This window comes from Adiantum capillus-veneris, chromosome 24, assembly GCF_014529385.1.
Source record: "Adiantum capillus-veneris isolate H3 chromosome 24, ASM1452938v2, whole genome shotgun sequence".
NCBI classification, from domain to species: Eukaryota; Viridiplantae; Streptophyta; class Polypodiopsida; order Polypodiales; family Pteridaceae; genus Adiantum; species Adiantum capillus-veneris.
In genome coordinates, this window is record NC_140954.1 from 12,828,614 (window position 1) to 12,900,702 (window position 72,089).

Here is a 72,089-nt window from a genome sequence, read left to right on the forward strand (position 1 = left end):
ACGAATAATGCAACTTAGCTCCAATGGATCATTCTTAACTGCTTGCTGCAATGGATACAATAGCTATGATGCCAAAGGTATGAATCAAGACAGATATTTAACCTTCTGTATAAAAGCACCCAACTATCTTGTATCCTTTCGAGATAGCAGCAATAACAGAGCTTCTACTTTCTTTGGATCTTCTTCAATCCCATTTTTTGAAATCACATGTCTAAGAAGCTTCACCCTTGGCTGCGAGAAGTGACACTTCTTAGGGTTCAACTGACCCCCGCATTCATCATACCTTGCAAAAGTCATTTCAAGCTGATGAATGTTCTCTTTCCTTGAATTGTATACACAAAAATCATCTATGAATCCTTTGAAAAACTTCCCAAAAAACAAGGTAAGGACCCAATCCGATTTTCTTTCAAAAGCTCTAAGCCCATTTGTTAACCCAAAAGGAAGGCAGTAAAAGCAGAAACAACCCCATGGAGTGATAAAAGCAGTCTTTTTCCGGTCTTCAAGAGCAAGGACAAGCTGAAAATGTCCTAAATAACCATTACTGACATTGTATCTTTCAAAGCCAGCCAGTGCATCTAAAAGTTGATCAATGAAAGGTAATTAAGGAATAAGAATCTTTCTTGGTGACTGTATTTAATGGATTATAATCAACACAAACTCTTTAATGCCCATCTTTCTTAGGAGTGACCACTACATGGCTCACCCAATTAGCATTATTAACTCCCACAATGAATCTTGCATCGAAAATTTTATCCACTTCTTCCTCTACAGCATTCATTTTCTCCTTACCCATCATTCTTAATTTTTGTCTTATTGGCTTTTCCCCTTCAACTAGTTTGATCTTCACAATATCTCCAACAAAACCCCTTATTTCTTGATATGAAGTGATGAAAAGATTTGGAAACTTGTCCAAGATTGTTAAGTACTCCCTTCTTTCTCCTTGTGTCAAATCAACACTCATCATATTTTGAATCATCTCCTTCTTCACTGGCAATTCCTTTTTAGGTTGCATCAACTCCTCAAGTTTCTCTAAACGGATTGAAGCATTTATATCCCCTGCCACTTGCAATTCTTCACCAATTTCTATATTCTTCTCATCCAGTAGCAAGAATGACACTTCATCCTCATCACTGGAACTAGAAGTAGTGACACTTTTTGAATCTTCAGAATAGTCTTCACTGGTAACTTTGGATTCATCAGTTTCACTCGCATCTTCTAGTACCAAAGGTTGCTCGGTAGTCATATCAGACACCCTCTCTTCACCCTTCTTGCCATACACATAGATTGTGGCCTTGCCCCAATATAGCACAACACTAACAAATCTCAACCAAGTTCTTTCCCAAAATGAGAGGAAAAGCTCCCAGGTTAGCTGGCATAACATGAAATTTTACTATAACCTTCACGTTAAAGACTTCAACTTCCAAATTCTTAATCAGACCCAAACACTTCACTTTGGCATGGTTTGCTAGTCAAATCCTAAACCCAGAGCTTTCGCATGTAATGAGACCCCGTCTCTCAATACATGACTGTGTGATCACACAAACTTGAGCAACTCCATCAATGTAGGCCTCTCCTATGCTCACACCTTTGCACCAAGCGTTCACCATAGGACAAATGTGGGGTAACTCTCCCACAACCAAAACTTTGACTTGTCCATGCTTCGACTCTTTCTCTGGATTTGCTAATGACTTCCATTGCCTCTTAAGTTTGGGCACCAAATTTATCAACTATCCAAAAGTACAATCTACTTTCCTCCCAATCAGGTCTTCCTTTAAACTCTAAGCTGTTTGGCCTTCTCTCAAAGATATATTGGCTACTTCAAACCATCTACGAGGTCTTCTCTTTCTCTTGACTTTTGCATATTCACCCTTTTTCTCTTTTTCTTTCTTCTTATTGGGACCTGGAGAGGCATAGCCTTCCCTCTCTCTTTTGCCTACGGGCATCATATCTGCTTCTTTCTTTTCAACCCGCAGACTATCCACATGACCACTACAGGTTGAGGCCTAATTTTCCTATTCAATACCTTGATCTCCTTGTATATCCAATGCATAATCATTAGCCCTTTTAGGAACCTACTGAGGAAGCAAAAACATATCACCTCCCATCCTTGCTGGCTTTGGACAATAAGTGATGATATGACCAAGTTTCCCACAAATATAATAGGTAGGGATGAACCTCGTTTGTGACTCAAAGACGCCTTGTCCATGATCCGCATAAGCATTAGATTGATCTTCACAGAGCTGGGCCATTCCTTTACCAGGACCACAATCACAACCACCTCCAATTCTAAGAACATTGAGGCACACTTCTTGCATCATGGTCATCATGTCTTGCATATTTCACTGTAATTGTTCAGTGTTCGCAACCCTTTGAGAAGGTTGGACTCTAGCCTCTACTTGATTCCCCTCATTTTGGCCACCATTACCTTGCACATGGACTGCTTTTCCATACTCATTGAGTCTTTGAGCTTTCCGTTCTTTCTCCCTAGCGATAGGGACTACTTCCTCAAAGGTAGATGGCCTTTTTAGCTCAATACTAAGCTTCACACTTTCCTTTAAGTTTACCACAAGATGGGCTGCCCCACAGGCACGAGGTGTCCTATTTTACCTTTCTCACTTATTTACATACTCATACTTTATTTTTTTTCTTACTTTTCCAATGCCTTTTATCACTCCCTCCCTAAGAGGGGGTTTCCATGGGGTGGGGAAGAGAAGAGAGGGGTATGGGAGCTTGGCTTGTGAAAAACCCCATCATTAGCCCTCCCCTTTTGGCTAGAGGCATTCATGCTTCTAGCTCTGACTCTGATTCTTCTTCCGCTTAGCTGTAGGAGCCGATATCGATTTGCCTTCTGAACTAGCCATTCCATTTGGCCAACGGTGAGATTTCTGAGATATTCATGAATTTGTAACAGGTCCGGGTGATAGCTTGTTACTTGGAATAGTGTCAGTTGATTAAACGAGAAGCCCATGGCTTCCAGAACTCTGTGCCAGTGTCCTCCTGGATCCCAAGTGAAAAATAGGATCATTGTCTGTAGTGTCCGGACAATAAAATTTGCATGCCAAATTGGACCAAATTTGTAACCACCAGTAGCGAGAGGGGAAATGAGAATCTTGGCTCTTGCAAAGATAGAACTGAAAATTATGATTCCCAAGAGTGTACCAAGAATCCACCATATATGGCCGCCTTGTTGGTGTGGTGAGCTCAAGTTGTCTTCAGAATCCTGCTTACTGCCATGACTGGAAAAAACTGCAAGCATATCATGCTTCTTTTGGGTGTGCTCAAACATGTCAGCTTCCTTTACTGATGCTAATAGAACGCCACCTACCTTGCGGCTTAAATACAAGCGTAAACCACTTACCTTTCTCCAAAGAGAGGATGCACTATTTGTAAGAAATTGTACCAAATTGGGAATGAGGTCTTCATTCTTGCATTCTATCGACCTTTTGTCTATCCATGGCTCCTTAGATCTTATCTCCATGCTGATCCTATCTCTATATGTTATAGTGGCTAGCCATAGCCATAGGTCTGATGCATCCCATGCAAACACAATGCTGTGTGGTGGAGGAGTTTGGAATATCCTTAAAAGGTTGGCAACATATTGATCATCCAACTTACTCTAAACACCCTCACATAAACTGGAGGCATTACCCATCTCCAAGTTTATAACACCCTTCAGTAGACTAGAGGCATTACCCATCTCTAAGTCTATAACACTACACAATAAAGTCTTGCTCGGCTGCCAAGCCTCTGGAGAAATATCCAACTCCAAACCTTCAGTCATACTTACCTCTTTGTTATGGTCCTCTAGTGAAACTGCCTTGATGCAAGATTCCCTTAGCTTGCTACACTGTCCTGGGTCCAGGCTGGTGCATAGGCTTCTGTTTTCAAAGCCCTCCCCTTTGCTTGATATGTTGTCCATCTTCTGCAAAGCCTTGCTAGCAGGGTGGTCTTCCTCTTCTCTTGTATCTTTCATGCCCTTTGCATTCCTCTTTCTCTGACGAGGCCTAATCAACACTTTACACCTTCTTACCCTTACTGTCCAATGTTGTCGATTGATTGCTTTGGTGCCTATTTCATCCAAGGTTAAAGATGTACTCACATTTGTAACACAATTTTCTTGACTTACCTCACCCACTGGGGTAGCATCTTTTGATTCTTTAACCTCTTGTTCCACTGCTTCAATTCTTTGATAGTCTTCTTACTTTATCCTTCTTCTGTTACACTCATCTTGACCTCTTCTACAAGACCAATGATACTTGGTGTGCAGGTACCAATTGGTGGTGAGCGTAGGATGATTGTAAGTGGTGATTGTGGCGGTGGTTGCATTGGTGACTGGCGTTGAACTGGTGTGGCTAGCAGTGGTTGCACCCCTGGTGGTGGGATTTGAATAGGTGGGATTGGTTGCCTGGGTGGCGGTGGTCTTGCTCTTGGTGGAGAGATTTGATTATGTCTCCCTCCTAGAGTGAAATTCTGCCTCCTTGGATATGGGAAGTAGTACATTCCATGGCCATCTTCCCCGTAGTTGTAACAGTGATACTCCCTGTTTTGTCGTCGTGCTCTTCCAGGGTCTTGATCTCTTTCTTGACTCCTCCCTTGCTGTATTAAGTGGACAGACAAATTTTGCAGTTTGTCAGTAATATGGGCCAACATATCTTGTTGGTCATCTCTTACCCCAAGAGCCGATGGTGGTGGTGGAATGGTGGTTGTCGTAGTTGCTGATCGACGCCATGTTCCTACTTCTGTTGACTCGGTTTATTTGGCTTTCATTCGCAGCTTCTTGTCCTTAAGGCGAGCAATCTCAACGGCTAACTTGTACGTAGTCGGAAATCTACCTTTCACCTTCTCCTTGAGAAGCGGCCATAAGCCATGCGTGACCGATCATTTTTTAGGAAATCGGGTGCAGCTTCTCCCCTTGCCAGTGACTCAACCCACCGTTCCCACAAATCCACAAATTTGGACTCATAGGTGGCATATTCTAAAATACCCTCCTGCTTCAAGTCTCTCAACTTGTTCCACAACTTTTCTGAAGTGGTACCTCCCCCAAAGCGCCTCTTAAAAGCGGTTTTTAAGGGCTCCCAGTCATCCTTGGTTGGTTGTGGAAGTGCATTGTACCATGATCTAGCTTCTAGCTTCATGAGATGCTTAAAGATTCTAACCCGGGATTCATCCATATCGTTGTTGCTCACTACACATGCTACTTCAAAGTCATCTAGGAATTCTGTTACCAAATCCTCCCCCTTCTTTCCTTTAAATGTTGGAAATTATACACTTGCCATGATTACTGAGAGAGAGCTAGAAAGACACACTGCTTAACTTGCAAAAGTTTTTTTACTTCTTTACAAGGAGGCGTGTATACCCTCTTATACTAGGACATAGATTAAAACTTCAAACGGTACATTGCCTTGTACCAAAGGTAAGACAAATGGCTTATCTGATGCCAGAACCTCAAAAACCCGCTCCCCACCCAGCATGGTGTCGATGACGTGCTGGTAGTGAGCCTTCAAGTCCAATATTACCTTGATTGAGCGTACACGTGTTGGTATGTGTGATCTGTCTTGAGGTAGGTTGTACTGATTCATGTGAAGCTTAGAGGTGCTTAGTCACTGTCCAAGCTTGTGGGAGAGGGTGGTGTTCTTTCCTGAAACAAACTCAATAGATCCCTAGTTTCTCTAGTGAGAGTGTGAGCCAATGCTTCCGTTATCTGTGCTGCAGCATCAGGTGCGACTTGGAAACTGACTGTGATAATTACCTCGGTGACTTGAGTTACCCGATTCTCAAAGTAGAATAGTGTTGATTCTCTATTGTGCACAGCTCCTTCCATCTTGTTGTTGTGGGTTGGTTGTAGGTTGCGGACATGGTTTCGACCTTCTCCTTCTTCTTCTTGGCACTCGGCCTATGTATATCCACTGGGTTTGGTGTGTTGGTTGACTCTCCCTCTACAAATCGATTACCGTTACGCCTGGCACTCAACCTTCGATGGAGATGCGGAGTTCGTCTAGTTGTGCTTGGAGCTCTTCTTCTTCTTTCATCCAGTTAGCAAAGCCTGCTAGCCATTCATCCATTCACAATAGTTTAGGGGTTTCAGTCTTGTAAACTGAAGGGTTTCATGAAAAGATCCTCAGTGGGGGCACCAGATGACGGGAGCAAAGTAAACCCCGAACCCCCGACGGCCTCTAAAACACCGAGGACCGAATGGCGCGCCTCGAGCCTGTCACAGTAAAGCAAACAGAGGGCACCACCTAGCTTGAGCGGCTAGGACGCAAACAACACACCACCATAACAAAGTTTTCATCCAAGAGAGATGGATGTTTGGGAGTAATGATGAAGAGGAAGGGGAATGAGATCAAGAGAGAGAGAGAGAGAGAGAGAGAGAGAGAGAGAGAGAGAGAGAGAGTATAGCGGCTTAGTACTTAGGAACCACAAAAGGATGGCGAATCCGCACACCCTTCACACATACACAAGCTCACTCCAAACACAAGACTAGGTGGCGATTCCGCACACCTCACATGGGCAAAACATTGCAAGAAACATACTCACAAAACCTCAAGCTTTATTTAGAGAATAAGGCGATGAAATGGGGAGCATAGGGTAGGGTGAAAGAGAAGGGAGAGAGTGGTAGACCACATGGCGGATAGGTGGGAGCCGATGGCGAAGACTCGCACGAGGGTTATGGCCATCATCCTTCATTTAGCTACCCTTCATCTTCCATAGCCCAAGGGTGTAGAGGTCATGCTCAAGTCGAGCATGGTGGCTGCTGTGATGGTGATGGTGTGGGTGTGTGTGTGTGCGCTAGGCGCACACAGTGCATAGTGGACTATTTGGTGAAGTTGTGTGTGTTTAGTGTGATGGTGACCCCTCTTTATATAGGGAAGGAGGGGGGGAGAGATTCTAGGATTTAGAAATGAAGAAATCATTATCTACACAGGCCATGTGACTGTGGGCCCCACTTGTCTGGCTGTGTGTATATGCGCCAGAACAGCAGTCTCATGAGAGAGAGACTAAGAGAGAGAGAGATGGGTTGATGAAAAAAAGTGAGAGGTGACATGGAGAATAAAGTAATTACAAGAGGGGAGTGTTTTCAGAGGTGAATCTGTGTGCAGATGTGTGTGAACACAAGAAAAATCAGGTAACCACCGAGTGGGGATGGGTCTGTGGGCACCTTTTTCAGTGAAACTGAGTGTGTGTGAGTGTAAGGGAGGTTATGTGGCTACAGGATAGGAGACATGGCGCCCTTTAGAGAGAGAGAGGGGGATATTTGGGTCATGGGATATGATAGGAGAGAGAAAAGGGGGGTGGGCCGGTATACTGTTTTGGAAGATAGGAGAGGTGGATTGTGAGTTAGGGTGCATTATTGGTAAGGACAGGGGGTGGGGTAGCTCAAGGGGAGAGAGAAAGGAGAAAGGACAAGGGGAAGAGAAATGGGGTTGACCTTTTGAGTGGAGGAGAGGAAAAGGGACACACAATGGGGAAACAGTGAAGAAAAAGGAGGCAAGGTGGGGATGGGCTGCCCCGCAGGCACGAGGTGGTTACCTTTCTCACTTATTTACATACTCATACTTTATTTTTTTTCTTACTTTTCCAATGCCTTTTATCACTCCCTCCCTAAGAGGGGGTTTCCATGGGGTGGGGAAGAGAAGAGAGGGGTATGGGAGCCTGGCTTGTGAAAAGCCCCCATCAATGTTACCGCTTGCATATTTCAATAGTGTCCCTACATGTATACATAAATAGATGGATAGTGTCCATGCATGTTTATAGTTACCCATATTATCCCCACATGTATACACACATATAATTTGCGTTGGTTGTTGCAACAAAGATACATGTTTTTATTATTTATGATATACAATGTAAATAGTGCTTGATAATAATCATGGTGCCACGAGTATAGTTGAATAATGAATTAAGATATACACATTAGTTAACCTATAAGAATGATTATGGTACCCCTTGTAAAAATGGAGAGTAGTCATGTTTACAACTCCATATGTACATAGAATATCAAGTTATAGATAATGAAGTATTAGACTTGCCGTATATATTTTAGAAAATACTACAAACTAGACAAATTATATCTATACCAAGAGGTATTTGCTACTTTATAGTTATAATATATGATTTACGAGATAATACAGTCTAGTTGGATAGTGGATAGTAAAGTCAAGTTACTGCACTCAAAAAAATTTCTACTCATAGAATATCAAGTGATAGATAATGAAGCACTAGACCTACAAATATAGTGCATTATAATAATGATGAAACTTCATGTATGGTATATTTGGATAGTGAAATAGGATATAAACAATAACAAGTTATATAAACTTATTCGCTGCATTTTTTCATTTATTTTATATAAAACTAAATGAATATATAGATCAATAGGTATTTGCTAAATAATTTCATTATCTACGACCTACAATATAAACAATGCAAGATAAAAAATATGATGCAGGCTCTAGTCTACTTCATGAGAGCCTTAATTAGGCTATGGTGATGATTGAGAGTTCAAATAGGAGGCTCCAATATTGGAGTTATGAGAAATTTAACAATCCAAACTACCACATTAGTATCAATTTCTAAGATAATGTGTATGTATATGTGTCTGGAGATACCGAGCACTCAATATGTATGTATACATGTGTGGAGATGTAGTGAGTTAGGATATACATATTAACCTATAATAACAACCATCATAATACCCCTAGATGGATAGTGTCCATGCATGTATGCAATTTCATATGTACATAGAATATCGATTTTTTGATGACTAAGCACTATACTTGCCCTATATATCTCACAAGATAATATAGATTAGACAAATAATAATTATGCAAGCTCTAATTTAGTTGCATGGTGTGATGTAGAACGTGTACAATACAAGCAACACTCGACATTGATAACAACATTGCTAGTCTAGTTGAATAGTATACACACATATAGATTGCATTGGTTTTTTTGCAACAAAGATACATGTGTTTGTACTATTTATGATATACACATTAACCTATAAGAAAGATTATGGTACCCCTTGTATAAATGGATAGTATGTGTTCCTACAAGTCCATATGTACATAGAATATCGAGTTATAGATAGTGAAGCACTAGACTTGCCTTATATATTTTGTAAAATACTAAAAATTAGACAAATTATATGTGTATCAAGAGGTATTTTCTACATAATAACTACAATATATGTGAGTTACAATATAGTCTAGTTGGATAGTGGATAGTAAACTCATTAGTGCACTCATTAGTTGGATGGTGGATAGTAAACTCATTACTGGACTCAAAATTGTGTCTACTTATTTCAACATAGCCTAGCACAATGCTCGCATGTCTCATGATTGCTACCCTACCCTACCCCTTGTATAAATTGATAGTGTCCCTACATGTAAATAATATCACATATTATCTCCACACAGGTATACATACTATTCACAATGGCCATTCATGTAAAATGGACCTTTTGATACTATGTCCATGTGAAGAAATAGAAAATTAAAATATGAATGTCGTACATATTTTAGAAAAACTATATATTAAATGAAGATGTATATCAAGAGGTATCAACATAGCAGAGATAAAATGATTTCACATATTATCTCCACGTAGGTATACATAATATTCACAATGACGATTCATGTAAAATGAACCTTTTGATACTATGGCCATGTCAAGATATATATAATTAATATATGGATGTCCTATATACATACTTTTGAGAAACTATATATATAAATAAAGACGTATATCAAGATGTGTCAACATAACACCTTGATAGGATATAAATTAAATTAGAGATATACTAATTAGTTAACGAGTGATAATAGCGTGCGATGATAATTATGACAAGATGTTAATAATCCAGGCAATTACCTACATCAAATATAGTGCATGATAATAATGATGAAATTGCATGTATGGTATAGCTTGATAGTGAGATAGGACATAACCAATAACCTACAATCCCAATTCAATACCTAGTTTATAGATGAACAATGTTCCTGTATATATACAACTCGATATATACACATAGAATAACAAGTTATTTAAAATTATTCGCTGGATTTTGTAGATATTTTATATAAAACTAAACAAATATATAGATCAATAGGTATTTGCTATTATATAATTTCAATATATGCGACCTACGATAAACAATGCAAGATAACAATTACGATGCGGTCTCTAGTATACTTCATGAGAGCCTTGATTAGGCTATGGTGATGATTGAGATTTCAAATAGTGGAGTTACGAAAAAATATCACAATCCAAACTACCACATTATTGTCAACGTCTAAGATAATGTGTATGTATACGTGTGTGGAGATACCGAGTACTCAATATGTATGTATACATGTGTGGAGATATTAATATGGTGAGATGTATTTAGTTAGGATATACACATTAACCTATAATAAGAACCTTGATAATACCCCTTCTATAGATAGATAGTGTCCATGCATGTATACAGCTCCATATGTACATAGAATATCAAGTTTTGATAACTAAGCACTAGACTTGCCCTATATATCTCACACGATAATATAATTTAGAAAAATATAATTATGGAAGATCTATTTTAGTTGCATGGTGTGATAGTGTATATGTTTATGATATCCACTAAATAGGGTATAAATTAGAGATATAAGAGGATAGTGCATGATAAAAATTATGATACCGCATGCAATTATTACGATGATCCCAATGATATGTGATTCGATAATAATGATAGTAATCGCGTGCATATATTGTCTAGCTTGGAGGTAGTGAAAATGGATATAAATACTAACCTAAAATGATTATGATACCACATGTATAGATAGGAAATTCTTTGTATGTACGTTGAATGTCAACTTATAGATAATGAATTGATGGACTTGCCGTTCATATTTCAATACATGCGATCTATGAAGAAATAATGTGAGACAATAATGATACATGCATACCTAGGCCTCTAGTCGAGTTGGACACTCATATATGATATGTTTACATCAAGAGAGACGATGAGCTACAATAATAAGAACGAGCTATAATACATATAATAATTCACGCTAATAAATACAATACATATAGTCTATCTGAATAATGATTGAGCATATAAGAAATAACAGGCTCAAAGAGTTGTGAATATAACCCTTTTTTGCGTGGATAGTGTACATGTTTTTGATATCCACTACATTGCGTGTAAATAAGAGAAATAGGAAGATAGTGCATCATAGTAAGGTGTGACAATAATTATGATACCACATGAAATTATTATGACGATATAATAATGATGGCACTGCATGTATTGTCTAGCTGGAAAGTAGTGAGATAGGATATAAAAAATAACTACAATGATTATGATACCACATGTATAGATAGACAATGTCCATGCTTGTATATAAAAAGCTTTTTATATACGTAGACTATCAATTATCTTTATATAATTCATTGATGGACTTGCCCTTCATATTTCAGTAAGTGTGATCTATGAATAAATAATGTATGCAAGATAATAATTATGCATGCTTAGGCCTCTTGACTAGTTGGACACTCAGATATGATATATTAACATCAAGAGAGGTGATGTGCTACAGTAATATTTACGAGCTACGATATAAATTATGCACTCCAATAATTGTGATACATATAGTCTAGCTCGATAATGAGTTAGCATATAACTTGTAAGCTAGAAGAGCTATGATGCCCCTTCTTTGGGTGGATAGTATTGTACATGTTTACGATGTCCACTAGATAGGGTGTAAATTAGAGATAAGAAGATAGTGCATGATAATAAGGTGCTTGTTGTCATCAATATTAGTCTCTAGCCTTCTGAAAATATTTTCCAACTTAATTTGGTCGCTTTAGTATGGGGAAAATAATTAAATATGAATAAATAACATAAATATACATGAGATCTATGAATAAATAATACAGGATAATAATGATACATTCTTAGGCCTCTAGTCTAGTTCACTATAAGAAAGGGGGTTGAATGCCTCTAGAATAGCCCGCACATCAACAAGCATTTCAGGAGAGAGAAAGTATTGGGCACACAGGTATTGTCGCAACTAGTAGCATGACTGTTAGCTCGCGGCAATGCTCTAGGGTATCAACGTGGGTACGCATTTACTAATTGTTGCGCTGATTGCCACGTATATACCCACTATGATAGCCACGCTTATACCCTCCACTAAATTTATTTAAAAACAGTTTCCAAGGATCTCGGATGATTCAAGTCCCCATATGTGAAGACTTTGCATCATCCAAAGATCCTTAGATATTTTTTCTAAAATAAATATCACATTTATTTATTATTTAATATTTAACAAGATCATACAATTTTTTAAAACCTAAGAAACTTAAAAACAATTTATTGAAAATTTTCTTTTTATTGATATCGAGATTTTGCAAAATGTATACAAGGCCTTTTGGCCAGGCATCCAAAATAAAAGTAAAATATTTACAAGGGCTCTTGGTCAGGCGTTCAAAATGTGAGGGGATTGTGTTAGTGAGTTAGTAACCCTCATCCTCACCGTGACCGCCCTCGTCGTCCTTGTCACCGTGGCTACCCTCGTTGTCCTCACCATTTTTAGTGCTACCTCTTCGAGTATCCACAAATAACAAAGCAAACCACATAATTAGTAAACATTAAAATTAGCAAACAACAAAATAAATAATTAGTTAGGTTAACTTTGTAGTTGTTGGAGCATCCACAAGTAGGTACTTTATTTGTCATTGCATTTTTGATACTTCACCACCTCCCTTGACACTCAATGTCCTACGATGTTTGCCTGCATATTAATCATTATTTATATTAGTTTACATCATTATTATGGTTCAAATAAAAACTAAAAACTTTACTTACCACTTTGTCCTTCCAGACGCCCTTTCTGCCAGAACCCCAATTGTGAGCTTGTTGTCTTGCCTTTGCTTGCCTCTGTTGAGGATGGCCGACTCCATTATCTCTCACTTGGAGGACAAACTCCCACTTTGAATCATGCATATTGGCACCCATTTTTTTGGATATTGGGGTGTTGACCTTGTTGTTTAGCGTCCTTGAAAATGGTGTACCGTTTATTATGAAGGAAGGTCTTGATAAAACCTTCCATCCACTCTGTGGTAAAAGACTGGCCCTGGGGATTAGGAAGCTGCAGCCGCATTGTATCAACAATATACTGCAAGTACTGAGGATCTTGTTGCTCTCAATTGTCGATGAAGGGTGTCAAAGCCTTAGATGTGATATCAAGTGGCCGCTTCTTTTGGATCTAGGGTGTAATTTTAAGTTTTATAGAATGTAAATAATGTAAATAGAAAGTGTGGGTATCCTCATTCCAGCCAAAAAGTTTGACACATGTGGTAGTTGTCTATTTACAGTGCACAATATGCAATTATGCATGAACCGCCTTGGAAGTGGTCAAATATAAAACTTTAGTATGTGGAAATTAATTTTTCCTATCATCAAGTTTAAAAAATCTGGAGAAAATGATACTCCGCTTGGAAATTTTTCCACAAAAAATGTCGGTTGGCGGTCAAAACTGGACAAAAATGGCCACGTACACTATGACATTTGGAGCACATTACTGCTCAGATAGACGCAGAATAACAAAGGAAAAGTTGAAGGCAAAAAATCTAGGGAGAGGTAATGCTGGAGTCAATCCTCGCGGTAATGGTCCTTCAGCAATGCGTGCGGTAATCGGCCCGGCTACATTTCCGCGTTTATTTACGCAGTATTTACCGCCAGTATTACCGCGACGATTATCGTACCCGGCTACATTTCCGCGTTTATTTACGCAGTATTTACCGCCAGTATTATCGCGACGATTACCGCACCCGAGAGTATTTTTTAAAAAAAAGCAGATGACCATTTGGATGGTAGATAGGACCCATCTAGATGGTCATTTGCCTTTTTTTTCCTATACATTTAATAAATTAAAAAACAACAATTTCATTGCACCAAAACTTTGGACTAAAATCAAATGTTTAATTATATTGGAGAAACTGTTCAAAAACAACAATTTCATTACACCAACCAAATTCAAATGTTTAATTATATTGGAGAAACTGTTCATTACAAAATTGTCCAAATAGGCGATGCATGGCGGCTATACAATTGTGGCCAAAAGAACACTTGGGCCAAAATCAAGTGTTTAATTATATTGGATATTACAAAATTGCCCAAATAGGCTTATGGCGAAAAGAAGACGCGCGTGCGGGCCCAAAAACACTTGGAGGATTGAGCTACTCGGATCCTGGGACCTCTCGAGGGACTCCTTCACTCTGGAGAAGAAAAAAACAACAAAACCTTTAATTAATACAAATGGATACATAAAGCTGCATGCAATGATTTTTTAAAAAAAGTTCACACTTATAGGCTGTAGTGTACGACATGCCTTTTCAAATTCTTCGCGATTGATTTTGTTGTTTTCATACAGCCAGCACCATGTCTGATATTCGGAGTGGCTCTCTCTGTATCTCTGGATCTCTCGGCTTGGACGGGTCATAGTAATATTTTGATGTATATCAATTAAAAAATATCACAAACCTAACCTTATTACCACAAATTAAATCAATTCAAATGAAAATCTGCACACTCACAAATTTATCTTTCCATGCTGCTTTTCCACCCGAGCCGTAATGCGTGGGCGTTTGCTGCGCCCTCGCCTCCACCTGCCGAGTGTGCGCCCTAGCACCTGTCGCTCTCTCGTCCTCCAGCTCGCCCTGGGATTTCTCCCACTCCTCGTCGTGAACATTTCCAGGGCGATAGTTGTGACCCTTGGATTCAAATGTTCGCTTTGCTGCCCTCCACACACTGGACTTCTTATTTTTCAAGAAATTCTTGATGTATTCCTCGAGCCACTGCCTGGAGAACTCTTCCACTTGCGGATTAGGGAACCGCATGAGCAATGTCGTGTGAATGTACGTCACGTCGGCTGAGTCCTGATCTTTGAAATATTTAAAGCAATCTTGGTATGTCGAGTGGATCATCTGGTTAAGGTGCCCTCGAAATGTCCTCCCCAAAGAGGAACCTAGATCCACTTCCCCCCCACAATGTATATAATAGTAGTAGCCACGAGCGTCCGGGGTGGGCGCATCGCGGTCCTCATCCTCATGTGGAGCTCCAAGGGGTGAGCAAGGAGGTCGGGGTGTAAGAGGAGGTGAATCTATAGCAGTGCCCCCTCCACCACCAAAGCAGCACGAGCCACTACCTCGACGAGAACGTGAGCCACCACTACGGGAAGAGCGTTGGCCACCCGAAGAGCGCTGGCCCGAGCTCGAACCATTGGGTGGTGTAGGCGAAGGATAACTCGACAGTGCGGGTGTGGATCGCTGGGAATGCAGGGTGGAGGGAGCTACGGGTGACGGGAAATTTGAGGGTAAGGTGGAGGGAGGCCCACTCGGAGACACACTCTGCATGATTGGAGTGCCGGCGCCCGACGTCGCAAGCGGTGAGAGCCCATAGGCAACCAACTGTGCTGGTGTGTACCACCCTCCAAGACTCTGCTACGAGGATAGCCACTCTGCCTGGGCGCGGTATGCCCTCTCTAGGTCGGGGTCGTGTAGTGCATCTCGGAACCATCGAAAGCCGAAGGTGGATTGTGACTGGTGGGAGGAAGACTGCGAGTAGTAAGCATCACAAGCGTCCTCGTAAGAGAGGTCCTCGACGAGAAAGTCCTCTATGGATCGATAGCCGGGCGTGGAAGAGGATGCCATATCCTACAATTTCACAAAAAAAAGGGACCCTAATTAACATTGAATTCTAGTCAAAGTAAGATTCTTTATTGCATAGGATTCCTCCCTGCATAAGATTCCTTTTATCTCCTATTTAAGAAATGGTTTAAGTGCTTATTTTTCTTGCATCCATTTAGTGTGTGTGTGTGTGTGTGTGTGTGTGTGTGTGTGTGTGTGTGCTTCTAATTAATCTATTGTGTGTGTGCGTTAGTGTGTGGCAAAGAAATTAATCTAGTGTGTGTGTGTTGGACCTTAATCTACCGTTGGGCTTCTCGGTGACCATTGGGGTCTCAATCAACTTCATCGCACACCCACATGGAGGTATGTTTTGGTATACTAATGCATGCCCAAGCACACACTAATGCAAGCGTTAGTGTATGCTTGTAACGCATGCACACACTAATAAACGCATGCACACACTAATGCTTGCATTAGTGTGTGCTTGTGCACTAATTAGGGTGTGTGCATGCATTGGTGTGTTTTCACACACTAATTAAATTAGGGTGTGTGTGCATGCATTGGTGTGTTTTCACACACTAATTAGTGCACAAGCACACACTAATGCAAGCATTGGTGTGTGCAATTTTTTCACACACCAATGCTCACAATAGTGTGTGCTTGTGCATGCATTAGTTTGTAGACACACTAATTTGTGCACAAGCACATTAGCATTGGTGTGTGCTAGAGAGTTATGCACACACTAATGCCCGCATTAGTGTGTGTGTGTGTATAATGCATGCATTGTGCCTAAAATATATAGTGTGTGAAAACACACTAATTAGTGCACAAGCACACACTAATGCAAGCATTAGTGTGTGCTAGAGAGGTATGCACACACTAACGCTTGTGTTAGTGTGTGCTTGGGCACAAATTAGTGTGTGGAAACACACTAATGCAAGCATTAGTGTGTGTGTGTGTGTGTGTGTATAATACATTCATTGTGCCTAAAATAGTGTGTGAAAACAAACTAATTAGTGCACAAGCACACACTAATGCAAGCATTAGTGTGTGCTAGAGAGGTATGCACACACTAACGCTTGCATTAGTCTGTGCTTGGACACAAATTAGTGTGTGGAAACACACTAATGCTTGCATTAGTGTGTGTGATTGTGCCTAAAATAGTGTGTGAAAACACACTAATTAGTGCACAAGCACACACTAATGCAAGCATTAGTGTGTACTTGGGCACGAATTAGTGTGTGGAAACACACTAATGCATGCACACACTAATGCAAGCATTAGTGTGTGTGTGTGTATAATGCATGCATTGTGCACAAAATAGTGTGTGAAAACACACTAATTTGTGCACAATCACACACTAATGCAAGCATTAGTGTGTGTATAATGCATGCACACACTAATGCTTGCATTAGTGTGTGCTTAGATACAAATTAGTGTGTAGAAACTAACTAATGCGTGTGTGTATAATGCATGCACACACTAATACGGACATTAGTGTGTAAAAACTAACTAGTGCGACATTAATGTGTAATTTGTGCACAAAATAGTGTGTATAATGCATGCACGCACTAATGCACCCTTAAGGGTGTGCTTGTGTATGAATTAGTGTGTAAACACACTAATGCATGCACAAGCACACACTAATGCAAGCATTAGTGTGTGCATGCATTAGTTAGTTTTTACACTTTTCACACACTATTTTGTGCACAATCACACACTAATGCAAGCATTAATGTGTGTATAATGCATGCATGCACTAATGCAAGCATTAGTGTGTGATTGTGCACAAAATTGTGTGTGTGTGTGTGCATGTGTGTCCATGTTAGTGCATGTGTGTGTGTGCAATGTGTATGCATTGTGTGTGTGCATGTGTGTGTGTATGTGTTTGTGTGTGTGTGTGTAGAAGAACGAGAAGAAAGAGAGAGAGTTTGAGCACTTACATTCGTGACCTCGGTGTCTTGGAAATGGTGGGGATGGAGATGAAGACAGTAATAGAGGTTGGAGATGGAGATGGAGAGGGAGAAGGAGAGGGAGCATGGAGATGGAGAGGGAAACAGGCCCGCGCAGAAGAGGAGGTCGATTTTGAAATTTTGGCATTCAATTTCGCGGGGCCCCCTTTATATAAAAAAATATGTTGGAAATTTTACCGCGTATATTACCGCACCTGTTACCGCATGTATTACCGCCATTATTACCGTGAAAATCTATGAGATGACATTAAGGTTACGTCGGCTGCATGACCTGTTGTACCCACTACCCTCTATCTTTAATGAGTGTCAGTCATGTCAGTACAAACATTCTTGATTTTTCTTATTCTTATTTAATTTTTTCTTATTTACTGTGTGGTCGTGTGTGCAGGACGATTGGGATGACGTGGGTTCGCCGGTTGGCGCGGAATGAACTCGATGGTTGAGCGAGCGATTACCATGTCCATGTATGCGATGTAAGCGTGCAATTGCACGGCTTTGACGTATATGCTTGGCTCACGTGGATGATTATGGGCTATGGGACGATCCGAGAAAACGCGCTCGAATGGAAACTAGCGATCCGAGGGTTTTGGCATCCATTGATGTCGCTCCCCATTGAAGTGTGATCGGGGGCGGAGGCGGGAGGAGGACAGAAGAGCGATTGCACCAGGAAGCAGTCATGGGAGGGGGGTCACACTCGCGGTTCGATGTGGGTGGGTCCACACGAGCGCATGCGCATCCTACATCCACCACATATGGGGATCTCGCCACCACCCCGCCCCACATGGAGGTGGAGGAAGATCATTTGCACAATATGGTTGAGGATCTTCTTTCACGCACAATATGGTTGAGGATCTTCTTGCACGTGAAGCGACGAATGAGTGTGAGCCTGAGTGTGCATGTGAAGAAGCCGCCCAAAAAACCAAAGATTCATTCATTGCTAGAGGCAGCACACACCGCTCTTTACGAGGGATGCTCCTACTCCATATTACGAGCGTCTCTTGAGATCTTGAATATTGAAGCAATGTTTGGATGGAGCAATACAGGGGTCGATGCACTATTGAGGTACGTTTAAGTGTAATAAGTGTTAGTTGTGAGTTTTTTTCGTGGTTATATGCAATAACGAGTGTTCTTTAATTATGTCATAGGCTATTAGGTAAGATGATGCCTAAAGGCAATCATCTTCCAGAAAATCGAAGGAAGGCACGACAGGTGGTGACAGGGCTTGGGATGGACTATGATCGCATACATGCATGTGTCAATGATTGCGTGCTATTCCGCAATCAACATGCAGGCCTTGATGCTTGCCCCGAGTGTGGAGAATCAAGGTACAAAGAGGGAATGAAAGGAACCACAATACCTCCCAAGGTTCTTCGTCATTTCCCACTCATTCCCCGCATCAAGCACATGTTCAGCACCAAAGGAACAAGCGAGCTTCTTACATGGCATATGACAAATCGCTCCACCGATGGGGTTATGAGAGTGCCGGCTGACTCGCCGGCATGGCAACACATTGAGCAGACATGGCCGGAGTTTAGAGAAGAGCCTCGTCACTTGAGGCTTGGTCTGGCTAGTGATGGGGTAAACCCATTTGGGCATCGGTCTACCTCATGGAGTACTTGGCTAGTGGTTGTTGTGAACTACAACATTCCACCATGGGAGTCAACCAAGAAGGGGAACATTTTGCTCTCTCTTCTAGTCCCAGGAAAACACAAGGTGAAGAACATGGATGTATATTTAGCACCTTTGATTGAAGAGCTTCAAGATCTATGGAACGGCATAGATGTTTTTGATGTATCAAGACCACTTCGTGATCGGCGCACAATGATCAAGTGCATTCTCATGTGGACCATGCATGATTACCCCGGGCTTGGAGAGATTTCAGGTAAGCTTATACTTTGTGACGTGCTTTAAGGTCTGTGCATTGGTCACTTATATGCGGTTATGTCTTTTGTTTTTGTAGGACTATCAACATCTGGACATAGGGCATGCCCAACTTGTGGACCCTCACTCGTGACAGAGAGACCTGATCTACTTGGTAAGGTGATCTACCCCAATAACCATCGCTTCTTGCCGCCCACACATCCATCTTATGCTCCACCATGCAATGGGATGGAGCCACTCCATTGGACCATAGCCAATGGGGCAAGACATTGGAACGAGCATCACAGCACATTGCCTCCTCCCAATGATCCACCTAGGGGTATGTCTAGGTACTCTATTTTCTTATCACTACCCTATTGGGATTCATTAAAAATCCAACACCTATTGGATCCAATGCATGTGTTCAAAAATGTTGGCCAAGCTATATGGGATCACATAGTAGGCAAGAAAGATTCATTGGGGGCTAGAGAGGACATGAGGGCCATAAGGAGGCTCCCTCCTTCAGCCATACCTCGCATGGGGCCTCGGGGGAAGATAGTTCTTCCAAAGGCACCTTGGATTCTATCAAGGGTGGATTAAGAGTGGATGAAACAAGTCATTGCATCCATCCCTACTCCAACAGGTTATATGCGTCAGCTCAAGGGTGCCTTCACTAAAACTAAGAAAGGAGGATCCACACAACTGTATGGGCTCAAATCCCATGATTGGCACAAGATTCTTCAGGTAATGTGTGTGTGTGTGTGTGTGTGTGTGTATGTGGTTTAGGGTTCTGGATACTAAAAAGTCTTTTTGTTTGTGTAATAGTTTGTGCTTCCAATTAGCATTAGTGGATTTGCAGACATGAAGGTAAAGACTGCAATATTCAAGGTGGGAGAAGTTGTCAGGTATAGAACATTTGATCCTCCCTCCTAAACTTTACTTTGAAGACTAACTTTACTATGAAGATTATGAAGGGTTTTTTGGTTATAGGTTTGTGAGTTCCAAAGAAATCGAAGTTTCAGCCATTCCAACAGCTCGACTTCTAGCGATTGAAGCAACTTGTGCTATTGAAGATGCATTCCCACGTTCTATCCTTGTTAGCCAAGTTCACCTATTGCTCCATCTTGTTGAGGAGATAGCCATTTGTGGTGTGGTTCACTCCAGGTGGATGTTCTTTCTTGAGAGGTTCCTAAAGACCTTAAAAGACTTTGTAAGGCTACGATCACAACCAGATGTATTCATCGATCTTAAGCGTTAAACCTTATTAGGATTGGATTGTATTCACAACGCTTTTTATTAGTTACTTTAATCGCTAATGGTTTCATGTACATGTGTTCAGGCAAGCATGGCAGAGGGTTGGATTGTACAAGAGGCTTTTGTGTATGTCTCTCAATATCTTTTCACAATAGACCCATCATTGCCTCGTTTAAAGACGGAGGAAGAGGATCCAAAAAAACACGCAAACATTCCAAGTGGGAAAGGTTCTCTCTTGATTTTGGATAGGGAATTTCAAGCCATAGTCAACAACCATTGTCTAATCAATGCTCCCATCATGGGCAAATGGGTGGATATGTATGTGGAGGTGCGTACAACGAGAGAAAGGGAGAGGGAAGCATGGAAGAGGTCGCATGGCGGTAGGCGAGCACCTCCCTTTCCTAAAGAGCTTGCCAAATACCCTGGTCTAATTCCATTTGGGAGGATACACAATTCCATGACCAAGGCCAAGGCACAAGGAGAACAAATAAGCCCTAAAGAATGGGAGTACGCGCGAGGATGTCTACCCAGGGTAATATACTCAATGTGTTTAGTGTGTTTGTGTGAGTGTGTGTGTGTGTGGGTGTGTGTATGTGTGTCACCTCTCTCTCTCTCTCCCTCTCTCTCTCTCTCTCTCTCTCTCTCTCTCTCTCTCTCTCTCTCTCTCTCTCATCTATCTTGATTGGTTTTTGCAAGCCTTCACATTCAACTCTATGTGGTCCGAAGGACGTCATTTTTGAACCGGCAAGATAGATGAGCGTCGAACCACTCACGATAGTGGAGTTATGGGCAACTTTGACACTACAACACAAGAGGTGAGGGAATGTGGAACAATAGAGAGGATAATCAAAGTGGACTTCAGAACATTTCACAAATATCTCTTTGATTGCGGATGGTTTGCGGGTGAGGTTAAGAGACATGAGAATGGACTCTATATGGTAGAATCCGGGCAATTTCATCGCGGGAAGACCGACAACTTGGTGCAACCTAGTAGTTGTGAGCAGGTAAAGTCCATGTGCAACTCACTAAAACATTATATGATACATACAAAACTACATTCATGTTGGTGTTTGCTCTATGACCTACAGGTTTTTTATGTGCCTTGTATGTATCGAAGACGACTATGGTATGTTATTCCAGTCACACCACGGAGCAGATCTATCTTTGCAGATATGAACATAGAGACTTTGGCAGATCCCACCATACCATCTCAAGAAGACGCCAATGACGATGATGCAGTTGAGGTCGAGGAGAACCAACCATTCCCAATAACCAACCATAGTGAGGAGGAGGACGAGGATGGAGAGGATGATGATGATTCAATAGGAGAGGCTATAGAGGATGAATCAATAGATTTATTTGTTGATTTAGCTACCATGGGGTTGGACATGGATGTAAGCACTTGTAGAGATCTCTTGGAGGATGAAAATTAATAACTATCTTTTGGATATTTTTGACTTCTTTCTCTACTTATGCCGTACAAAAGGGCTATTTGTTTATGAACGCAAGACAATACAATTTTGATCATCGTTTGCTTGCCATTTCCATATGAATGCATAGTTGACATAAGATTTTGAGGTGGAAACAAAATACTTTTGTTTATAGAATCTCATGGAGTACAAATGAGTAGAGTAGGCGAATCATACCAATAGAGGAGGCAAGCAAAGAGAAGAGAGGTACTAAAAATCCCAATGAGAATGGGATTTCTTACACTCCATGCAAAAAGGGGGTACCAATTTCTGAAAAGTAACAAAATAGAATAGGATTTATAGAAAGGGAAAAGTGGGAGAGGAATGGATCACTTGGATTCTTTTCCGGGTGCGGTAATTTGGGCGTTTATTTATGCGGTAATACTCGCGGTAAAGCTGGGAAACGCGCCACCGGGTCTGCACCATACACTCTCTCTCTTTCTTGCAGCTCTCTCTCCTCTTATGCGGTAATGTTGTGCCGTAACAGCACCATTCTCCCATAGTGTTAAAAGGTTAGAAAAGGGCCAAAATGGTGAAAAGGCTAAATTTTCCACATCACTCATGGTGTTGTGGGTATAAATTGAGGAAATTTTTGGTGAATCCAATATCAACAATGTGGAAGGGGAAGCATGGTTTCTATAGATGGCCCTATGCACTCCCATCTTTTTCACGTCTTGTTTTCGAGTGTGTGGATGGATTTATTTTTTTCTCCAATTTTCCACATGGGAGATTCGATGGAAGTTTTGAGGATTTTGTGGATGTGTGTGTGTGAGAATATTAGCGAAGAAGGTGCACATCATTGCAAGACTAGGGAACCCTGTATCAATGTCATTAGGGTTGAGGCTACACCAAAGACTCCAACATAGTGAAGTTTGGTGATGCTTATGCAATGATTTGAGATAGGAAATTTTTGGCTAGATTTTTTGAGTTCTTGATGGTTTTTATTATGTATCTTGGTAGCCATTAAGTGTGATTCCAAGCCTTGATCAACTTGACTCACTACGTAGTGTTTATGGGTATACAAGGGCTTGTAGTTCGAGACATTTGGACATTGAATTGATTTTAAAGGGAATGATTTTCATTGAGATCTTAAGTGGTTGTGTGTGAAATGATGGAAGTAAGTGAATTCCCTGTGTTGTGTTAAGGTGAAAAGGTGTGTGAGTGTGCACATGGTGTCTTTTGGTCCATCAATGTGGTGGATCTTAGATACACCCACCTTCCAAGACTTGACTAAAATTTCCAATAGGTGGATTTAAGTCCTACTTATCTCACACAATTTGTTTAAAATTGCAAGGGGGTAGATCTATGAGACACCAACCATTGCATCCACCTTCCAAGTCTTGGTTAGAATGGCCAAAAGTGGTGAATCTAGAGCTTCCTATCCCACACACTATGTTTGAAATTGCAATGTGGTTGATCTATGAGACACTAATTCTTGCATCCATCTCTGAATTGATTAGAATGGACTTGTACTAGATCTTGGATGTTAGAATGGCCAAGTGATGGATCTAGGGTCTAACTCTTTATTTAGAATGTCAATGTGGTGGATTAAGGAGACACCAACTATTGCATCCACTTTCCAAGGCTTGGCTATAATAGCCATGTGGTGGATGTTGGGGATTCATCCACCTTTCAAGACTTGGTGAAACTAGGGTCTACCTATCTCCATGCACTTTGGTTAAAATTTCAAGGTTTTGGATCTAAGAGGCACTAACCATTGCATCTACCTTCCAAGGCTTGGTTAGAATGACCAATTGGTGTATTTAGGGTTGACATACCTCACACACTTTGTTTAACATTTCAGGGTGGTTGATCTAAGAGGAACCAACCATTGCATCCACCTTTCAATACACGGTTAGAATCGACACATTGTGGATTTATTGTCTATCTATCCCACACTTTGTTTAAAATTTCAAGGCGGTGGATCTAGGTGGCATCAACCATTACATGGGTGTATGCAAGATAGACCATACCCATTTTCGTAGCCTACACCCAATTGTGACATCCATGATGCAACTAACTCGTCGAGTTTACCTTGATCTCAAAGCATGAGATTATAGCGCGTGGTACACAACAAGAACTCGCCAAGTTATTGCTTGGCAATGCCATGTAACTCGCCGATTGACGTGGTCCTTCCATGCATATTTCCACGCGGCTTGGCTAGAATAGCCATGTGGGGATGTTGGAAAACTACGTGGCATGCGGACTCGATAACTCGTTAGTTTTTTTCAAGAAGTGCGGAGTGCGGCTAGAAAAGCGTCGGGCTTCTGACTGTGAGAGTTTGCAGGAAACTCAAGCAAGTCGTAGAAGATTTGAGGCTAAAAACACACTCAAAAAGAAAAAAAATCAGACCACGAAATATTCTCTTTGAAAAAGAACCAAGATCAACTCAAAACTCTTGTGTGTGTGATGATTTGGTGTAGCCTCACTGACAATTACATAGTTGCAGTGCTCTTTCGCCCTGATAAAAACCCTATACAAACGCTTCAATTCACCATTGTATCCATTTCATGGAAGCTTCAGAACTTCATTATACATTTCCAAGTAGTTATTTAAAGAGGGGAAACCCTAATTGGTGGCCTCACAGCCTTGAATACAGGGTTGGAATAGCACGGGACTACACTAGCATACCTTAGGTGCACGCTTTGTATCCCTTCATAGAGGAGCTTATAGTGCTGATATTACTCTTCTAAAATGTTCCCTCACTCCTCACAGTCACGGCACCGTGAGTGATGTGGAATTCTAAGTCATGTTTTACCAATTTTGATTCATTTTTAACCATTTTATGACCATATTTTTAGCCCAAAAATGCCTTTTTTTTCTCGTAAAAATCCCAAACAAGCTGGGAAGATTTCCTAAAATTGTGGAAAAATCCATTGGGCTTAAATTTCAGCTTGAACCTCATTTTACCACTTGCCAAGCACTCTAGATGCATCTCTTCCACCCGCACATGAAACCTGCTATTTTTGGCTGAGATTGGCCGCATTGAACTTTCTAGGCAAAACGAGTGTGCCACTTCAATACACTTGACATTTTTACATATCTAAAGAAAAATAGCCATATATTTAATTGAAAAGGCATGCCACAGTGCCACGTCTAGGGCCTTGCGTGCCCGACAAGGTATGCATCTATTTTTGCATATATCACACTATGTACATCATAGCATTTGGTCCCACACGTCAAAAGAATTGTGAGTGAGGTAGATATTTTAGTTTCACATTATGCACGTGCCATGGCACGACATCTTGGCATTGCCAAGAGGTAACGCCACATAACGCGGCAAGCTACATGGCATTACGTATTTGAAATGTTTTTGTAACTCGCCGAGTTACGAAGCTCAAGTTACTTGGCACATAATTTGTTGTGGGTTACCTCCAGGCTCGATGTTGGTAGTTCGCATCCCCTCTTCTATTTTTGCACGCCTCAAAATTTAGATGTCCATCGCTATCTTCTCGTTGGGGAGAGGGTTACCCCGGGTATACTTTTTCTTTGCCAAACAACATGCAACACCAATGGTATTGTGCCAACTCAAAATCATGCACATTGAGGGGGACGTGCGTGACTGGGCCCCTAGAGCTACAACTCATCCATGACATTGTATATCTTGTGTATAACCCGCCCAAGATTTCAATCAGAAAGTAATTTTTCCTAGGCCAAGATGTCCCCACATATGTATGAGCACATATAATTAGCATTGGTTGTTGCAACAAAGATACATGTGTTTACTATTTATGATATACAATGTAACTAGTGCTCGATAATAATCATGGTGCCATGAGTCTAGTTGAATAGTAATTTAGGATATACACATCAACCTTTAAGAACGCTTATGGTAATATATGTGAGCTATGATATACATAATGCACAATAACTCTATTCTAGTTCCATGGTGTGATGCAAAACATGTGCAAGCTACAACAAAACTAACACTCAATAATAATAACGGCATCGCTAGTCTAGTTGGATAGTGACATACGATATAAAGAATAACCTAGAATGTATATTTCACCCCTTGCATAGTTCGATAGTGTCCCTACGTGTATATAGAAATAGATGGATAGTGTCCCTAAATGTTTATACCCATATTATCCCCACATGTATATGACGCACATATACTTTGCATTGGTTGTTGCAACAAAAATAATTGTTTTGACTATTTATGATATACGATGTAGATAGTGCTAGATAATAATCACGATGTTGTGAGTGTAGTTGCAGTGAGTTAGGATATACACATTAACCTATAAGAACGATTATGGTACCCCTTGTATAAATGGATAGTATGTATCACTGGATTTTCCATGTATTTTATATAAAACTAAACAAATATATAGATCAATAGGTATGTGCTATATAATTTCATTATCTACGACCTATGATATAACAATGCTAACTATAATATATGTAAGTTGCGATAATATAGTCTAGTTGGATAGTGGATAGTAAAGTCATTATTGTACTCAAAAGTTTATCTACTCATAGAATATCAAGTTTTAGATAATGAAGCACTAGACCTACAAAGATAGTGCATGATAATAATGATGAAACTACATGTATATATGGTATAGTTGGATAGTGAGATAGGATATAAAAAATAACAAGTTATACAAAAATAATTCACTTGATTTTATTATATAAATTTTTTGAATTTATATAAAACTAAATGAATATATAGATCAATAGGTATTTTCTATATAATTTCATTATTTGTAACCTACAATATAAACAATGCATGTTTATAATTACAATGCGGCCTCTAGTCTACTTCATGAGAGCCTTAATTAGGCGATGGTGATGCTTGAGAGTTCAAAAGGAGGCTCAAATAGTAGACTTATGAAAAATTATAACAATCCAAACTACCACATTATTATCAATGTCTAAGATAATGTGTATGTATATACGTATGTGGAGATATAGAGTACTCAATATGTATGTATACACGTGTAGAGATGTTAATGTGGGGAGATGTGGTGACTTAGGATATACATATTAATGTTTTATAACAATAATTATAATACCCCTTCTATAGATGGATAGTGTCCAGGCATGAATACAGCTCCATATGTACATAGAATATCACTTTTATTATAACTAAGCACTAGACTTGCCCTATACATCTCACAGGATAATATAGATTAGACAAATGTGATTATGCAAGCTCTATGTTCACTACATGGTTTGATGTAGAACATGTACAAGATACAATACGACCAACACTTGACACTTGAATAACGACACTGCTAGTCTAGCTGAATAGTATACGCACATATAATTTGCATTGGTTGGTGCAACAAATGTAAAGAATGAGGATGCAAGAGAGCTACACAAGACAAGCACAAAGCACACAGAGATGGAAAGCTTCTTCTTCTTCTTCACAGAAAAGAGAGTACAAAAATGACTAAGTGCTAAAGCTGAAAAGTAGCACATATGTACATGCGGTCACTAAGTGTGAACTCGCTAGAAGCGTACTAGGCTGGCACTATAAGTGTAGTCCAGCTGTAGAATCATTGGCAGAGATCCTCCGTGTCGGTCACCTAACGCGCCAGTGAGTAAATGCCGTAAGCGGCCAAGACCCGTAGTGGATGCCAGCTCAAGGTGTAGAGCTCGACATCTCAACACTCCCCCTCAAGCTCTGCATGTCGCAGAGTCCAAGCATAGTCCGGAAACGTCGAAGCTTCTCAGCTCCGAGGGCCTTGGTAAAGATATCCGCTATCTGCTCCTCTGTGCTGACGTAGAACAAGTCGATGTCGCCCGCCAACACTCGCTCTCGAACGTAGTGGTAATGGACCTCTATGTGTTTGGTCCTAGCATGGAACACTGGGTTCCTAGCCAACTGCATGCTGCTGAGGTTGTCACAATGAATGAAAATCTGTTGGTCCACCTGCACTCCCAAGTCCTCAAGTAATGTGCGTAGCCAAGCTACCTCGCACGCCGCAACTGCTGCACCTCTGTACTCGGCCTCTGTGCTCGATAAAGCAACCGTAGGCTTCTTTTTGCTGCTCCAAGTAACAGCAGCACTCCCAAAAGAGAACATGAAGCCACTCGTAGCTCTCCTATCAACAATGCTACCTGCCCAATCTGCATCTGTATACCCATACAATGCTAATGGTGCATCTGCTGCATAGAACAATGCGTAGTCAAGAGTCCCTTGCACATACCTAAGTGTGCGTCGTACTCCGTCCAAATGTGGCTTCCTCGGAAGCTTTATGAACTGACTCTCCAAGCCTACTATGTAGCTCAAGTCTGGCCTTGTGATAGTCAAGTAGATTAGACTACCCACCATCTTCCTGTACATATTGACATCCTCAACAACATCACCCTTCTCTGCACTCAGCTTTGCATTCACATCCAAGGGAATAGAAATTGGCTTACAATCAGCCATACCATACTTTGACAACATGTCCAAAGCATATTGTCTCTATGACAGCCATACACCCTCTGGCGTCCTGATCACCTCAATGCCAAGAAAGTAGCGCAACTCGCCTAAATCTTTCATTTCAAACTCCTGTTTGAGAAGACCCTTCACATGGTCAATCTCCATAGCATTGTCACCAACAATAATAAGGTCATCTACATATATGGTAATGACCACAATCCCCACATCACTCTCACGTACATAGAGTGAATGATCAGCATGAGCTCTCCTAAAACCAATACTGACAAGATACTTGGCAATCCTGTCATACCATGCTCTAGAGCCTTGCTTCAAACCATACAAAGCTTTGAGAAGTCTGCATACATAATCTGGGTAACCTGGATCGACATAACCAGGTGATTGATCCATATACACTTCCTCTTGCAACTCACCATTCAAGAAGGCATTCTTTACATCCATTTGATGCATAATCCATACTCTAGATGCAGCCACTGCTATGACAGCTCTCACAGTCGTCATCTTTGCCACTGGAGCAAAGGTCTCCTCATAGTCTATGCCATACGTCTGTGCATAACCCTTTGCGACCAGCCTTGCCTTGTGACGCTCAATGTTACCATCAGCCTTATGCTTGGTTTTATACACCCATTTACAGCCAATAGCTTTCTTGCCACTTGGCAATGGCACCAACTCCCATGTGTCATTTGCTTCCAATGCAGCCATCTCTTCATTCATTGCATCATCCCAATGCACATTTCCAACTGCATCCTCAAAACATGTGGGCTCCACATCCTGTATCACCTTAGCCATGTAGGCTTGGTCATGCGCTAGATACCCATCATAAGTCAATTTCTGAACTGGATTTCTGACTCTATTAGATCTGCGCGGTCCTTGGTCACTCCTTTGCCCTCTAGCATCTTCTTGTACTTTCCTTACACCAGGTGTCCTGACAGCCGGAATTCCAAATTCCTCATCAAGACTTTGTTCAGAACCATCTGAATCCATGTCTACATGTGAAAAACCTGATGATGCATCAACCATAAAGGGAGGTTCATCAACCTTTTCCTTTCCTTTTCGTGATACATTCCCTATACCTGTTGGTGGAGTAACCTACGTACGTAGTCTACCATTCCATGGTTTCTCAATAGAGCCACGAGAAGAGGACTCTTGTGGTCCACTCAAAACCTGTGACTGTGGCCTCACATTTTGTACAACCACATCATCTTTTACATCAGCCCCAATAGTGCCATGTGCATTACTGTACCAGCTGCTCATCTCATCAAAGACTACATCTCTGCTCACTCGTAATTCTCGTGTAGTAGGATTGTAGCACCTGTACCCCTTTTGTTCAAGGGAATATCCCACAAGAATACATTTCTTTGCTTTAGGATCCAATTTCCTACGCAACTCATCTGGTACATGCACGTAAGCTATGCAGCCAAACACTTTCAAGTGTGACAAATCAGGCTCTGTACCTGTAAACTTTTCCTCAGGTGTTACATCATGCACCGTAGCTGTAGGTGTCCTGTTCATAATGTACACAGCTGTATTTACAGCTTCAGCCCAGAAATGATGAGGCATGTTCTTCTCATTCATCAATGCACGTGCAACCTCTGCAATGTGCATGTTTTTCCTTTCTGCGACCCCATTTTGTTGTGGAGTATATCTGCATGTAAACTGCCTGTGTATACCATGCATTCGCAAAAAATCTGAAAAATCATTGCAGAAGTACTCTCCCCCTCCGTCTGACCTCAATGTCTTGATTTGCATATCTGTCTCCTTCTCAATCATGACTTTGAAGTCTTGAAAGTGACCAAACACTTCAGTTTTGCTACGCATGAAGTAGACCCATACTTTCCTTGTATGGTCATCAATGAAAGAGACATAATACCTGCAACCATGTATACTTGCAGTATCGGTTGGACCCCAAACATCTGTGTGCACCACCTCAAGTGGCTTTTTACATACATTGCGCTCATGTGGAAATGAGCCCTTTGACTGTTTTCCAAACTGGCATGCTACACACACTTTATGCATACCATCCACCTTGAATTTGGCCAAACCTTTTACAATCTGTTTTGATTGCATGCTGCGCAATCTCTGCTCATTGACATGGCCAATGCGTTTGTGCCAAATGTCAACATCAGCCACAACACCTGTGCCCTGTGCAAATAATGCAGCTTTTACCTCAGGCATGTCTACATTCAGCGTAAACATTCTGCCCACACATTTGCCCTCTGTGATCAGCTTACAGCCATTCTGGAAATCTTCTACATAACAGCCATTTGGATTGAAGCGAACCTGCAAACCCTGCTCAACCATTTGTCCAACAGAAACAAGATTCTTTGTAATGTTTGGGACATGAAGTACATCTGCTAAGTACTTTGATTTCCCACTCTTCGTATTTAGAGGTATGTCCCCTACATGAGCAATGGGGTGAGCTGTGTCATCTCCTGTCTGCACATAGCCTAACACATCTGGTTTGCGCATATCTCTAAACCACTCTCCACGAGACGTCATGTGATTAGAGGCACCTGAATCCACATACCAAACATCATCTTGGGTGGAATTCTATGCAGTCATTGTATTCATTACATGTTGCATAACAAACATGCGCTCGTTTTTTCTGTCATCTGCATCTCTGCTAGTAGATGCATAGTTGCCCTGTTCTCTCTTTCTACTTGCTTTTCCCTTTGGACAGTCACGTGACATGTGACCTCTTTCACCACAAGTCCAACATTCTCTACTATCTGGAGTATGTTACTGCCTGCTTGATCCTGCACCACGACCTCTTTGACTCCCCCTGCCTTGAGACTGGTTTCCCCTATCCTCATTCTTTACATGGTATCAGAGCCTGGTGCAGGCAAGAGAGGCTAAGAGAGCTACACAAGACAAGCACAAAGCACACAGAGATGGAAAGCTTCTTCTTCTTCTTCACAGAAAAGAGAGTACAAAAATGACTAAGTGCTAAAGCTGAAAAGTTGCACATATGTACATGTGGTCACTAAGTGTGAACTCGCTAGAAGCGTACTAGGCTGGCACTATAAGTGTAGTCCAGCTGTAGAATCACTGGCAGAGATCCTCCGTGTCAGTCACCTAACGCGCCAGTGAGTAAATTCCGTAAGCGGCCAAGACCCGTAGTGGATGCCAGCTCAAGGTGTAGAGCTCGACATCTCAACAACAAAGATACATGTTTTTACTATTTATGCATATAAGCAATAATAGGCTCAAAGAGTTGCAAATATAACCCTTTTTTGGGTGGATAGTGTACATGTTTTTGATATCCACTACATTGTGTGTAAATTAGAGATATAGGAAGATAGTGCATGATAATAAGGTGTGGCAGTAATTATGATACCACATGACATTATTATGATGATATAATAATGATGGCACAACATGTATTCTCTAGTTGGGAGGTAGTGATATATGATATAAACAATAACCTACAATGATTATGATACCACATGTATAGATAGACAATGTCCATGCTTGTAGATATAAAGCTTTGTATATACGTAGACTATTATTACCTATATATAATGAATTGATGGACTTGCCCTTCATATTTCAATAAGTGTGATCTATGAATAAATAATGTATGCAGGATAATAATTATGCATGCTTAGGCCTCTTGACTAGTTGGACACTCAGATATGATATATTAACATCGAGAGTGGTGATGTGCTACAGTAATATTTAGGAGATATGACATAAATAATGCACTCTAATAATAACGATACATATAGTCTAACTGGATAATGAGTTAGCATATAACTTGTAAGCTAGAAGAGCTATGATGGTCCTTCTTTGAATGGATAGTGTTGTACATGCGTATGATGACCACTAGATAGGGTACAAATTAGAGATAAGAAGATAATGCATGATAATAAGGTGTTGTATCAATATTAATCTCTAACCTTCTTAAAGTATTTTCCAACTTAATTTGGACGCTTTAATATGGGGAAAATAATTAAATATGAATAAATAATATAAATAAACATGCGATCTATGAATAAGTAATGTGGGATAATAATGATACATATATGCTCAGGCCTCTAGTCTAGTTGGACACTAAGATATGATATATTAACATCGAGAGAGATGGTGAGCTACAAGAATAACTAAGACCTACAATATAAATAATGCACACTAATAAATACGATACATATAGTCTAGTAATTGAATAACTATCTAGCATATAAGCAATAAGCTAGAATAGTTGTGATACCCATTCTGTGGGTAGATAGTGTACATTTTTTCTATATCCACTAGATAGGGTGTAAATTAGAGATATAAGAGGATAGTGCATGATAATAAGGTGTGATAATAATCATGACACCACATTTAATTATTACGAAGATCCATTATATCTCGGCTAGCATTGTTTGGCCCTAGATGTTAGTGTAATACTATCGAAATATCCCTAGAATACAACCACATTCTCAAGATACGGCCTCTAAAATTTCAAAGACTCCTAAGACACTTCTCCTTTTGTTTGTAACTCCCAGAATACCCCTTATTAATATTTTTTACTTCTATTCTAAATGGGCTTGATCGAATCGTCTATTACATTTCTAAATGCTACATTTCATGAGCTATCATGTTTATTACTACTAATGCTAGTCTAAATGTGTTATTGTCTATTGACCCATTCTAGTAAAGCCTTATAACACGTGCCTAGGCGTCTAGTCTAGTTGGACACAAAGGTATGATATATTAACATTGAGAGAGTTAATAATCTACGATAACAACTACGAGCTACGATTTAGGTAATGCACACTAACAATTGCAATACATATAGTCTAGTTGGATAATGATTGAGCATGTAAGCAACAATAAGCTAGAAGAGTTGTCAATATACCCATTCTTTGGGTGGATAATGTACATGTTTCTTATATCTCGGCACTACATTGGGTGTAGACAAGAGATATAAGAAGGTAGTGCATGATAATAAAGTGTGATAATAATTATGATACCACATGTAATTATTACCCCGATGTAAATGATATATATGTGAGGCGATAATAATGATGGTATTGCATGTATTGTCTAGTTGGGAAGTAGTGAGATAGGATATAAACACCTACCTACAATGATCATGATACCACATTTATGGATAGACAATGTCCATGATTGTATATATAAAGCTTTGTATGTACGTAGAGTGTCAACTTATAGATAATTATTTGGTCGACTTTCCCTTCATCTTTCAATACGTGGGATCTACATATTTTTGAAAAACTATATATTAAGTGAAGACGTATATCAAGAGGTATCACATAACACTTGATAGGATATAAATTAGAGATAATACTAATTAATTAGTTGATGAGTGATAATAACGTGAGATAATAACTATGATAAGATGTTTATTATAATCCATGCAATTACCTACGTCAAATATAGTGCATGATAATAATGATGAAATTGCATGTATGGTGTAGTTGGATAGTGAGATAGGATATAAAAATAACCCACAATCATAGTATGATACCTCGTGTATTGATGAACAATGTCCACATATATACAAGTCGGTATATACACATATAATAACAAGTTATACAAAATTATTTGCTGAATTTTGCATATATTTTACATAAAACTAAATGAATACATAGATCAATAGGTATTTTCTATATAATTTCATTATCTGCAACCTACAATATATGCAAGATAATAATTACGATGCGGCCTCTAGTATACTCCATGAGAGCCTTAATTAGGTTATGGTGATGATTGAGAGTTCAAATAGGAGGCTCAAATAGTGGAGTTACAAAAAATTATAACAATCCAAACTACCACATTATTAACAATGTCGAAGATAATGTGTATGTATACGTGTATGGAGATACCGAGTACTCAATATGTTTGTATACATGTACGGAGATATTACTGTGGTGAGATGTAGTGAGTTAGGATATACACATTAACCTATAATAAGAACCATGATAATACCCCTTCTATAGAAAGATAGTATCCATGCATGTATACAATTCCATATGTGCATAGAATATCAAGTTTTTGATAACTATGCAATAGACTTGCCCTATATATATCACAAGATAATATAAACTAGACAAATATAATTATGCAAGCTCTGTTTTAGTTGCATGGTGTGATAGTGTACATGTTTCTGATATCCACTAGATAGGGTGTAAAGTAGAGATATACGAGAATAGTGCATGATAATAATTATGATATCGCATGTAATTATTATGACGATCCCAATGATAAGTGATGCAATAATAATGATAGTTATCACATGCATATATTGTCTAGCTGGAAAGTAGTGAAACTAGATATAAACACTAACCTACAATGATTATGATACCACATGTATAGATAGACAATGCTTTGTATGTATGTAGGCATAGGGCCACACACATCACTATGCATAAGCTCTAAATGTTTACGCTCTTTCTCAAACGAACCATTATGAGAAGCACATGTTTGCTTCCCATATTGACAATGCTAACAGAAAGGAAATTCAAAAAATGAAAGAGAAGGCAAGTAACCTGAACGAGAAAGAGTCTCCATTCCTTTATTTGACATATGTCCTAGCCAGCTACGCCATAATGCAACGGTTGACAGCTTGGGTTACAGATAGAACACTGTTTTTGGATGACACATAAAGAGGATAAAGGGAGCCCAATTTCAAACCTTGTGCAACCATCAACTTTCCCTTTGCAATACGCCAATATTGCTGAAAGAAAGTGACTTTGTAACCAAAGTCTTCAAGGCAACCAATTGAAATCAAATTGTGTGTCAAATATGGGACATGATGCACATTGTGGATCACAAAACGTACGCCATTTTACATAACCATAGCAATGTCATGGACACCCATGATGTCACATGCATAGATGTCTCCAAGTGTGACAAATACAATGTCTCTTCATAGGTGGTAAACCACCCTCTATCCTATGTAGCATGCAAAGAAGCACCTGAATCAAGTATCCAGGTGTGTGACACCTCACTGCTGTGACAAGCAATTTAGTTGGCAATGAACTCTGCAATGATAGAGATTCATGTGCATCAAAGAGCACATCATCAATCTCGAATAGCATTTTGATCTTTTGCACATCAGAGTCATCTGAAGCCACATTGATTTCTTCAATTTTTGACTTCTCCTCTTTACCATGACAAGCAATTTAGTTGGAAATGAACTCTCCAATGATAGAGATTCATGTGCATCAAAGAGCACATCATCAATCTCGAATAGCATTTTGATATTTTGCACATCAGAATCATCTGAAGCCACATTGATTTATTCAATTTTTGACTTCTCCTCTTTACCATGATTCATTAGCTTTACTTTTGCCTTTGCCCTTATGATTCTTCCAAGCATGAAAATATTTTTTCATGTGACCATATTTATCACAATAATGGCATTGAATATCTTTATAATGTCCACAATTAGACTTTGACCTATCAGTGAGTCCCTCTTGCCATCTTTACTTGCATCACGCTGCTTGGCACGACCCTTTCTTTGCATCCCATCTTTCTGTCCATAGTGATATTTTCCATGATGTGAGCTACCCATAGAAGTTTGTCGCATTTACTCAGACAAAAGAGAACTAGTGACATTCCAACATAGAAAAGTAAACAGATTTGGCAAGATGCAATCTAGTAGTAGGCTTTCATAACTTATCTAGCTCATCCCACTGAAACTGAGTCATGCTCATTTTCTCAGTTCTTTCCAAGTGCATTATAGGAAAATTTTAATTCTTTTGGACAAGAACATCTTGCATTAGGTTTTTCCAAAGAGCAAAGTTTGTGCCATCAAACTTCTTTATGTGATAGACATCACGCTCTTTAAGTGACATCTTGGCAAACTATAAGCCCAAACTTTTGGCAGAGTCTCCTTTGATTTTGGGAGAAAATCTCAACCAAAATAGAGACCCAAAGTGTCAAGAAATGTAACCCAATGCATAAAAGGGTATCTATGACCAAAAAGAAAGAACAATTGGGAGTGTTAGCTATGCATAAACTATCAAATTGACGCATCAAAAACCATCATGACTAACGAGCACCTAGTCCTCTCTATACATATCCTATGGAGAGGCCACGAAGGGGATCTCTAGCTACCTATATCACCAAAAGTATATCCATTTGAGAATACCCATGTTTAAGAAAACCTCACCACGACCCTCTCAACATAGGATATGCAAACGTACAGCCAAGTCTCATAAATAGCTATCTTCCAGACCAAGTCTCAAAAATGTATGGGACTCCCATACAAGCCAAATATGTCTCCACAAAAGCATACCATGGTAGTATCCACAAATAACATATAGTCCTCACTACTAATCATAGGATATGTGCACAAACAGAAAAGTGAGCAATATGCCAAAAAACTCCCACCCGAAGAGAACTCTGGGAGTAGACCAAATTTGTGGTCAAATTCTGCAAAGATACGCTCTCAAAAGAGCATACCACAGTCATGTACATAACATACATAGCGTATGGCCAAAAAAAAAGAACATCAAATCCCAACTTTGGAATCAACTATGCATAAAATAGTCTAGTTGAGCAAGCTTGCTAATGACCTAGACACATAAACCATGTCAAGCTCTCAATGCATGAAACCTATGTTCATAAAGCTCCAAAATCATTGCCAAAATGCTTGTAGAAAATAACTTGTGTATCCTATCTAATTTCGAAAACTATGCAAAAAACTGATGCATAAACGACCAAAATCTAAGATGCAACCACGGTCCACTACCAAAAATATGTCACCTCTAAAGCTATGTATGGATAAGAATTTTAGCCCTTTGTATGCATGAAAATAGCATCCTAAATAGAAAAATCCAATTGGCTGAATATTCAGCTCAAAAAGATGTCAAAGTATCTTGCAAGTGTCTCGCATAATGGCAAGACAAATCAACAAGATATCTACCGGATCTTCTATATGTGGCTGCAAGTGGACCTCAAAAAAGTGCTACAACCTCTCGGAGAATCTGATACACAGATCATACATCGTATCCTCCCACTTGTGAGAAAACTTGCAACCAATACCACTCTCACATCCGAGAGCAAACCATATGTGGAATCCTCGATACACAATAAACAACTACTACTGCACAAATTTTAGAGGTCAAAATCAGTCCAAATGAACATCATCATTGCATTCAAAGCATGAACAAACCCCATTTTACACCCTAACCTTGCGCAAATCACATTCCGTATGCAAAAGTTACGCAAAAAACACTATTTTCGAGTTCGAAAAATGACATGCAAAAAAAAAAATCATTCTTCTTGCAAGTATGGCAGCAAAAAAAAAAAGCATACACACTTGCAATACACCCTCCTCTCAAGCTTGGGAATGTCCCTCGAGCTTCCATGAGCACAGATCTAGTGGTTGCTCACCAATCTCAAACTTCCACCGAAAATGAGCTCACCATAGCTGAAAGCTCACTTCTCTGTAGCACTGCATCTGCAGCGAAGCCAAATCTCTGATACCAGTTGTTGGTTCAAGTGCAAGAATGGGAAGATAGAGTGTGAGATAGAAAAGAGTACGCAGATATAGGTGAGGGTGAGCCTTGCCCTCCTACACAGCACACACTATATCGAGATAGTGTGTATGGTTCATAATAATGTATTATCTATACAATTGGATAAAAGAAATTGTAAGTGAGTTAGTGATGGGAGGTAGCGACGATCGACCGAAAACAACCTGGACATGTCGTCTCCTCACGTCACATAGCTACTACCCTTTGTTCAAAATTATTTGGTTTGCAAAAAGGTTAGACTAAACTTCCCCAAAGGAATGTAGGAATCCTAGCCCTAGTTTTTATGTTTTTTTTTGTTGTTTTTGTTTTGTTTTGTTTTCATGATTTGTTTTATTTTGTTTTTTTAGTGCTTTTTTAATAAAATAAAAAAATCAAGCATAAATGAAAACGTATCTTTTTGGATTTTTGATGGTTTCAATTTGTTTGGAGTTTGTAAATTTTGTGTGTTTTTTTCTTCTTTAGCATGTGCATGCAAGGTTGGGCAAAACCCAAGCCTATCTCCCCCTTAGCATCATCATTTAGATCTCCCACAAACAGGTGGTGAAATAGATCATGCGCATTGGCTATACCAAAAAATGCTATAGGTTATGGACTACAGGCATCCGTACATGATCTAGTTGCCTAGTCTTAGTAAAAGCTTCAAAATCCTACTCGTATACCATGCCCTAGGTAAAGGACTCCACACAAGGTCGAGAAACCTAATTTTACCCAAAAGCTACAGCTCCCTACATGTATGTCATTCCCTATGCACTATGCACTCGTGTTTCTCTTGTCACGTGATATGGATCTCAAGCATACATATATGCTACAGACACCTACTTCCACTAAAAAGCAACAATGTCCTACATATACAATTCCCTATCCACTATGCACATTTTTTAAAGAAAAATATCTTCTTTGCCACAACCAAAATTTATATGTAGATAAGGTAACATAATGTAGTATAACTCACTAAGTACAATCAATAATATTTTTCTGTTGCATCATTCTCATTCATCTTATCTGGATTCATCTCACAATTTCCCAAAACATATAATTCATCCCAACTTACATACTTATCACTCATCACTTTATCAAAAGCATCGCATTCTTGAGAAAAAACGTAACTTACTCAAATATTTATCTCCCAATGGGTAGGGATTTTGATATCTCTTTACTCGAGTGCAACTGTATTTATGAAAAACTATAAAAAAATATAGTCTTTGCCTCAAAAATAATGCCACAAACACTGATAAACTAACATCTCCAAACTTCCTCTCAAACTTCACATCTCAAAATCTTCTAGCATTTCTAACTCGCAAACATCTCCTATCTTTCCAACATCTCCACTATATCTCTCAAACATCTCACTTCTCTAGCTTCTCCAATGTACTTCTCAATTATCTCTTAGGTCCTTATTAACATATCTAACTCTCAAGCATCCCTCAACTTGCTAGCTTCTCCACAAAAATCTCCCACTTCTCTAACATCTTTTCACTTTTCTAACATATTTTCAATACACCCTCTAACATCTATTATTTCAAACTCTACTCTCATGCACTTCTTTGTCCCCTCAACACCAATATTTCTTTCACCACAAACATGCACTACAATTTTGAAACACAAAACACACTACACGTGGCATCTGCTAAGTCTAAATTTCTTTATGCCCATTTAAATTGTAATAAAATCATGCGTTGAATTTTTCTTTATTTCGTTAACTCTCATAGACAATTTTACTAAAATTCTATTAGTCAAACATCAAAGATTTGCCAAATATAATTGAATTTGGATTTCACTGAAGTCATCATTCTGCCTACAAGTGAATGTAAATAACTCGCATATAAGCAAGAATAAACAAGGAACCCTCTCCTCAACGATATCTTATCTCGCACCACTCAAGTCACACTTACTCTCTCATACTCTTTACTCACTTTTCACTCTCCCTTGAAGGCTCAAACTCACAAAATTTTTTAACTTCTCTCCTCACTTGATAACTTAACCACTTAATCAACTTCCATCAAAACCTGGATTCTTCTTCATCTTACACACATATAAAATCATTAAACATCTAAATAGGAACAACAAAAACTCATCAATGTAGCCCAAATATCTACACATAAATGACAATACAATAGAAAGATACTTCACAAAAAACACTAAGAGAGAAAAATCTATGTGATTAAGCGAGGTAATTATGCTAATGTCAATTAATTAGCAATTTATATCTAGTTATTATTAATTAATCTATTAATTAATGAAGATTAGATTATTCTCTGTTATTAAACACTTTATTATATTGTATTTATCTGTTAATTACTTAATCTTTTTAAAGATTAATAATCTACTTAATTATTAATCCTAATTAGACCTGAAATTAATTAATTTTACCTTAATTACTAGAAATTATATCAATGAATGTTAGTTAGTTCTAAGATATTTATCAAAGATTAATCATACTGCTATTAAGCTAGAAAATTTATGTCATAATTTTCTAATTAATTTTTGTGATTATCTAGATAAAGGTTAAATATTATTAGATATAAAATAAATAGAAAAACTAGTAGAAAAACTTAATAATTCACAACATAATTATCACAATTAAAGAACATTGTTAAAAACATAGGGTAACTATCTCATTAGCAAAAAGTTAATCTAGCTATTTAATTAAACTAAAATGGACTGATTCTAGTTGTAAAGAAAAGAGGGAAATTAACTAATCAAGTTTAATAATTAAAAGATTATTATCAGAGTCAATAAATATCATTAGTAAGATATGATATTGTCTTATGACTAAAAAGTTAATCTAGATATTTAATTAAGCCAAAATAGATTTATTTTAGCTACAAATAAAAGGGGAACCTAGCTAATTAAATTAAATAATTATAAGACAATTGTCAAAGTTAATTAGCATCATTAGTAAGCTATGATAATTATCATCTGACCAAAAATCTACTCTAGCTATTTAATGAAGCCAAAATAAACTAATTTTTTTATAAATAAAAGGGGAAAATTAGTTCATTAAGTTAGATAATTACAAGATCTTTATCAAGGTTAGTAAACATCATTAATAAGCCGTAATAACTAGATTATGACCAAAATGTAATTGCTAATAATTAGATTATGACCAAAAAGTTAGTTTAGCTATTTAATTAAGCCAAATTAGACTAATTTTAATTGTAAATTAAAAAATAAAATTAGATAACTAGCATGGATAACTACAAGGTAGTTATTAGAGCTAGAAAACATCATTATCTAGATGTTATATCATAATTAGTTAATTAGTTCAAGTAATTATAATAGATTGAAAACCTTATTTTCAGCTAAAATTCAATTAGGATAAATAGAAATTATTGTTAAAAGCTTCTAGGAAAATTACCAAAAGTATGAATCATTGATACAAAGATGAAGAAATTTAATATTTGAGAGATAATGAATCTAGTAAATATTAAGCCAAAAATAGGAATGTTTTAAGCTTAATAAAGAAGGGAAAATTTAAAAAAATATTCAAAAATTTACAAGAAAATTATGGAAGCTTACAAAACCCTTTAAGAAGCTAAGATAAAATTACCTTACCTATATAAGCAAAAAGAAAAGATTACTCAATCAAGAAATTCTTATCTACGACTACAAATTTAACCTTTGGGGTAAAAAGAGGAATTAGAATGAATACAAAGGTAAAGTCAAGTTTTTGGATGATTTACCTAATAAATTAGACGTCATTATAGAAGTCATGGCACCAAAAAGGACCCGAGAAAACCCTCAATCTGATGATGAGGGTAGTATTGCCAAGAGGGATAGAGCGTTGCACAACAAGAAGGTTGGGGCAAGTAGTAGGCCTACTGATGAGAGCATTCAAGCCCTAGCACTACAACAAATGCTCCGTCAATCCCAAGTGGGTCTTCATTATAATTTAAGTTTGAATAATTCAAAGTTTGAATAACACTCGTTTGGTACCAAAAAGGACATTTTAGTGTCCTTTTCTTGCGAATTTAAATAAAATGGTACATGAAATCCAGAACACATCTCAAGGAATGCTTTTGTAGACTTATTAAATGTTACTCAAAGTACTCATAAAAATTACAATCCCTCACTTTTCATCATAGCCTCAATAGTAACTACATTCATGAAAATAATCTACGCAAAACAACATTCAATGTTTCATTAAAACTCGTACTCTAGCCTAAGAGAAAAATGAGCACGGTGCATGAAATAATCCATGGTAACTACCTATATATGTGTTTGATATTTTTACAATAAGGTGATAATTTTTAATGATTATGCAAGCCACATTTGGTGATTTATGACGTATACAAAAAACTGCGCATGTTGTAATTATGATTTTTTATTTATCAAAGATAAGCCTTAAAATAAAGTCCACTTTTGGATTTCTCCATTCATCTCAAGTTATTTGTATACAAATACCTCATATGTAGACAATTGGGAGATTTATATACACACTTTCATTAGTTTTTCATAGCAATGTTTTTTTTGCACGTAGTTATGCACTACAATTTTTTTTAAATGGGCTTAAATTACAAGATGCCTATGAGTTTTAACCCTTGAAAATTTCTTAATTGATGGGTATTGACCTATAGATACATTATAACCTTAGATTTTGTCCCATAACCTCATCATGTTAATAAAAGAGGCCTTGAAAGACCAATTTTTTTTCTCTTTGTCAGCATTTTCAAGGATTTGGTCTTTTGATTATAACAAAAATTTAGTCGCATAACTAAGTTATGAAGCTCAATTTCTTGCTATAGTAAGTTTTTTCCTATCCATACACCTTGAAATCTATGCAAAATCTTATTTTGATGAGAAGTTATATTCAATTTATGAAAATTTAATTAAAATTGCACTAAATTTCTAGGATTTTTCATCTTAAAACTTATCATTATAATCTTAATTTGGTATTAATTTTGGCAAAAGTAAAATTTGGCTATGTTCTGCACCTCATAGTTGACCTAAGATATGAACATGACCTCTTAATTTTTTTCTAGATTCACCAAATAATTATGACAAGTTGTTAGAAAAACGGGACACTTTAGTGTCTCAGCTAATTTGAGTGTCCAATTACAAAACTAGTGTTAAAATACCATTTTTATCCTAGGAGAACTGCCCAGTTGTATGGGAAACTGCTTTGGCATATGGGTGCCCCGAACTTTGGGTGATGGGTTTCCACCCGGATTATGAATAAGGAAAGGTGATGTTTGTTTCATCCATGTATAGGTGTGCTTGAGATAAGTGAAGTACGTGTTAGGGTTGTCAAGAAATATATGATAAGTGGCCATACCTTGTCTTAATTTAAGATGTTTGTTCTGTAAAAGACTGTGTTTTAATGCTGATTTTCATGACTTGTCTTAATGAATTACTTTGCAGAAAAGATAAAATTAAACCCATTATTCTAAATGGTAAAACACGTGGTAGTAGTTAGAAAAATGTACAAAAGAATCATGTGTGAGTGCAGGGTGATAAGTGAGGATTGACTAAGTTTGTCAATCATGGATGGGTGACCTGATTAGTCAAGTAGCTATCCATCCCTGCATGCACGTTAAAAACATTTAGAAAATATCTCCAATTAGAAGAGGATTTTACGAGCGTCCGTGCCCTCACATCCATTGGGGGGGAAAGCACTGGATGAGAATACCTTAGCCTAAATTTTGGAAGTTATAGGGTTGAAATAGTTTGGATTTTTAAGATGCTGTCCCATTTATATTGTGGGACATGAGAACTAGGTCTTCTTCTAGGGCTATAGACCCGAGCCATTTTCTATTGGTTTCTTGGAGATGTCTTCTGTTTCAACCAGTTTTACTTTTCCTAATTTCTTACTCCCTCTTTACGTATGCAATGTTAATAGTTAAAGAACTTGAACTAACTAAACTTAATTATAATGAAGACCCACCTGGGACTAATCTAACATTTGTTATAGTACGGGGGCCTATACACTCTCATCAGTTGGCTACTACTAGGCCCGGCTTCATCACCGTGCGACACTCTCCTTATTTTTGGAGCTCCACCCTTATCATTAGATGTAAGATTTGCTCGGGTATTTTTAGGTTCCATAGCTTCTTATCCGTGGATAATTAGCTAGAGTATTTTCTCCCTAGTGATTTTTGAGTAGATTTCTCTCTAGGTGAGAGATAAATGGCTATGACTCTAAGTTTTTGTTCTAATGTGGAGAGGGGGGGCCTATTTATAGATTTTTAGGGCTCATAGGCTGTGTTTGGCAATTTCTTACACTTCAAGGAAGCCCCCAGCCTCTTCCTAGTGCCCCCTGCTTCTTAATTTGGCTTGGACATGCTCATCACTGCTCCACACAGCCTCCAGATGCTCCAAATCAATCCCTGCTATTTTTTTGACCTATTATATGATTAGTTTTGAAAATATCTGTAAATATCTATAAATATCTAAAATATCTAGAGGGTTTTATGATAAAATTCTTTCACAACAATGATTATCAAGACCTTACAATTTATTTTGTTAATTTAAGTAACAGTATAAACTTCCAGTGGCCCATAACTGTGTCAATTTGTATCGAAATTTAGTTTTTAAAATTTCTAACCATAGTAAAGTCATGATTACGGTTCCAAAAATACCAATTTTCCATGGTTGGACAATTCTACATTGGTTTTCCAATAATCATATCAATTTGATTAAGCTTTTTACAATCTTTAAGGTTTCAAAAACTAGAAACCTTACAATCACCCCAACTTAAGGAATTGAGATGTCCTCATCTCAATCGAAATTAGAAAAGTCTTTGCAAAGTGATACTTTGTCCTTCCAGGTGGCATCTTCAGTGGGGTAGTCCTTCCATTTTACTAGATGGTCTTTGATTACTTTGTTTTGTAGGCTTCTTTCCCTAGTTTCGAGAATACAATATGGTTGGAGTTTCTACAATCCCTTACTAATTACTTGCTACTCAAATTTTCCGCAAAGAAATTCTCAGTGCTGAGACCATATTAAAAACGTTTGTAAACCATTTGTATCATCCCAAAAACCAGGTTAAATCCATTCCATGAAAGATCCATATATCCACCTTGTCAACATGAACGCGCTCGGTCTAACTAACCATTCAGAGCAATCAGCATTCGACAAGTATTGTGTACTCCAACTTTGCCAATTTGAATGCGCTCCGCATGTTCTTACCATTTTGAGCAATCTGCATTCGGCACAAGCTTTCACCACTGCACTAGAGGTACCCCCTCTGTGCTCTAACCTGGTTGACCAATAATATGTGAAGGGTTTTAAGAGGTATCATACCAAAAGTTCTTTTTGGCTTCCCATTAATACTTCAATATCTAGGTCATTTTTCAAGGAATTCTATCGTGTGCACAAAGAATGTGAGTTGCTTTCTTGATAACTTCTCATTCTCAAGATTCAAATTCTCGTCTTACTATCAAGAACCTCTTTCTCATTTGCTAGATCAACCCTTCATTTTTTTTATTGAATGCTAGTTTAACTTTAGATTCCTTAAGTAATTTTGGGAAAGAAAATAACATATATCATTATAGTATATAAGTAACTCAAAGTTATACATTATCAATTTATAGTGGTTTACAAAACTGCCTATTGCTGCTGACCTCTAGGATTGCTAGTTGTGGCCAAGCTAGTGGCTCTTTCATATTTCTCATTCATTAAGGTTGGTTCTCCCATGATTGCATAAGATCTGGCTCCTCTTGCTCTTCCTCTACCTCGTCCTCCATTTCTACCTCCTCTTAGATTGTCTCCTTGATTTTGGGATATGGATCTAGCAGTAGTTCGAGGGTTTTGCTCTTCTGGACAGTTATTTCTATAGTGCCCCATTTGATTGCATCCATAGCACCTAGCGTTTGGAAAGGTCTACTCCAAGTTCACTGCTACAGCTACTTCACGTTGTTGATATCCTTGGTTGAAAGTTCCCCTAGTTCTTTCCCTAAAATTATTGAATCCATTATAGTTCCTTTAAGAGTTGATTCCTTTAGCAGCAAGAGTCTTGGCCCTAAGAAGGGCATCTTGAATTCATGTAGGCCTCATGGCTTCGAGATGTGTACTCAAGGGTTTATTGAGGCCTTGATAGAAGCGAGCAATCTGCTGCTCCATTGTCATCTGGGGAGCATAGTATCGTAAGGACACAAATGTTGTGTAGTCTCCTACAGAGAGAGTCCTAGCTAGCGTAGAGCAAAGAATTTTTTCATCTTGATAGCCTGACGTGCAGGAGGGAGATAGCGTTCTTTTAGTGCCTGCTTCATTTTTTCCCAACACGGAATACTCGTGGGATTATCTCTGCAGTGTTGCTTCCACCAAAGTTTGGAATCTCCATTGAGATGGAACATACCCAGCATTGTTTGGTTGTCCTGAGCAGTTCCAGAAGCTTTAAAATAGTCATCCATAGCATCTAGCCACGCTTCAAAATCTCGCTCAAATTTTGGTCCCTCTCCCTTGAAGGTAGGGAGTTGGGCTTGCTTTAGTAATAGTTTTTTCTCTTGAGTAACAGTGTAAAGGCTATTTACATGAGTATTATCCTGAGATTGAATTAGTGGAATTTAGTACCAAATGAAACCTCTCTTATGCTTTTAGCTTATGGGTGAAAGCATGTTAACGTGTCGCGCTTTTTGTGCTAGTTAGCAGTTTCAAGTTAGAACATCTTCAGAAAGTTGGGCGTCCGGTAAATTTTTTACAAATAATATCAAAATTTGTCGGAGGTTGTACATTTGGATTCCTTGTTTCAAGTGCTTTCTATTGATATATCATATGTCATAGATCTTGGAGATGTAGCTCAAGTTATTGTACTAGTTAGCATTTGTCAAAATTGTGCTAGTTAGCATTGTCCGGGACATGAAAAAGCATGACGGGTTAACATGCTTTCACCCTTATCTCATACTCAAAACTTTTGCACACAAAATGAAGACATGTTCCAAACCATAAACAAAACTGCTTATAGCATACCCATGAGAACCATAGTATGTACAAGAGTTAATAGAATCCATGAAGGTCCTACTATGTACAAGGGTGACAACAATCCTATACTAGAATCTTGTGGACTAGGGGTGGATCAGATATAGGATCAAAATATACATCTTTTGGTCCACTAAAACTAGGTGCTACACTTATGGGTCTAATTATACTTGGCTAGATTACTTTAGACACCTGATCAAACACCCATTGATTCTGTGATACTTGGGCACCATCTATACCATCATATGAGAGTACAATCACTTCTTGATTGGATCAAACAAAAGAGATGTTACCTCTGTATATTTGTTTGTAAGCTAACTTGTTGCTGCTTGTAGACTGCCATGTTGATATTGGCAATTTATTTTTGTCATAACTTTGTCATATGAGCTCAGAATATAGACTTCTAGGTACTCAAAACGAGGGGAACAGGTTTGGTCTACAAGGTACCGTAGACAGAACTCCTAAAAAACGTCTTCCTTTGGCTAAGCACGTAACTTTTTAGGTCGTGACTCAGAAAAACCCTATTTTTGGATCGCCATGACTTTCTTAACTTATTTTAAGCTTACCCATGTATTTTAAGCTAAAACACATAAAAGTAGAACATTGATATTAATAAAAACATCAATTTTAAGTATGTTTTTATTGTACTATTCATAGATAGATTATCTGCTATTCATTAACGTTTCTTTTCTTTTTTTACTCAAAAGCTTTGGACATAAGTATGAGTGAATTATATGTATAATATATCATCTTTGCTTACGATTTGTTGCAGCTTGGCAACGCAAGCCCTACGTGCTCCAGCCTTAAAAAGCACCAGCGCGATATGATCCCATAACTCCTTGGCAGCGCTCTTTCTACAACCAAATTGTAGGGCTCTTCCCGTGCACAGGTCTCTCTTTCTCTCTCTCTCTCTCTCTCTCTCTCTCTCTCTCTCTCTCTCTCTCTCTCTCTCTCTCTCTCTCTCTCTCTCTCTTTCTCTCTCTCTCTCTCTCTCTCTCTCTCTCTCTCTCTCTCTCTCTCTCTCTCTCTCTCTCTCTCTCTCTCTCTCTCTCTCTCTCTCTCTCTCTCTCTCTCTCTCTCTCTCTCTCTCTCTCTCTCTCTCTCTCTCTCTCTCTCTCTCTCTCTCTCTCTCTCTCTCTCTCTTTGTCTCTCCCCCCCCCCCCCTCTGCGATGCCGAGGTGGGCCGTAAAAATTGTTGTAGCCAAGATGAGATGTAGGGTCTGAGTGGTTGTCTAGGAGAGGCACCTGACGTACGATTTTGACCAATGGGGTCTATAACGAGGAGTAGCAGAGACCTTTCAAACCCTGGTTATATTTCGTAGATCTTCAAGCTGGAGGGTACTTCGGATGCTTGTCGACGTGATGAGAATTATCAAAGATCAGATATTTTGTGTGATCAATCAATGGCAGAGGTCTATTCTAGTGCTACTGAAATAGAAAATAATCAGATTACAATCGATGATCAGTTGGCCTAATCTGGAGTCGAACCACGGAAACTCATTGCCTTCGCATGCCCGTTCAATATTTTTTTGGTTGATGCTATCAGGGTGTTGGCGATACAGATGGAAGAGGCCTAAGAAATGGAAATAATAAACGTTGAAGTGGACATGAGTGCAGAAAAGCTTAGCAAGATCGATCACACCGAAGCTTATGATGGTTATCCTCAAGTAATTAAGCCAACGGCTTTAGTGCTAGCTGCTTTTAGCAAAGACTGTGAGGGGATTAGTGGCAGAAAGCTCAATGTTGAGGGAAAGGCATTGGGGAATATTCGCACTAGTGCAAGTGATGGTCTACTGAGTTGTTGACTTTAGTCGCACTCCTCTTCCAACTCTATTGATAGCCTATCTGTAAATTTGATGAGGCAAGCATTTCAGAACGATTTGCAGACAAATAGAAACATCTCTCATGACCAATTCAATGTAGAATATGGTGTCCGTGGGAGTTGGTTAATGTGTAGCTCCAAGAAGATGCAGAAGCATTGGAGCGGAAGTCAAGTAGTCAATCATGTGTACGTTGCCGACCACGATCAAAAGAATAGTCAAAGAGAAAAAGAGAAAGCTAATTCTTTTTTCCACTCAAAGAGCTTTGATGCCAGAGAAGTTGAAGTACAAGGACTATGGAGAAATGTCCCAATATGTCAGCACCTATTAGCCTCCCTCAGTAGTTCACTGCACTGCCATTCAACACCTGGATGGGATAGTAAAATTTTAAGAGGCAATATGGTCAATATTGCTTCTTGTAAAGAGATTCTCTTTCTAAACCGCATGCAAGCGATAGCCAATGTGGCTGCAGTTGAGATTAGCAACAATAGTATACTGCAACGTTGCTCTTCATCAATAGGATGCATACAAAGTAGGAAATGCTAGTGGTGTGTATTTGAACGCATAGCAGTTACTACTTTGGAGCTCCCTTCTTGCCAATAACCATGATTCGATGGTGGATCCTATGAGCAAAGGTCCATGTATGCAGTAGCTATCGGATCGGCTCACAAAGCCTTAAATTTTGACTAAAGTAAACTTTGGATGGTTGCAAATGCAGACATTGATTTGGTATCGATACATAATGCAGGTTAGTCAACAGCAAGGAGCCAAGAAGACATAACTGCTAACTGAAGCAGCTTACAACTCTGTGTGTGTGTGTGTGAGAGAGAGAGAGAGAGAGAGAGAGAGAGACTTCATCTCAACTCGGATAGAACATAGAGCATAAAGTTACATCTGCATGTTTTGTGTATAGTAGGGAGAACATATATTCACAACACTTCACAATCCAATTGCACAAGCGCGACTCCAGCTCGACAACATTGAAAGGTCCGTTATCTTATTTTGATCTCGTTTTTAGAACTATATACTCAATGTCGATCAACATCTGCACGTAAGTTGCACACGCAACTTTTTGCATACGGTTGCTTGCCAAATGTATTTGATGTATTATAATAGTGAATACACAAGTAGTGAATGCATGTGGTGTATCACAACTCTAAATAATTTTTACCATACTAGGTGTCTAAATAATTGATGCCATACTATATATATTCTTGTTTCTCTCGTACTAGGTGTCAGTATGAAGTTCTCAAGACCTAGAAGATTACAATCTAAGTGTCAATAAGCTAAAGAGAAAACAGTAGTCAACTTGAAACTAGCTTACCGTCCATATACTAGGTCATGCTTTGAAATCACTGCATTGTATAAATATTGGAGCATGCAATGTGACATCTTCGCTCACAATTTGATAAACGAGGTCGACAAATAATGAAATAGACACTCGTGTTGCCCTCACTTTGTATCATTGTTGGGCGCTTTGTCATCAGAGAAACAACAACAAGGCTTAGCAGCATTGTACCTATAGTCCATTACCAGTTCAAGGTACCAACCACAAATCAATATCCTCTCTCCATTGATGAGTCCAATGAGTGATATTTGGACATAAAAGAGACAGATATTATAATTATAGACAAGCTATACATGTTAACCCAAACAATTTTTTACCTTATTGTAAGACAAAATAACAATGTAACAAACAGTAAATCGGCAGATCCCTTCAAATGTGTTCTCTTGCTCGGTGATCTTGCCCAACTACCCCAAGTTTTTAGTCATGCACGGGAGCTTTGTAACACATGCCATTTCACAAGCTCAGTCCACTGGCTACATGCAACTTTGTACAAGATGTCATGCTCTATAAGACATGCAACGGACCCTTAATTCTTCACCATTTTTTGTGAAAGAAAACCAGTTGTAGATAAGATCAATTGTACCTTGGGTGCATGTATTATAGATGAATCACATGTGCATGACTACATCAACAACTCTACTACGATAATCTATACTCACATGCCGGACATCCAACACTATGACGACCTTGCCTTAAATAAATTGTACAATCAAACTAACATCACAAAACTTGAAATGAAGACGAACGTGAGTAACATAAATCTCCTTCTGTAGTGGCTCCTAGATAAGATCAATTGTACCTTGGGTGCATGTATTATAGATGAATCACATGTGCATGACTACATCAACAACTCTACTACGATAATCTATACTCACATGCCGGACGTCCAACACTATGACGACCTTGCCTTAAATAAATTGTACAATCAAACTAACATCACAAAACTTGAAATGAAGACGAACGTGAGTAACATAAATCTCCTTATGTAGTGGCTCCTAGACCCTAAGTTCAATGAGCTAGATTTGATCACAATTTGCGTGAACTACATGATCACTGAAAAATATTGACTTGACAATCGATGTGGCAAACAACGCAACATGCATTGTTGATGCCATAACACAGAACACAGAAGGTAAAGTTACATGTATCATTTTCTTCATTCATTGTATTGGGAATAACTACAAAAGAAGAAAGGTAAAACACAAACAACTATAAAAGAAGAAAGGCAAAACACACTCAAAATCCACCTTGAAAAATGTGAACCAACGTGTTGTGCTACCAACAACCATTCAATGAAAAAATTCTTTTTGAAATACTTTCCGTTTGCAAGACTTTACATGTAGCATGTATTCTAGAAAAAACATTCATCTGTAGCCATAGTAGTATAACCTCGCTTGGATATAATCTCGATTGTAACCACCCCTATAATCTCTAATAATTGATGCACTTAACTTTATCTCCTCCCATTAATATTATAGCATTTTTCAAGTGTATATCCCTTTCACACAATGCCACCCTTCCCAAATTAGTATTTCTCTTGTTCTTTTTAGTGCTAGCTGTTAAAAGTCAATTTGCATATATCTTGTTATATTCTATAGATCTTATATAGCAAGGCCAACCAAGCAAGACTAGTTTTTCTCTTAATATCTTAAAGTCATTTACATAAGACTAGTAATCCCTATCTAATAAACTATTCAACAATATTTCAAATCATGCTGGAAAAAAGATATGTCCTATTATATTCTTTTAGACTTTAAGAATTTTCATAAATAAGTCCTATTACGTTACTCTTTCTTTAATCTTTTCAATTTTGCTCGTAGCTTTGAAGATGTGAGCTTTGACACTAACTACAAGGTGATATCATAGGACACTCTATTGCTGGTTAATTTTGTGCAAAGGTTTTGTGGTACATGTGAATATCCAAAAGTTATTTTTGCCAATGGTATTAATGGAAAACTTTACTTGTACATGACTAGTGAAGGTTGAAGTGAGATAGACATAAAGAGCATTTCTCATAGACATGCTTTGGTGGGTTGGTCCAAGAGGGTATTAGAGGGTGGCCACACATTTGTTCCTAAGGGTGAAACATCACCTCTTTTCCATTCTTTCAAGAATATGAGCATAACTTCACAAAGCGAAGCTCTAGAATACAACACCGGGCCTCAAGTCAAACCTACTTTACCTATGTAGTTAGTAACTCTATCACAAGGAATGTAGGGATCCCTACAAATGACACATGCCTAATAACATATGATAGGATTCTCTCTCTCTCTCTCTCTCTCTCTCTCTCTCTCTCTCTCTCTCTCTCTCTCTCACACACACACACACACACACACACACACACACACACACACACACATTCTCATTCATTCATTCATTCTAGAACGAGTTGGTCATGGATGATATACCTCTCGTGGATTCTATCCTATGAGCAATGTATCAACTACATTGCTCAAACAAGAGACTCCTCGAAGTGCATTCTATGCGTGCCTTGTCCAAGGGGTCTGATACCGATGAGTTAATTCTTTTAAAAATGAGTTTTGAAACCTTGTAATATAGACATATCCTTTTGAAACAATTATATATGGATGTTCTTTAGGAGGCTTGGCTACAAGGGGAAGTACTAGCAATCTATGAGTTCTTCACCCTTGTGTTAATAAAGGTTGCTTGGATGGCTCTCAAGATCTTCAAAGAAGTAAAGCTCAACTAGTAAGTTTTGAAGAGCTCATGATTCTAGGAAGCTTAAAGTTTTAAGTTATTATTGTGATGATATTTGACTCCACCCTTGACTCATACTTGTCTATTGTTAAAGATATAAAAAAATTGCCTATCACCAACATTGCGAACGTCGACTCGTGAGAACAACACTTCACTAAGGGATCCTTGGAAATTGCACAATTAAGTATTCTTCTTGCAAAGTTAAGCAAGATCCAATAGTTTTGGAAAATGTTTTTACTATAAGTCGATTAGATGGCATTTTCTACCCTATCTTAATGCCTTGTGCATAAATGTGAGATCGTATGTGTGTATATGAACTCTAATTTTTTTTGTGCACTGTTTATTGAATTGAGAAAGTTCAAGGGCTTGTTAGATAATAATGTAAGTTAAAGATAGGTGATTGATTGTGAAAGATTAGTATGTTATATCATTTATCTTCTCTTTCAGGAAAATGTATCTTTTATCTTTGTTTCACATATTTGAGTTTGTAAAGTGAAAGTCCATGTTTATGTCATTCTTGTAATGGTAGAATAGGAAAAGACAATCATCATCTCTTCATCATTAGAGTTTGCTAAAGCTTTCTTTTTCTTTTATCATCTCTTTTTATTCTCTTGGGAATATATTCTTTCTCTAAATCTTACAAGAGCTTTGATCATAGTGAGTATTGCTTACCATTCTATCATCTGATAGAATCTAATTGCTTTTATTTAAATTCTTAGGATATTGTTGCACCATTTTTTAATGAAGTAAAGCCCTTGTTAGGAGATTTTTGGAAGAAGTGATTGCACATATGTACATACACATGCATGGTGCATTGAATAAAGAATTGCCCATTGTCCAGAGCCAAGTGGTTACGTAGGGCCCATATGTGTACAGGTAGGACAGCGTGCACTACTAGAGAGAAAATTTTTCCAGAAGGCAATCACATGCCTCCCTCCCGACCTGCTTCCAAGAAGATTCTTACCAGCTTGGACATGGATTATCATAAAATCCATGCATGTCCTAAGGATTGTATACTCTTTTGAAATGAGTACGCAGATCTAGTACAGTGTCCCAAGTGTGGATCAAACAGATATAGAGAGGACACACAAGGCAAATCTGTCCCTGCAAAGGTTCTAAGACACTTTCCTATCATTCCAAGAATAAAGAGCATGTTCAGGAGCAAGTCTATAGCATCTTTGATGACGTGGCATACCCACACTAGATCCACAGTTGATGTGATGCGGGTGCCTCCTGACTCTCGTGCATGGAAGCACATAGAAGAACAATGGCCTACATTTGCGAAGGAGCCTCATTAACTCCGTTTTGGGTTAGCAATGGATGGAGTAAACTCATTTGGATTACGCAGTTCATCATGGAGCACATGGCCTATTTGCTTGGTGAATTATAATCTTCCTCCATGGCTGGCTATCAAGAAAGGCCATCTATTACTGTCACTCATTGTCCCAGGAAAGTACAAAGCAAAGAACATGGACGTCTATTTGGCACCACTTATAGAAGAGCTTCAAATATTGTGGTCAGGGATTGATGTGGTTGACATGTCCTAACCGATTGGACGGCGACATGCCCATGTGCAAGGCATTCTTATGTGGACCATGCACGATTGGCCAGGTTTTGGTGAGTGTTCAGGTTAGTATCATGAAACCTTAACTTATATACAAATCTACATCATCTCTAATTGTGCCCTGCTAATTTCTTTCTTTAGTGTTTACAGGCTTGAGCTACTCTGGGAATCATGCATGTCCAAAATGTGTTCCTTGACTTGGCTTTCGCCGCTCTGAGTAAACAAGTCTGTGAAGGATTGGATATAGAGGTTGAACAGTTGCAAGACTCAAAGGCACGATAGACGGATGAGGATTTCGAAGTAGAGGTCAACGATCAACAAATACCAGAATCAGAACATGGAGATGACACCCTAAATGCGGAGCTAAATGCGGAGAGTGATAACGAAGTGGAGTTTGATGATTAAGATGCGGAAGTACAGATTGATATAGATATTTTTGGCGCATCATCTCTCATAGAAGATGAGAGAATGACCACTGATTTTTGTTAAGATGTAATTTGTAATGAACACTTGTGACATCAATTAAATATAGTGATTTTTGTTACAGTTTCATTTTTTATGTTATTTGTATTGCTTAAGTTGTTGAATAGTGAATTGACGTATTTCTGTTGTTCTTTGAATTTAAGTTTTGTAGCCATGGCCGACGACGACTATAGATACTCTCCAGAATTTAGTTTCCCAGTCACTCCGGCCAGCGTGTCACCCGAACAGATGGGTAGCTTCTTGTCGCAGTTGACACCCAAGAAGATTGCTCAGGCGTAGGCTTTTTGGGGTGTAGGCACCTCCAGACCTAGTACATCTGGTCCTGCACCTAGGACTAGTGTGCCTCCTACCCCCTTGACTAGTGTGCCCCCGAGTCCGATCGGCACTACACCTCCGACGAGTGTACCAGTTACACCAAGGAGTGGCCGGGCTTCTTCGAGACGGTCTAGGCACCGTTCAGGTGTCTCTTCTGGAGGCGGTGGTTGCTGTGGTGATATTGCTACCGATGCTTCCACACCACCGAGAGCGCGTCCACCGCTCTCTTCAGTAGACAGTTCACTAGCGAGCACACCACGTACACCTTGGGGATCACATGAGCATGATCCTAGCAATGTGTATACAACCAGAGACGGAGCTATGGTCATGGATACGGCCGGAAAGGCCATGAGACAGAGGATATGACAGCTTTGCACAGTGCAGTTTGGTCATTCTATGATGGAGCATTGGGATGCTCACGATCAGGAGAGGAAAAACTACATCGTTGAGGCCATTCATAGGGAGTACAGGCCGGCAGAGGGGTACGATAAAGTCTCAAATGATTGGATCTTGGGCGTGGCGATTGGCACCATGTCACATCGTCGATCAGAGGCCAGAGTCAAATTCAGGAGCAATGAGCCGAAGCCGGCATGGTTGGACGCAGAGGAGTGGACAGCGATTGGTAGAGAGCTGACGGAGCATCCTGAGCGATTCCAGTAGCAAAGAGAGGCAGCCAGAGCATGTTTAGATTCTGTTGGATCATCACACCTTGGGAGTGGAGGATACGACACGCTTCGCTACGAGTTTGTAAGTATCATAAAAACACTTTGATTAACTAAATGTATATGTGTTATTTTCGTATTTATTTATTGTTAAGTGTTTGGTTTTGCAAGAACTTGCAATGAAGCGTCCTCCTACACATGGAGAGGAGAAGTATGGCTACAAGCATGGGCTTGTAGCTCTTTTGACACAGCTAGCGGAGGAGGGAGAGGCCATCGACTGGGAGGCCTTGCCTTGAGGGACAGAGTTCATAGATTTGTATTGGTAGCTAGTTTTGTGTATATTCATGATTGTATATATACCGACTGCATTTACACTTATAGCTACATGTTTTTACTTTTTGTTCTCTATTCATGGTCTGTTAGCAGATAGATGGATTTATGTTGTGATTATATATGGATTGAGTTATGTAATGAAGTCATGAAAATTCTTCTTGCTCAAGTGTTTGTAATCAATTTATGATATGATTTTGGATTGGTAAATAAAGTTATGGTATGACTTGTTGTAGACGGACTTCCCCGATTTTTGGTGCAATTCAATTTTTTTATGCTTATTGTTTAGGATTGACAAAGATTTGGTTATGCTTATGGTTATGGTTATGCTTATGCTTATGGTTATGGTTATGCTTATTGTTTTATGCTTATGGTTAACAAAGATTTGGTTGTGCTTATTGTTTTATGCTTATGGTTGACAAAGATTTGGTTATGCTTATTGTTTTATGCTTATGGTTGACAAAGACTTGGTTATGCTTATTGTTTTATACTTATGCTTATGTAATGTTCAATAAGTACTTGATCAACAGTTCTTGAATTTGCTCTTTAGCGAGAAACAGAGTGGTGGATTGTCGTATCTTTTACACTCCTCTTTTGAGTAGTGAGAGTTGTTTTATGTTGCTTCAGTACATGTAGCAGTAGCAACTAACTCTGTCTACACATAAGTGGAGTGCAATTGCTTTTGCACTTCTCCTTTGGATAGAGAGTACTGCTTTTTGCTGCTGCAGCACATGCGGCAGCATTCAGTACTTCTCTCTATCCAAAAATCAAAAAGGTGGAATGCGGTTGCTTTTGCACTCTCCTTTGGACAGAGAGGGTTTGTTTCTGTTGCTGCAGTATATGCAGCAGCAACAGCCAGCCCTCTCTGCCCAAAAAAATTTACAGGTTTTGGCGTCAGTATAGACGCTGCTATATACGTCTATATATGCGTCGGTATAGGCGCTGCTATATGCGTCTGTATGTGTCGGTATAGGCGCTGCTATATGCGTCGGTATATGCATCGAAATTGACCTATAATTTCCAGCGCGTATTTAGACGAACATACTGACGCGTATATAACCGTCCATTCATAGGTATCATATCGACACGTATATAATAGCTTATTTGGGCACGTATTTCAACGCTTATACTGACGCATATGCAAGCGTTTATACTGATGCATAATATACCGACGTGTATATAAGTGTGTTGATTCCGAGGCAGATATCGACGCATATACAGACTTAGTTCATTTTAAAAATAAACTCAATCCCGTCGGTACACACTCCGGTATTCGCGCGACGTGTTGTAGTGGTGTATATAGTACATTGACTCTCATTATCACTAGTATCAGTGCGTTTTTCTATAACAATGAGGAGTTGGTGGAACGTTAAACTTCTCAAGGAATCTATTAGCAGGTGTACACCATGAGGTAAGCAGGTGCATCGACAACACGTGGCGTCAGGAGGTCGAATGGGGTCAATACTTGCACGTGGCAAGCGAGGACACAACGGGGGTGTTTTCTTGTGATGAATTATGCAAAAAGGCCATCATGTGGAGTATATCTGGGGGCCACTTCACGTGATTATGGGATGCATTATTGGAAAAAGTTGAGTGCTAGGTGTGCGGATGGATGTGGAAGGGTGACAAAAATGCACTGCGTGGCCATTTTTTGGCATGTTGTTCGGGGTCCTTTGAGGTCAATCAAAAGACCAAAGGTGCCCAAGGGATAAATTGAAGTGTGGACACTCAAAAACCTGAAGAAAAAACTAGAAAAACGTGGAGAGAAGAGGAAGAACAACCGCAACTCTCTTTTTGTTGTTTTTGGAGCCTGTTTTGGCCATAAACTGCTCATCCGAGATCGGATTTGAGCACTTTGATATTGTAGACTGGGGTTTTGGGCCTTTTTGGACGCAATTGTTGTCTATTTTTCCAAATTCCTAACTATTTTTTTGATGTTTTGGTTGTGTAAGTTTCTATTGTGAGCGAAGCCTCTACTCAAATTTGTGATTGTATCTGGCATATTTCATCCATATTGTGTGAGCTATTTGCCCATTGTGTTGTCCCAAGCACAATTGTATCTACACATAAGAAATATTCCTCTTTTAAGCTGAGTTTTTTTTGGGTGTGTGTGTGTGTGTGTGTGTGTGTGTGTGTGTCTCTGTGTTGAGTGGGCAAATGGATTGTCTCTCTCCTCTCACTCCATCGGTGTGTTCCCTGTCTTGGCCAGGTGGGTTGTGTAAGCCGAGTGGTGCCCCATAGTGTGTGTGTGTGTGTATCATCCCAAGACTGTGTTTCGGGTGATTATAGAGGCATTGTGTGTGTTTCCATCCCACTCACATTCTTTTGGTGCCCCCACAGAGGATCTTCTTCGAGTACCTTCAACTTCATGATTCGGGATTACAGGCTGCAGATTACAGGTTAGAGGTACATGTACAGATGATTCACACAGGTACAGGTAGCTAGAGTAGAGTGATATATTGGCAAGTGGAGTCACTTGTAATTGTCATGGGTATGCATCAATTGGCACCTGTTTGAGCGCAATGTCTTGTATTGTATGCTACTTGTGGATACTTCCATTGTACGCCTTTATGAATCCATACTTAGTTTTATTTGGCAGTCCTAGTCATTTCTAAGGCTTGGTCTGGAATATAGTCATTTCTAAGACTTCACTATAGAATACTTGCATAAACCTACGTTAATTGAGGGTCTATAGCGTGAGGTTTTCATTGAGCTGATGGATTATCAAGTGTGAGATCCTTTCGGTGATATAGGTAGCTGGAGCACCCTTTTTGTGACCTCGTCATAGGCTATGTAATGGTGATTCCTACTTGATGCTTCGGAACCATTGTTGGCACGTTATGCATACATACAAAGTCTATATTTTGGGTTCTTATTGCTCTACTTTTGGGGAACTTCTGCCAAAATTTCTCCAAGTTGTGATGGCTGGTTTCTTGGTCTTTTGAGCCATTTATGATGTTATGCTGCTAAATATCTGGTATTAAAAAAAAAAAAAAACGATCGCGAAGGCCCACTGCTGCTGCTCGCTCCCCCCCCCCCCCCCCCCCTTGCGCCATCGCTCCCTCTCCTCCCCCTTTTCTCCTCCTAACCCTTGCGCTGCCCTCAGCCACCCCCGCGCTGCCCCCCCCCGCCCCCCCTTCGCCCTCGCACCACCCTGCCCAGCCCGCCACCTGCCCATCCCGCCACCTCCTGCCCTCGCGCCACCCTGCCCAGCCTGCCACCTCCTGCCCCCTGCTGCCTGCCGCCCACCCTTCGACTTGCTCTTTCGCCGACAAATCAAGCGAGCCTTGTCGCAGAGGTAGAGCGCTTGCAGGCGACTTCTGTCATCTGCAAGGTTCTCGGCACCCGTCCTAGCAGAGGAGAGCTGCGAGACCTTCTCCAGGCCCGCCTTCTCGCAGAGGTGGGCAAGATTTTGGATGTCCAGATCCTCGGACGGGGGTACTACCAGATCGAGTTCGAGATGATGGGGGCTTTTCACAAGCCAAGCTCCCATACCCCTCTTCTCTCGTCCCCACCCCATGAAAACCCCCTCTTAGGGAGGGAGTGATAAAAAAGCATTGGAAAAAGTAAGAAAAAAATAAATTATGATTATGTAAATATATAAGAAAGGTAGAATAGGCCACCTCATGCCTGCGGGGTAGCCCATCCCCACCTTGCCTCCTTTTTCTTCACTGTTGCCCCGCCGGGTGTCCCTTTTCCTCTCTTCCACTCAAAAGGTCAACCCCCTCTCTCTTTCCCTTGTCCTTCTCCTTTCTCTCTCCCCTCAAGCTACCCCACCTCTCACCAATAATGCATTATAACTCACCAATAATGCACCCTAACTCACATGCAACGTACCCTATCTTCCAAAATAGTATACCCCACCCCCTCTTTCTCTCTCCTATCATATCCCATGACCCAAATACCCCCCTCTCTCTCTAAAGGGCGCCATGTCTCTTGTCTTGTAGCTAAATAACCTCCCCCACACTCACACACACTCAGTTTCACTGAAAAAGGTGCCCACAGACCCATCCCCACCCGGTGGTTACCTGATTTTTCTTGTGTTCACACACATCTGCACACAGATTCACCTCTGAACACACTCCCCTCTCTCCCCTCTTGTAATTACTTTATTCTCCATGTCACCTCTCACTTTTTTTCATCAACCCATCTCTCTCTCTTAGTCTCTCTCTCATGAGACTGCTGTTCTGGCACATATACACACAGCTAGACAAGTGGGGCCCATAGTCACATGGCCTATGTAGATAATGATTTCTTCATTTCTAAATTCTAGAATTTCTCCCCCCTCCTCCCCTATATAAAGAGGGGTCACCATCACACTAAGGACACACCATCACCAAAGAGTACACTATGCACTGTGTGTGCCTAGTGCACACACACACACCCACACCATCACCATCACCGCAATCACCATGCTTGTCTTGAGCATGACCTCTACACCCTTGGGCTATGGAAGATGAAGGGAAACTAAATGAAGAATGATGGCCATAATCCTCGTGCGAGTCTTCGCCATCAACTCCCACCTATCCACCATGTGCTGTACCACTCTCTCCCTTCTCATTCCCCTACCCTATGCTCCCCATTTCATCGCCTGATTCTCTAAATAAAGCTTGAGGTTTTGTGAGTATGTTTTCTTGCAATGTTTTGCCCATGTGAGGTGTGCGGAATCGCCACCTAGTCTTGTGTTTTGGAGTGAGCTTGTGTATATGTGAAGGGTGTGCGGATTCGCCATCCTTTTCTGATGCCTAAGTACTAAGCCGCTATACCCCCTCCCTCACACACTCTCTCTCTCTCTCTCACTTGATCTCATTCCCTTTCCTTTTCATCATTACTCCCAAGCATCCATCTCTCTTGGATGAAAACTTTGTTATAGTGGTGTGTTGTTTGCGTCCTAGCCGCTGAAGCTAGGTGGTGCCCGCTGTTTGCTTTACCATGACAGGCTCGAGGCGCGCCATTCGGTCCCCGGTGTTTTAGAGGTCGTCGGGGTTCGGGGTTCGCTTTGCCCCCGTCATTTGGTGCCCCCACGGAGGATCTTTTCATGAAACCCTTCAGTTTACAAGACTGAAACCCTTAAACTATTGTGAATGGATGAATGGCTAGTAGGATTTGCTAATTGGACGACAGAAGAAGAAGAGCTCCAAGCACAACTAGACGAACTCCGCATCTCCATCGAAGCTCAAGTGCCAGGCGTAACGGTAATCGATTTGCAGTGGGAGAGTCAACCAACACGCCAAACCCAGTGGATATACATAGGCCAAGTGCCAAGAAGAAGAAGGAGAAGGTCGAAACCATGTCCGCAACCTACAACCAACCCACAACAACAAAATGGAAGGAGCTCTACACAATAGAGAATCAACACTATTCTACTTTGAGAATCGGGTAACTCAAGTCACCGAGGTAATTATCACAATCAGTTTTCAAGTCGCACCTGATGTTGCAGCACAGATAACGGAAGCATTGGCTCACACTCTCACTAGAGAAACTAGGGATCTACTGAGTTTGTTTTAGGAAAGAACACCACCCTCTTCCACAAGCTTGGACAGTGACTAAGCACCTCTAAGCTTCACATGAATTAGTACAACCTACCTCAAGACAGATCACACATACCAACATGTGTACGCTCAATCAAGGTAATACTGGATTTGAAGGCTCACTACCAGCACGTCATTGACACCATGCCGGGTGGGGAGCGGTTTTTGGAGGTTCTGGCATCAGATCAACCATTTGTCTTACCTTTGGTACAAGGCAATGTACCGTTTGAAGTTTTAATCTATGTCCTAGTATAAGAGGGTATACACGCCTCCTTGTAAAGAAGAAAAAAACTTTTGCAAGTTAAGCAGTGTGTCTTTCTAGCTCTCTCTCAGTAATCATGGCAAGTGTAGCATTTCCAACATTTAAAGGAAAGAAGGGGGAGGATTTGGTAATAGACTTCCTAGATGACTTTGAAGTAGCATGTGTAGTGAGCAACAAAGATACGGATGAATCCCGCGTTAGAATCTTTAAGCATCTCATGAAGCTAGAAGCTAGATCATGGTACAATGCACTTCCACAAGCAACCAAGGATGACTGGGAACCCTTAAAAACCGCTTTTAAGAGGCGCTTTGGGGGAGGTACCACTTCAGAAAAGTTGTGGGACAAATTGAGAGACTTGAAGCAGGAGGGTCTTTTAGAATATGCCACCTATGAGTCCAAATTTGTGGATTTGTGGGAACGGTGGGTTGAGTCACTGGCTAGGGGGAAAGCTGCACCCGATTTCCTAAAAAAATATTGGTTCACGCATGGCTTATGGCCGCTTCTCAAGGAGAAGGTGAAAGGTAGATTCCCGGCTACGTACGAGTTAGCCGTTGAGATTGCTCGCCTTAAGGACAAGAAGCTGCGAATGAAAGCCAAAGAAACCGAGTCAACAGAATCAGGAACATCGCATCGACCAGCAACTACGACAACCACCATTCCACCATCACCACCGGCTCTTGGGGTAAGAGATGACCAACAAGATATGTTGGCCCATATTACTGACCAAATGCATAATTTGTCTGTCCACTTAATACAACAAGGGAGGAGTCAAGAAAGAGATCAAGACCCTGGAAGAGCACGCCGACAAAACAGGGAGTATCATTGCTACAACTGCGGAGAAGACGGTCACGGTATGTACTACTATCCCAAACCACGACAAAACTATACTAGAGGAGGTAGGAGGAACCAATTGTCACCCCCTAGAGAAAGAACACCCCCACCCCGAGCACCACCCCCACCAACACAAATTCTACGTCCACCCCAGACACCACTACAAGCATCCATCCCACCTCTTCCACCAGCCCCACCACCTGATCGCCCTGTAAACATCATAAGGCTAGAAGAGAAAGGAAAAGCCATAGTAGTGGATCCACCCAGAGCAAAGGAGAGGGACAAGGGTAAGGAGAAGGTAACCTTTTTAGAACCACTTGAAGCCATGACTGTGAAAAGAGATAGGAGGGAGAAAGCTACACAATCAGATGATGAGAGAAGCATGAGAGGAGAAACTAGCAAGAGGCCATCCAGGCCACGACGGAAATTGGGCATCACCGACTTCTAGCTAGGGGAAAGTTCTAAGCCCTATGATCTAACATTGGATGTGGCAGAGCAAGGACCGAAGATTACATGGCCACATCTGCTACATCTTGCACCAAAAGTAAGGCGACAATGGTCTAAAATGGTAAGTACAAGACGCTCCAAAACAAAGGTAGCCGGAGCAATTTCGGGATGCAACATGGATGACATCCTTCCAATTGTCGACGTAAACATAAAAGGAAAGAGGGTTGGAAACACCTACATTGATGGAGGTGCACAAATCTGTGTAATGAGCGAAGCTATGATGCTTTGATTAGGGCTCGAGGTTGACAGGCCTTCTCCATGCAAGGCAAAGATGGCAAACAACGCAAAAGTAAAGTGTGTGGGTGTGGTAAGTGCCGTGAAAATCAAAGCTTTCAACACTGAGGTAGAGGTAGATGTTTTTGTAATGCCTACTAAGGGGGAGGGCTATCCACTAATTTTGGGAAGGCCATGGTTGATGGCCATGAAGGCAAAACAGGACTGGGGTACTGGCCTTCTACGCATGACCGGTAAGAAAGGGGAGACAATCTACTACGACATGAGGATTGGCAAGCAGAAGAAAATGAATCTGGAAACATCGGCAGATGAAACCACTAGCGAATCTTCCAGTTCTGAGGAGGAGACCACATCCACCGACGAAAGTGACAGTTCCATTGATGTGATGGGTATCATTATGAAGGATCCACAAAGGGTAAGCACAACTAGTGATCCATCACCAAAAGGGCAACCCAATGAAGAGGAGAGCAAATCACCTGGCCTAGGAGGAAGTAGGTTGAAGGGTATGTTGTCTACGGAATTAACACTTGAGGAGAAAGATAGTTTTTTGCAAATGTTGATGGGATTTTCTAACCTGTTCATTGAAAACTATGAAAGAATCACAGGCATTACAGTGGTGGAACATCATATTAAGCTGAAGGAAGGGGTAAAACCAGTTGTGCAAAAGCTACGAAGATTGGCGGTCATACAAGAAAAGGCACTCTTGGCCGAGGTAAGGAAACTGCTAGAGGCGGGATTCATCTATCCTGTAGAAAACTCAGAATGGGTGTCACCCGTAGTGGTGACGCCTAAAAAGAATGGTAAGGGTAACTGAAGGTTTGGCTAGGTTGCAGAGCCTAGGTGGGCAATTAAATGTGGATAAATGCCACATTGGGGAGAGTAAAGTCATTCTACCAGGCCATGAAATTTCAGCAAAAGGTATCAACGCTGACCCAAGTAAGGTGTCCGCACTCATAGCCCTACCTTCACCAACGACCGCACGCCAATTGGTCTCTTTTCTACAGAAGGTGAGGTACTTAAGTAGATTCATACATCTACTATCACAACTTGTTCTACCACTGCAACAACTCACTCAAAGATCAACTTTCACTTGGGACGAGGAAAGCGAACATCACTACAACAAGGTAAAGGAGGTCTTAGCCACTCTGCCAACTATCTCACCACCTAAGTGGGATGAAAAATTCTATGTCACCTCAAGTGTTGGTGATGACTCATTGGGGGCTGTGCTACTCCAAAAGGATATGACGACATCTTTCATGAGGCCAATCTACTTCTCTAGTCGAATGATGACAGCAAGAGAGAAAGGTTTCACCCATGTGGAACACTTAGTCCTAGCTTTTAGATTTGCAACTACAAAGTTTAGGTCATATTTGCTACCTAAGCAATTTGTGATTCTAACCACGGATGAAATATTTCCCTATGTTGTACAACACATGGATGTGTCTGCTAGAATTACTAAATGGCTAGTTCGTCTGCAAGAGTTTGACTACACGGTACAGGTAGAAAGCACGACAAGGGCAAGTTTGGGGGGACTCATGACCTACCAAGTCTTTGAAAGGAAGGAGAAGCAATCTAAGGAAGGAGAAGTCCGACTACCTCCAGTACCACCGATGGTAGAAGAAGCATACTCTCTCTACTTTGATGGAGCCTACAAGCGAGCGTCCGACAAAGCAGCTGCAGGCATAGTGGTCTTTGATGACAAAGGGACAAAGGTATTTTCGTTGGGCCAATTGTTAGATTCACATTCTAACAATGAAGCTGAGTATGCAGCACTAACCAAGGGTCTACAATGGTGCGTCTCGCAAGGTGTACAACGCCTTAATGTATTTGGGGATGCTCTACTTCTGGTAAGGCAAGTAAATGGAGCATGGACATGCAAGAATCCTAGTTTAAGGACTCACTTAAGTGGTGTAAAAACCTTGTTGGGTAAGTTTGAAGAAGTTCAAATACACCATATCCCAAGGGCTCAAAACCAACAAGCAGATGCCCTAGCAAGTGAAAGACTACAGGAAGTGGTGGTTGGAGCAATAAAGCTAAAGCTCCCTCTATTTCAAGGCAGTGATGCCTTGCCTGACATCATGCATTTTTTGGAAACAGGAGAATGCCCATCAGATTTAACAAAGGGACAGAAGCAATGGCTGACGCGGAAGGCCACAAGGTATCGACTCATCAATGATGGTTTGTACTGTAAGGGTAAGGACCAAATACTCAGGAAGGTCCCTCTCTCTCAAGAAATCACGGGAGTAATTGCTAGTTGTCACGACGGGGTTTGTGGTGGTCACTTTTCCCTAGACATAACAAGTAGGAAAATCTTGCAGGCAGGCTTCATATGGCCTAGCCTCAACCGTGATGTACACCACTGGTGCAAAACGTGTAAGTTGTGTCAAAAGGCCAGCACTAGGTCACTTATGCCTGAACCACAGACACCTATTCTCTCATATGGCCCATTTGAAAAATGGGGTATCGATGCCATTGGGCCATTACCTAGGGCCAACTCAGGAAAATTCTACATTATCATGGGGGTCGACTACATGACTAGATGGGTAGAGGCTACAGCCACCACTAGAATCACAGCGGTAGAGGTAGCTAAATTTATCTACGAGCACATATGCTGTAGGTTTGGCACACCTTTAGAGATCATCTCTGATAGAGGACCAGGTTTCAGAGCAGACTTGGTAGGATAATTAATGCAGAAACTGGGCATTACAAGGAGACACTCTTCACCATATTACCCTCAATGTAATGGCCTAGTTGAAAAGGTAAATGGAATGGTTTCTAAAATTATTACCAAGCAGGTAAACAATCATCCTGGAGACTGGGATAAGTATCTACTACCAGCTTTATGGGCCTACAGAACTTCATTTCGTACATCCTTGGGATTCACACCGTATCATCTAGTATTTGGTAAGGAAGCAATCTTGCCCATTGAAGTGCAACTACAAAGTCTCAGAGTAATGGCAAGCCAGCCTCAACAGCCCAACATGCATTTGAGAGATCACATCATCAACTTGGAAAGACTGCAGCTGGACAGAGAAGAAGCAATAAATTATTATGCAGCACAAGCAGAGCATAGACGGCTTAGTTTTAACGAGCATCTCCGGAAAAAATAATTGAAGAAAGGAATGTTGGTGCTCCGCTACGACAATCGCTTCGACACGCGCAAGGATAAGAAAATCCTACTCCGATGGGAAGGTCCTTTCATCATCAGGCAAAAGTATGCCAATGGAAGCTACCAGCTTATGGAGGCTGATGGAAAACTTCATAAAACCAGGGTAAATGGTTGGCGACTTAAACCTTATTTTATTCGATTTGACCAGGCTCCACCAATTGACATTCCAGATGAGGACACACCATCAGCCGCCACCTCTGACGATAATGATCAAACAGATGAGCTAGAGACATAAATGCCTCTAACCAAAAGGGGAGGGCTAATGATGGGGGCTTTTCACAAGCCAAGCTCCCATACCCCTCTTCTCTCGTCCCCACCCCATGAAAACCCCCTCTTAGGGAGGCAGTGATAAAAAAGCATTGGAAAAAGTAAGAAAAAAATAAATTATGATTATGTAAATATATAAAAAACGTAAAATAGGCCACCTCATGCCTCCGGGGTAGCCCATCCCCACCTTGCCTCCTTTTTCTTCACTGTTGCCCCGCCGGGTGTCCCTTTTCCTCTCCTCCACTCAAAAGGTCAACCCTCTCTCTCTTTCCCTTGTCCTTCTCCTTTCTCTCTCCCCTCAAGCTACCCCACCTCTCACCAATAATGCACCCTAACTCACATGCAACTTACCCTATCTTCCAAAATAGTATACCCTACCCCCTCTTTCTCTCTCCTATCATATCCCATGACCCAAATACCCCCCTCTCTCTCTAAAGGGCGCCATGTCTCTTGTCTTGTAGCTAAATAACCTCCCCCACACTCACACACACTCAGTTTCACTGAAAAAGGTGCCCACAGACCCATCCCCACCCGGTGGTTACTTGATTTTTCTTGTGTTCACACACATCTGCACACAGATCGATTCACCTCTGAACACACTCCCCTCTCTCCCCTCTTGTAATTACTTTATTCTCCATGTCACCTCTCACTTTTTTTCATCAACCCATCTCTCTCTCTTAGTCTCTCTCTCATGAGACTGCTGTTCTGGCACATATACACACAGCCAGACAAGTGGGGCCCACAGTCACATGGCCTATGTAGATAATGATTTCTTCATTTCTAAATTCTAGAATTTCTCCCCCCTCCTCCCCTATATAAAGAGGGGTCACCATCACACTAAGGACACACCATCACCAAAGAGTACACTATGCACTGTGTGTGCCTAGTGCATACACACACACACACACCATCACCATCACCGCAATCACCATGCTTGTCTTGAGCATGACCTCTACACCCTTGGGCTATGGAAGATGAAGGGAAACTAAATGAAGAATGATGGCCATAATCCTCGTGCGAGTCTTCGCCATCAACTCCCACCTATCCGCCATGTGCTGTACCACTCTCTCCCTTCTCATTCCCCTACCCTATGCTCCCCATTTCATCGCCTGATTCTCTAAATAAAGCTTGAGGTTTTGTGAGTATGTTTTCTTGCAATGTTTTGCCCATGTGAGGTGTGCGGAATCGCCACCTAGTCTTGTGTTTTAGAGTGAGCTTGTGTATATGTGAAGGGTGTGCGGATTCGCCTTCCTTTTGTGATGCCTAAGTACTAAGCCGCTATATCCCCTCCCTCACACTCTCTCTCTCTCTCTCACTTGATCTCATTCCCTTTCCTTTTCATCATTACTCCCAAGCATCCATCTCTCTTGGATGAAAACTTTGTTATGGTGGTGTGTTGTTTGCGTCCTAGCCGCTGAAGCTAGGTGGTGCCCCCTGTTTGCTTTACCATGACAGGCTCGAGGCGCGCCATTCGGTCCCCGGTGTTTTAGAGGCCGTCGGGGTTCGAGGTTCGCTTTGCTTTCGTCAGAGACTTCCGAGATGGCCTCCAAGGTCATAGCTATGAGTCCACTGGCTATCCGAGCATCACGCGCCCACTTTCGACAATGGCGACACGGTTTTGACCCGACTTCGGATGTACTCGTAGAGGAGGCAGACATCCCCATCTCAGTCTGCTTTCCGGGTTTACGGAGGGAGTACCTTCCACTGCTCTCCAGGATTGGCTCCGCCATTGGGACTGTTCTGGGGACACCTCGTACGGCAACATCACTAGCTGCCAGGGCGGCCGGCATCCCTTCAGTTCGAGTTTTGGTCAGAGATACCCACACGCTCCCGAAGGTCATCCTTTTGCCTCGGGTGAGTGGGGGTTGGTTTAGGCAGAGTGTGGAGTACTCGGGTTTCTCGAACCAGTGCTTCATTTGCAGACAGATGGGCCACCTAGCGAAGGTCTGTCCACGGAGGAGACCACGACCTGCACCTCAGCCCTAGCCCCAGCCTGCCAAGGCTGGGGCCGCAGCCTCAGCCAGCGACACAACGCACAGATTCTGAGTCACCCTCCGAGCTTGGGGCTCCAGCGGAGGAGGGGTGGCAGTAGGCCCGTGGCCGTCAACGCCAGGGGCCACAGCGACAGCCTGGCACTCAGAGCGGCCCTTAGGTGCCTACTCAGCAGCAGTAGGTTTCCACGGGGAACCGCTTTGGTCCTCTTGAGCAGGAGGAGACTCCTACGCCAACCTTCTCTTTCGTTTCACCCTCGCCAGCCCCTCCACCTTCAGATTTCCCCTCTTCCTCCTCATCCCCTCCCCCGCCCTTTGCTCCCATCCACTCCCCACCTCGCCCCCCTGTCTCTGTCGTCACGCCCCGCTTCTCTTCTCCTCCGCCCCCCCCCAGCTCCTTCTCCCCCTCCTCCTGCTTCAGTACCACAGTCGACTCAGGAGACTGGCCCCTCGCCGGCGGCTAGGAGATCTCTTGTCAACGCTTTTTCCATGAAGCGCCTAGCGAGAGAGGGTCAGCCCTTCTTGCGGCCCCCTTTGCAGATTCAGACATCTTCCCTTGCAGCTATCCCTCGTGGTCTGACGAGCATTGACCTCCGACGCCGCTGGGACTTCTTCGATTACGGATTCACTCGCTTTCTCGGCGATTCCGCAGCAGACCACGAGGCAGCCTGCTTCAGGGTCCACGCTTTGTTCCTCGCCGCTAGGGGGACAGAGGCCTTGGACTCAGCAGTTGGTTTCTCCTTTCCTCTCTGCGGTAGGACCGAGACAGAGTGGTCCCTCGACTCAGTGGTGGGATGGTTGCATACACAGGTTCTCGAGTTCTCTCACCACATGGGAGAACTTGGAGTTACAGATTTATTGCACACTTTGTGGCCACTGGCCAAGTTTGCGGTGACACCCCCAGACTCAGCAGGATGTAGGCACATTGTGGTGTACTTTTTTGCTGATACACAGTGTTTACCTTGCTATGTATACATACATGAGGACTCCTGGACAGAGGAGGTTGCTTTACGCTCGGCTCGCTCTGCTTGGGCTTGGGCCAGCCTCTCACTACAGGCTCGCCTATCTAGAGGACGCTCGGATGCGTATTACTCCCCATCCAAGCCTGCCTCGAAGATAGCCCGTCTTGCTACTGCGGCAGCATCTATTCTCTCTCGCTCCCCATGAGGATCGTCTCATGGAATGTGAAGGGATTAGGTGGGCCCCAGTTTCAGCGACAGTGGGGCCGATTGCGGCAGGAGCTTCAGCGTTGCCTTGTGGGAGGAGAGATTGATCTCCTTATGCTTCAAGAGCACCATTTGTCTGAGAGCCGCATCCGGCGCTGTGGTCAGATTTTGCGTGGATGTTATGATACCTTTTGGTCAGCTGCTTTTGGACCTGGAGGCATCCAGGGTGGGGTATGTATGACTGTTGCGGACTCATTGCAGCAGGCCATTGTGGGCAGAGGGATTATTGTGCCAGGCAGGGCTCAGTGGATTACTTTGCAGGTTCAGGGTGGCCTTGTGGGCTTCCTGAACATCTATGCGTCCAATGTGGCAAGTGCTCGTGCAGAGTTTTGGTCACATATTGTTGAGTCTTTGCCACAGGTTGACCATTGGTGTGTAGGAGGGGACTTCAACATGTTGGAGGACCCTTCTGACAGGATCGGAGGCAGCCATGCTACTGTACATGGAGTCGAGTTAGCAGCTTGGGAGAGGTTGTGTATGACCTTGAGGGTCTCGGATACATGGCAGCATTCTGGCTTTGTGAGGCCTCCAGAGAGTCTTGCCTTCTCTAGATCAGACCGCAGAGTGGGAGGAGTGAATCTATCGCGGATAGATCGCTTCTACACTAGTGACCATTTCAGTGACTTGGGGGGATCAGTGGGCATCCTGGCAAGGACATCCTTCTCGAACCATGCACTAGTGATCCTCACAGTGGCAGACAGGCAGAGGAGTGGGAGCACGATGCTTCGCATCCCAGAGCGGGTCTTGTTGGACACAACACTCAGAGAGAGGGTAGAGGCTCTTTGGACAGAGGGCATGGACAGCCAGGCTCTACCGGCAGACAGAGTGGCCTTAGGCCTAGCTCAGCTTAGCCACTTTTTTCTCCAGGAGTCTTTGGCTCGACGGGCCGCAGCGAGAGAGGAGGAGCAACGTCTCAGACGAGGCATTGCTTCACTACAGAGGATGCAGGAGCAGCATCCAGATAGTCCATGGCTGGAGGAACAGTTACAGCAGGCTCGACTGGAGCTTGCTTGCACAGAGGAGAGGCACCATGAGTTTGCCTTTCACCGACAGGCATCTCAGTGGACTCAGGTAGGTGACAGAGTGACAGGTGCCTTTTTTGAGACAGTAGGACCTCGGCACTCGCATGCCAAGGTCACTCAGTTGAGGAGACCCGATGGGTCAGCTGCTTGTGAGCCTGAGGATATGCGTGCAGTTGCTACTGACTTTTACCGTGAGCTACTGACGGCTGAGCCCCAGTCAGAGAGACAGGATGCATACAGGGAGCAGGTTTGGGCGCAGATGCCTTGTCTTGTGACTGAGGAGATGCGCCAGAGGCTGGAGTTACCTCTTCAGCTTGAGGAGCTGCATACGGCTCTTAGGGCCCTTCCTCATGGTAGCTGTCTAGGTGAGGATGGGATGACTCCCAGCTTCTTCTTGGAGTACTGGGACTTGCTTGGCCCAGATCTTTGTAGTGCATTTCAGTACATTCTGCACACAGGAGTGATGCCGGATAGCATGAGTGAGGGCCTGATTTACCTCATTCCAAAGGAGGGTGGCTCCTTGGATGAGATTCGATAGTGGCGCCCCATCACCATCCTCAACTCAGCCTACAAAATTTTTGCCAAGGCTCTGAGTTTGAGGATTCAGCCACTTTTGGAGAGCCTTATACATGGGACTCAGACAGGTTTTGTCAAGGAACGCAGTATCCTTGACAACATCTTCACTTTCTGGGAGGCTTATGCCCTGACACGTCTCCGTGGGGAGGACCTTGTGATTCTTCTTCTCGATTTTGAGAAGGCATACGACAGAGTTGACTG

General features: G+C 40.8%; 1 pseudogene; it reads left to right on the plus strand.

Annotated features, from left to right (window-relative positions):
• The first annotated feature begins 17,648 nt into the window (after positions 1-17,648).
• Positions 17,649-48,507, plus strand: LOC147425967 (uncharacterized; annotated as a pseudogene).
• The last annotated feature ends 23,582 nt before the right edge of the window (positions 48,508-72,089 follow it).